Source organism: Pinus tabuliformis, chromosome 5_1, assembly GCF_031772625.1.
Source record: "Pinus tabuliformis cultivar Carrire ecotype Pingquan chromosome 5_1, CPIR1, whole genome shotgun sequence".
In the NCBI taxonomy this organism is placed as follows: Eukaryota; Viridiplantae; Streptophyta; class Pinopsida; order Pinales; family Pinaceae; genus Pinus; species Pinus tabuliformis.
The window spans coordinates 35,595,291-35,667,379 of record NC_142305.1 but is presented as its reverse complement, the minus strand read 5'-3'; the positions used below and the strand labels follow the sequence as shown (position 1 = coordinate 35,667,379).

General features: G+C 36.4%; 1 protein-coding gene across 1 annotated transcript; it reads right to left on the bottom strand.

Moving 5' to 3' along the window:
• Nucleotides 1-70,177: 70,177 nt before the first annotated feature.
• LOC149163361 (uncharacterized protein At1g66480-like) lies at nt 70,178-71,662 on the bottom strand. Its single transcript, XM_089430723.1, has 2 exons — nt 70,847-71,662; nt 70,178-70,460 (listed from the first exon to the last, which is right to left on the bottom strand). The coding sequence occupies exons 1-2, from the start codon at nt 71,522-71,524 to the stop codon at nt 70,410-70,412; spliced, it is 729 nt and encodes a 242-aa protein (XP_089286849.1). The 5' UTR covers nt 71,525-71,662; the 3' UTR covers nt 70,178-70,409.
• Between the last annotated feature and the right edge of the window lie 427 nt (nt 71,663-72,089).

Genomic DNA, 72,089 nt, shown 5'->3' with positions numbered 1-72,089 from the left:
ACAAAAGATGACTCTAGTCGCCTTTGATTTTTTAATGAGCCTGAAGTGACAAGTGCTCAGATGGACCTTTTCCATTAAGGAGTCTAAAAAGGAACGAAAGGGACTGCTCTGGAAATCTAGATAGAGGGATTACCAAACCAATCACAAAACTGCAGAATACTTTTTACGGTCCAGCAGTCAATCTTCCCGAATGCTGTGTTCAGTGCATTGCGATCGATAGGGCGGCAGACACGGCTTCCTATGGATAAAGGATAAAGCCTATTGTGGTATCCCAAAATATACTCAACGGTACGTGGGAGCACAAGTCCGTACTAGCACTTATCGTCTCAAAGTGGAGGAATCACCCAACCAACATTGAAAACAACAGTTACCAGGCTTTATGATGCCGAAATATGTCTCTAGCCTAGACTTCTAGATGTTGTGCATTAGGTTCCAAAGCGTTTTTAGATTCATTAAATTTATTTTATAGTTGATCTTGCTTAAGAAATTTGCCTTTCAGGTTCACCGCATGATGTAGATGTACAATTCCTAAAATGCAATCTAAGATGATAAACAGTCGTTTAATCTTCTTTTTGCAAATCAAAATCCTAGCTACTAAGGAAAGAGAGATGGCGTTCTTTCAACAAAGAGCAAAGAGAACACACTATATGCACTGTCCTAAATCAAACCAACAAAGAGTCTAAATGAAAATGCACATGCATGTATTTGTTTTCAGCCTTTTTAATGTGTAAATGATAAAAAGAAAGCTAAGCGCAAATCTGAATTATTTTTCAAAGCGACAATTACTAACAAGTTTCTTTTCAAGACAAAATGAGGACAATGACAACAATTTGTGATTTGGAATTGAAAACTTGTTTTCGACACTAGAAAAACTACTAATTCAAATCAAATACAATAGTAACAATGTAATCGACTATCAAGAAAAATCAGATTCTCTTCTATGACTGAAAACGACACTTGCGACACTTTCAAATCAAGAAACGATAGTGCAATTACGCTACTTCTTTGTAAAGGAGAACTGAAAATGACTCAAAAACACATAAAAACATTTACAGTTCTTTGCACAATGGAGGCAGAATAACAGCAAGGAAAGGGGTTTCAAACAGAGGTGTACTAACTACAGGCAGCAAAACTCCTGAATAGAGCTTAAAAGAGTGAACACAGAAACCAAAATTTAGGAACAAGGCCTTGTCTAATCAGCGCACCTGTAACACAGTGAAACTAAAATGCAACGCACCTGCTACACTTGGGAAGTGCACTCCATTTGAAGTTCACAAAACAGACAGTGCGCTAGACTAGGGACGAGACTTTGATTGGGTTCCGGGTCACAGTTTGCAGTTCAGTTCAGGGATTTAGGCCGAGCAAGTGGAAATCAGTAAATCAATCACAGGGTAGATCTAAGGAGGTTACTAGAGCCACCGCGAGGGCAATTAGAGAGCTTGTAAATCAATTGTTTAATTCATAAAAAAACCTGGAGATTGACTGAAGCAGCATTGATCTACTTTGCACTTGCATAGCAAATGCATTTCGAAGGCTAGCTGGCTTGACTTCAGGCTTCATCTATAAGTTTATAAAGTAAACAAATGCAGATGAACAAACAATCTATTCGCTCCCCAGAAGAGTCGCCATTTTGTTACCGGGAATAGTGTCTATGCAGAACTGCTAATCCCACTAAGGCCAGTAGCTACCTTAGAAATAAACAAACTAAAACTACTTTCGTTTTCCTTTATGAGAGATAGATGAGAGAAGAATGAAGGAGACCAACCTCTGTCTTGCACTTGGTTCCTTGCTCGATTCCTCTCCCTTCTAATAGTCCTTTGCTACTTGCTTTCTTATGTACCCAGCTTCACAGAGTACCTGTAGAATCAAAGCAGCATAACACTATACGAGAACATAGATCTATTATCATAAGCAATATAGGATCAGATGTATATTAACCACACAAATGCATAAAACATCAATCACACAAGTGTATGGAGGAAAACTTGAATAGCTTTATTGATAATCAAGAAAGAGCCAAGAGAATTACAACCAATTTTTCTGACCCAGCATCATCCTCTCAGCAAGAAGCCCTTCTTCACCTCATGAAAAGCTTAGATCACCCAACACTATGATGTTGCACCAAGAAACCAACAACACTTCCTTACAAGATACAAAATTCCAGCCTCTGGATCTCTGGGATGAGGGATCCATATATAGATGTCTGCAAGGGAGGTGAGTCAGCTTTTGAGATTTGATTAGTGTCTCCCCTCTGATAGTTCTTGATTCCACTTGTACATTGATGATCTCTTACTCATCCCTGGTCGAATTCAGAGAGGCAAGTGTCACACGAGAAGTTTCAGGAAGATTTCATGCTTCTCCACCTTGCAGATTGACCCTGCCATTTGTCCCTTCTCGCCCATCGCACCCCATAGAAGGCCTTTTTGACATGCAATGCACCTACTGTGTGTATTTAGGTGGGATGCAACACACTTTGCCTATGGAGCAGGTGAAATGGTCTAGTTTTGACCAGTTCTGAGTAGTTTTTCATGGAGAACTTCTGGGAGATGCTGTAATTAGTTGACCTTGTTCTTCTAGGGGTTGGAAAAACACCTTTAGGGACTTAGGAGCCCTTGGTTTATGGACATTTATGCTTGGGGTTGCAGTGCCCAAAAATGTCTATAACAGCCTTGGCTATGGAATAGAATATTGGGACATGTTATTTTGGATAATATAATCAAAATTAGCAAGAGTGGAGTAGTTAGAGGTTTACCAAGATTGGCCAAACTAGAAAGCACAATATGCAAGGCATGCTAATTTTGGAAACAAACAAAAGTGCCTTACAAATCCAAGGATTTCACTACAACCAAACCATTGGATCTAGTACACACAGATGTATGTGGTCCTACAAGGAAGCAAAGTCTAAGAGATGAGAAGTGTTTTATATTATTTTTTGATGATTTCACTAGAGCCACTTCGATTATGCTTGTGAAAGAAAAATCTAAATCTTTCAACAAATTTAAATATTTTAAGGCACTTGTTGAAAATGAAGTTGATTTGAAGATAAGGTATCTTAGATCTAATAGAGTAGGTGAGTTCATGTCCAAAGAATTTTATGGCTTTTGTGAAGATCATGGGATCAAGAGGAAATACTCCATAGCTAGAACACCACAACAAAATGGAGTAGTGGAGAGGAAAAATAGGTTGGTCTAAAATATGGCACGAGCAATGTTAGATGAAGTTGGTGTATCAAATACTTTTTGGGGAGAAGAAACTCAAACAGTGGTATATTTGGCCAATAGGGTTCTTCTTAGTCCTAATAGTGACAAAACTCCATGTGAGTTGTGGAAAGGAAGACCAGCAAAAGTTGACGACTTCAAAATATTTAGAAGCAAGTGTTGCATCGAGAAGATTGAAGACAAGCTTGGAGATTTCAAACAAAGAGCCGATGCAAGCATATTCCTTAGATATTCCTTCAAGATCAAGGGATACAAATGCTGCAAAAAGAGAACAAAAAGGTAATTGAAGGAATTGATATTGTTTTTGTTGGCATTATGATTCAAGTGTTGTCCTTGATGGCAACTCACTCAGTGGATGGTACAGGTGCTCAGAGGTTAGTACAGGTGATGGCAACTTAATCAGAAGACAGATCTCAGTACAGCATGCCAAGGAAGCTCATACACGCTGTTTCGTTAAGCCCAAGTCGCGTGTACACGCTAGTTCGATTCAGAAAAAGCGCGTGTATGTGGAAAGGTTCCTTTGGTTCATGGTGGTTAGTCCTTGGAAGTTGTGCCTATGATTTCGGACCATTATGTCTCGACGGGCGTGTCGATCCCTAGTTTTAAAGTTGATGGTATTGTGTTACTATGGTTTTGGCTCTTGGTATTGAGAAAGGCCTAAGGCTATATAAGGAGAAGAAGATCATTAGGCAAAATCATCTTTCGACAAGGCATGAATATCTAAGAGAGAAAGAGATCTGATATGCAGGTTCTGAGTTGCATGATCTAAGCCAAGGAGAGATCACATCGGTTAATGGAAGACTAGATCTAAGGATAGATCGGGATCTAATGGTTTGAAATGCACTATCATGATATGGTTGATTATGCGTATTTCTAGATCTGCATATTGTCGCAATGTTACGTTCTGAGTCTAACTAATGTCTGGTACAGCTGCAAATTGAGAAAGTTTATTTTTAGATCTGTACGCAGGTTGGCTTCGGTAAAAGAGCGTGTATACGCGGGTTCTGCTCATTAAAGTAGCGTATATCTTTTGAAGCTTGATTTGGGTTTACAGTGGGGTCTGACTGTTATTGCAGAGTTCTGTAGTCTGCTCTGTGTTCTGGTAACTGGTGATTGACAGGGTTCAGTGGTTCAGTGATTCAAAGTTTGGTTGTTTTATGCTTCAATGATCTGTTGTGGAAATTGAATGAATTGTGGTCTTCAGATTGTAATGTTGTGCTTCAGGAATATCCAAGTCTGAAAATGTATGAAAAGTGATACCTGGAAGAAGGAAGATTGTAGGTCAGCACCTACGTACTAGTATCTTGGCTAGTACAAGAGCAAAGGGGGTTGGAGCTCCCTTCCAAGGAAGTTTGGAGAACGAGAGAAGGTTGAAGCCTTCTGCAGGTTGTAGCCTGCGTACTGGTATAAGGCTGCACCAGTACAAAAAATTGTAAACTGAAGTTTCATATTAAGAAAGATAGAGACAACTTGCAGCAGGTGGTTTTCACCCACATTGGGTTTCCACCTTATATCTTGGTGTTCATGTGTGTGGCTTTTTATCTGTTCTGTTATACTGCACATGTTTACTGTTAATATGATGAATAATGTCCTGATGCACTTAATTGAAGAATAAGCTAACTAAATTGTGAGTTTTCTGCTTATACGCTGTTTTACTTCGTCACAGTAGCGTGTACACGCTGGTTCACTTAACTGAAGTAGCGTATATGTTTCTGGGCATTTGAAAAGTTTGATTAATCTGATAATACTGATTCACCCCCCCTCTCAGTATTATTTCCAACAATTGGTATCAGAGCAGGTCCTTCAGAGAAGCTTGATCGCTTGAAGGAAGATCATTCATCATGAGCAACTACGAGAAAGAAGCATCAATCAGGCCACCGGTTTTTGATGGAACAAATTTCAATTATTGGAAGGTAAGAGTTACTGCATATCTTCAATCTCTTGGTACAGAAGTTTGGGACATTGTAGAAACAGGCTATGCTTTTCCTTCAGCTACTCCTACAGATCCAGCTGAGAAAAAGGCATATGAAACAAATGCAAAAGCAGTCAGTACTCTATTAGGAAGTATATCTCAAACAGAATTCATGAAGGTCATGCACTTCAAATCAGCAAAAGAAATATGGGACAAAATGATCACTAGCTATGAAGGAGATGAACAGGTAAAGCAAGCTAAACTTCAAACACTCAGGATTCAATATGAGACTCTCAAGATGTATAATGATGAAAGTGTGGCTAATTATTTTCTTCGGGTAGATGAGATTGTTAATTGTATGAAAAATTTGGGTGAAGAAATAAGAGAAACTATAGTAGTTCAAAAGATTCTAAGATCTTTATCCCCCAAGTTTGAATCTAAAGTATCTGCAATAGAAGAAAAAGAAAATCTCCGTGTTCTCACTATGTCTCAGCTACATGGAATTCTAACCGCTTATGAAATGAGAAAGGGAGGTCCATCTGACAGAAGGGAAGCTGCTTTTAAGGCATCAGGAAAAGAAGATTACTATGAAGCAAGCCATGTTCCAGAAGAAGAGGAAGAAGAATCAAATTTTGTCAGAAATCTTCAAAGGGGTTCTGGAAGGTTCAGAGGTAAGCTACCTTTCAAATGCTTTGCTTGTGGGAAAGTAGGTCATTATGCTGCAAAATGTCCTTATAAGGATAAAGGAAAAGAACCTGCTAGATGGAACAAGAAACAAAGTGCAAATAGGAAAAGCTACTACACCCATGAAGATAGTGATGGCTTATCAAACAGTGATGAAGATGAACAAGGTAATAAATATAAGCTGTTAATGGCATTTGAAGATGATGATTATGAGGATGCTATAGATGTGGATAATCTCTATAATGAAATCACTAGACTCAAGAGAGGCATAGAAGAAAAGAATGTGATCATTGATACTTTGCAATTTCAAATTGATGAAAAGGAAAAACATCTTGAAAAACTAGAAGGTGAAATTGTTGGTCTCAGAAAAGAAATTGAGAAAACAAAAGCTATTAATCTTAAATTTGTCAAAGGATCTGAAACTTTGGATGAGATTATCAGTGTGCAGCGGTCTCCTCTAAACAAGACAGGTTTGGGCTATAATGGAGAAACCTCTCAAGCATCCACCTCAAAAAGTTATCTTGATGCAGCAAGAGGAAATGAGCGGAAGAACAATGAAGATAATCAGGTAAAGCAGGGACGAGTTACAAACAGAAACTATCAGGGACAATCCTCCTTAAGGATGAACAAAAGCTACAACCAACCACAGGTAAAATCTTCTCAGTTTGGCTCAAGAATAGATGAAAATAGAAATTACAATCAGTTGGCTGGTAGATTCAATAACCGCAGAAGCTTCTTCAATGGACAATGCTTTTCTTGCCACAACTTTGGTCACAGAGCAGCTCAATGTGTTGCATATAAAACAATCATGACTAGGGAAGCTCAAAAACAAAGAAGTATGACAGGGATTACAAAAAGGACCTATAACAACTTTTCGGTGCTTGAAAATGAAGTTGAATGTTCTATTTGCAATAATTTTGGTCATAAAGACTCTGAATGCAGGAGCAGGTTTCAGGAGAAAAAGGAACAAGCCACAAGCACCAAAACATGGAGAATAAAGGAACCTCAAACAGAAAGATGTGGGATAGCATTTTATGCAGAAGGACAGGAAAATCTATGGTACATTGACAGTGGATGTTCGAAACATATGACAGGTGATAAAGAAAAACTTGAATCTTATTCTACTTTAGAAAAGGGAAAGAAAGTTTCTTTTGGAAATGATACTCCTGCAACTATAAAAGGAAAAGGTATTGCTCCTTTGAAAGAAAAGGTCAAGGCTGGAAATGTTTTGTATGTTGATGGATTGAAGCATAATCTTCTAAGTGTCAGCCAGATGTGTGATCAAAAAACAGAGGTTATTTTCAGATCGAATGGATGTCTTGTTCGTGATCTTGATACAGGTAAAACAGTTCTCAAAGGCAAAAGAACTCCAAATAATCTGTACATATTTGAAGAAGGACAACAACAATGCTATCTTAGCAAGGATGAAGAGCACTGGTTATGGCATCGAAGGTTGGGACATCTAAGCTTCTCACAAATAAGGAAAGCATGCAAATATCAGGCAGTTCGCGATCTTCCAGATATCAAAATTCCAGACAACACCATATGCAAATCTTGTCAGTTTGGAAAGCAGACCAGAACTAACTTTCCAGAGAAGGAAGGATCAGCTAGCTTGCCTCTTGAGCTAGTCCATACAGATGTATGTGGTCCATTTAGGAAAAGGACACCTCGAGGAGAAGAATATCTGATATTATTCATTGATGATTTCTCAAGGTTTGTTTGGTTAGGGCTTATGAAGCACAAAGATGAAGCATTCGAAAAATTCAAATCCTTCAAAGCATTGGCTGAAAATGAATCAGGACACAAAATCAAGTGCCTCAGATCTGACAGAGGTGGGGAGTTCACATCAAATGAATTTTTTGATTTCTGCGATGAACATGGGATAAGAAGAGAATTCTCTACAGCTAGAACTCCTCAGCAAAATGGGGTTGTGGAAAGAATGAACAGAACTATCCAACAAATGGCTCGTGCTATGCTCGATGAATCAGGTACTCCTGCAACCTTCTGGGGAGAAGCCGCACATGCTGCTGTTATCATTCTTAACAAAACAAATGTCCGAGTAAACAGCACTCAAACACCTCATGAGCTTTGGAGTGGTAAAACTCCTTCCGTGAAGCATTTCAAAATCTTTGGGAGCAAATGTTATATTAAGAATACTGATGAGCAACTTGGCAAACTTGAACCTAGAGCAGATGAGGGCATTCTTCTTGGTTATTCTCCACATAGCAAAGCATACAAGTGCTACAATAAAAGACTTGGCAGAATTGTTGACAGTATTGATATAGTGGTTGATGAGAAGGGATATATTCCTAGGCAAGTTCATCATGAAGAAGATGAAGGTTACTCTCAAAGGCGAAATGATGAAGAAGAAGAACCTCAAGAAGAAGAAGAATCTCAAGAAGAACCAGAGGAGCAGACAAGAATAGAAGAGAAGACTCCATCCAGATATGTCCAAAAGAATCATCCAGAAACTCAGATTGTGGGGCAGAAAGAAGCAGGAGTACAAACAAGAAGGACACTTGCAGAAGCTTCAAGCTACTTGGCTCTACTCTCCTCCATTGAACCACAAAATGTGAAAGAAGCATGCAAAGATGAATGTTGGGTCAAAGCAATGGATGAAGAACTTGAGCAAATCGAAAGGAACAACACTTGGGAATTAGTTCCTAGACCAAAAGATAAGAATGTAATAGGAACAAAATGGGTCTTCAAGAATAAGTTAAATGAAAATGGAGAAGTAATTAGAAACAAGGCCAGACTTGTTTGTAAAGGGTATGCACAGCAAGAAGGAATAGATTTTGAAGAGACCTTTGCTCCTGTGGCAAGACTAGAGGCCATCCGAATGTTCCTTGCTCTCTCAAGCTTTCAAAACTTCAAGGTATTTCAAATGGACGTGAAATCAGCCTTCCTGAATGGAGACTTAGAAGAAGAAGTATATATTGAGCAGCCAGATGGGTTCATTCTTGGGAATGATCCAAACCTTGTATGCAGATTGAAAAAGGCTCTCTATGGGCTCAAACAAGCTCCAAGGGCTTGGTACTATCGGTTGGACAAATATCTTCACCAACAAGGCTTTTCAAAAGGATCAGCAGATAGCAATCTCTATATAAAAGTTGAAAATAACAAATTGCTAATTCTTGTTGTTTATGTAGATGATATTATTTTTGGCAGCAATGAAGAGACTATGAGTCAAAACTTTGCCTTGGTTATGCAGAAAGAATTCGAAATGTCACTTCTTGGAGAATTGACATATTTTCTTGGATTGCAAATCCAACAAAATGAAGGAGGTATCTTCTTGTCTCAAACCAAATACCTCAAGCAGATCTTGAAGAAGTATGGCATGGAAGAGTCAAAACCAGTATGTACACCCATGGTTACAGGATGCAGCCTCAGTGCAAATGATGAATCAGCAGCAGTCCACCAACCCACTTATAGATCCATGATTGGGAGTTTGCTTTATTTGACAGGTACTCGACCAGATATTACACATGCAGTAGGAATGGTTGGAAGATTTCAAGCCAACCCAAAGGAAACTCATCTTCAGGCAGTCAAAAGAATCTTCAAATATCTTCAAGGGACCCAAAACTATGGCTTATGGTATCCTAGAAATACAGATCTCACTCTTCATGCTTACACAGATGCAGATTGGGCTGGAAGTGTGGATGATAGGAAAAGCACAAGTGGAGGTGCTTTCTTCATGGGTTCCAGATTAGTATCTTGGTTCAGCAAGAAACAAAGTTCGATTGCCTTATCTACAGCTGAAGCAGAATATGTGGCTGCAGCATTTTGTTGCACACAACTTCTTTGGATGATGCAGACCTTGCAGGACTTTCAAATCACTTGCACTCCACCTGTCTCTATCTTATGTGATAATACAAGTGCAATCAGCATTTCAAAGAATCCAGTCATGCACTCAAAGACCAAGCACATACCAATCAAGTACCATTTTCTTCGGGAACAAGTGCTTGAGCAGAAGGTCAAGTTGGAGTATGTTCCTTCTAAGGAGCAAGTTGCTGATATTCTCACAAAACCACTGCCCAGGGAAACTTTTGAATATCTCAGACAAAAGCTGGGAGTAGTTAATGCTTCATCCTGTTGTTGAAATTTGTTTGTTCTACAGAAAAGTTGGTATACGCAGGTTACGGAAGGGATATGAGCGTATACACGCGGATTCATGATGGGTAAGTCGCGTGTATGCTGGACGCTTGTTGCAGAAAGAATATCCGCGTACATACGCTGTTTTGTACAGGATAAAACGCGTATATGAAGTTCTGAACAGCAAGGGAAAACTCTGAAGTTCTGAACAACAATAGGAATGTCAGAATTCTTCAGGCACAGTTTTCAGGGAGTGCAACAGGCACAGGTTCAGGAGGAGCAGCTCAAAAGTCTCATAAAGTATTGTTGGCATTCAGATGTTTTGGTTGTTGGTTTCAGGAGAAGGAGCTCAGAAAGAAATTCTGGTTGCTGATCTAACAAGATGTCTATCAGATGCTGCTGGTGTCTTTCCTAAGTCTTGGTCTAGATCTGTTGTCTCTATGTCATGTATCTCTCTTGTCATATCTCTTTTATGGTATCAAGGTCATGTAACGGCCTTTGTTGGTTTCCCCACTATGCCTGGGATGAATGCTGTAATATAATTGGTTGTTTCTGTTATGTACCCTCTTGGTAGGGAGTATGGATGTATGTATTGAGTCTTTTGGAGATAGGAAGGTCCCTTATGGTGTATAAGTCTTGGTTCTTGTTGAAGAACATCTTTTGCAGATCTGGCCTTCGGTCAGGGGGAGCACAAGTCAGTACAGCCAAACAAAGATATCAGCATGTCCTCAGGGGGAGCACAGCCCTTTGCCCTTGATGTCAAAGGGGGAGAGTGACTTGGTGTGATGGTTGCCATCAAGTCCAAAGGGGGAGATTGTTGGCATTATGATTCAAGTGTTGTCCTTGATGGCAACTCACTCAGTGGATGGTACAGGTGCTCAGAGGTTAGTACAGGTGATGGCAACTTAATCAGAAGACAGATCTCAGTACAGCATGCCAAGGAAGCTCATACACGCTGTTTCGTTAAGCCCAAGTCGCGTGTACACGCTAGTTCGATTCAGAAAAAGCGCGTGTATGTGGAAAGGTTCCTTTGGTTCATGGTGGTTAGTCCTTGGAAGTTGTGCCTATGATTTCGGACCATTATGTCTCGACGGGCGTGTCGATCCCTAGTTTTAAAGTTGATGGTATTGTGTTACTATGGTTTTGGCTCTTGGTATTGAGAAAGGCCTAAGGCTATATAAGGAGAAGAAGATCATTAGGCAAAATCATCTTTCGACAAGGCATGAATATCTAAGAGAGAAAGAGATCTGATATGCAGGTTCTGAGTTGCATGATCTAAGCCAAGGAGAGATCACATCGGTTAATGGAAGACTAGATCTAAGGATAGATCGGGATCTAATGGTTTGAAATGCACTATCATGATATGGTTGATTATGCGTATTTCTAGATCTGCATATTGTCGCAATGTTACGTTCTGAGTCTAACTAATGTCTGGTACAGCTGCAAATTGAGAAAGTTTATTTTTAGATCTGTACGCAGGTTGGCTTCGGTAAAAGAGCGTGTATACGCGGGTTCTGCTCATTAAAGTAGCGTATATCTTTTGAAGCTTGATTTGGGTTTACAGTGGGGTCTGACTGTTATTGCAGAGTTCTGTAGTCTGCTCTGTGTCCTGGTAACTGGTGATTGACAGGGTTCAGTGGTTCAGTGATTCAAAGTTTGGTTGTTTTATGCTTCAATGATCTGTTGTGGAAATTGAATGAATTGTGGTCTTCAGATTGTAATGTTGTGCTTCAGGAATATCCAAGTCTGAAAATGTATGAAAAGTGATACCTGGAAGAAGGAAGATTGTAGGTCAGCACCTACGTACTAGTATCTTGGCTAGTACAAGAGCAAAGGGGGTTGGAGCTCCCTTCCAAGGAAGTTTGGAGAACGAGAGAAGGTTGAAGCCTTCTGCAGGTTGTAGCCTGCGTACTGGTATAAGGCTGCACCAGTACAAAAAATTGTAAACTGAAGTTTCATATTAAGAAAGATAGAGACAACTTGCAGCAGGTGGTTTTCACCCACATTGGGTTTCCACCTTATATCTTGGTGTTCATGTGTGTGGCTTTTTATCTGTTCTGTTATACTGCACATGTTTACTGTTAATATGATGAATAATGTCCTGATGCACTTAATTGAAGAATAAGCTAACTAAATTGTGAGTTTTCTGCTTATACGCTGTTTTACTTCGTCACAGTAGCGTGTACACGCTGGTTCACTTAACTGAAGTAGCGTATATGTTTCTGGGCATTTGAAAAGTTTGATTAATCTGATAATACTGATTCACCCCCCCTCTCAGTATTATTTCCAACAGTTTTTATGACAATTTTCCTAAACATAATGATTCCCAAGATGTTTCAATTGATCATGATTTCATAGAATATGAGGACCAAGAAAATTTTTAAGAAGAGGAAGAAGAAATAAATACCTCCACTAAAAATAAGGCTCCACCAAGTGACATCCAAAAGAAGCACCCAAAAAGTCAAATTCTTGGAAACAAAGAGCTTGTAGTGCAAACAAGGAAGAAGTTATTGGATAGCTTCAATCAAGAACATTTTGCAATTTTGTATCAAATAGATCCCAAAAGCTTCAATGAAGCCAAAGAATATCAACAATGGGTCAAAGCAATGAATGAAGAATTAGATCAGATTGAGAAGAACAATACATGGGAGCTAGTTCCAAGTCCAAAGGAAAAAACAGCACAGGAACCAAGTGGGTGTTCAAGAACAAGTTAGATGAAGAAGGAAAAGTGGTAAGGAGCAAAGAAATACTTGTGTGAAAAGGGTATACTCAGGTAAAATGTATTGATTTTGATGAAACTTTTGCACCTATAGCTAGTGTAACCCCCATACTACTAGTGTAACCCCTTATTGTTATTAGTACAACCCACTTATTATATTGATGTACCCATGTAGTGCCCATATTGTTACTATTGTGCCCCATAGAAGCCCACTATTCTTATTATTGTGCCCTTACATTATTATTGTTATGTCGGCTCTGATTATGTTAGACTCCTATATATAGAAATGAGGTCTTTTCATTTGTATCATCCAAGAATTGTTCATTTATGTAATGTAAAGGAGGTTGCCCCCTCGAAGAGGCTGAATTCTAAGGCGTTGATCTATCTTTTCTATCTTTTCTTGAGCTGGTTTCATAACATTTGGAATCAGAGCTTTGGATTCTAGGGTTTTGGTGCTCCAAAAAGGTCATTGTGGAATTTTCGCTATAACTTGTTTTATGTGATGTTTCAGAAGCTAAAACAAAAACCCATTTGAGATGAAATTGTGTTGAATCTCAGGTCTGAATTTCAGAGCTTTTCACGCTATATTTACGGATATATGATCTGAGGAAGTTGGTCCTTTTGCAGACTCCTGAATTACATTCCAAACAGGTGACCTGGGGAAAATCGTCATAACTTTCTCTTTGAGCATCGGATTGAAATTTCGTAAGAAGGTACAGAAAGAGGATAGACTGTATTTTCATGTATATAGTTTTCAGAGCCAAAGGTCGAAATAGTGACACATGGCACTTCATACAAGTTCGCTCTTCTGGAAAGGTCTATAATCCGGTCATCTTGGGAGATTGTGCATAACTCTTTCTTGGAGAATCCAATTTGGATCAGACTGGTGGCATTGGAAAGAGGACATAGAGCGCTACTACAAATCGCAATTTCAGAACTTAAAGATCTGAAAGTACAAAGTTACAGTCGTTTCAAGATCGAGCTCCTAAAATCAAGAAAAAGCAAGATGAGGAAGTTTGATGGAAAGGATCCAGTAAATTGGATACTTCAGATGGAGCAATATTTTGATCTACATGGTGTACCACTGTTACAAAAGGTATGTATTGCATCTTCATATTTAGAACCGGATCAATTTTTATGGTATGAAGGGCTTTGTTCTCATAAACAACTTGTTACGTGGTTAATTTTCACGGAGGAAATGATAGCACATTATGAGGATACAAAGAGCAACACCTTCTTTAGAGCAACATCACAACAATTGGAAAGAGTAAAAGGGCTTTGTGACATAGTGGAAAGAAAAATTATGGAAACCAAGAATCATACCCCTCACAACTATAAAGATGGAAGTGTTGTTTCTCCTAGCCTTCCACAACCTACAAGGGTTACACCACAACAATTGGAAGAAAAAAGAGAAAAAGGGCTTTGTTACAATTGTGATAGCAAATGAACTAAAGGACATAAGTGTGCTGAGAAGAAATTATTTTACATAGAATATGAAGAGGAGGAAGAAAAAGATCAAGAAACGTCAAAATAAGAAGATATATTCCAGGACCCCACCCCAGAGAAAGAAGAAATGAATCAGACGATATCTTGTAAAGCATTGGCAAGAATTACCACTCCTCAAACTCTTAAGATAGAAGGACATATCAAGAAGAAAAAGGTGCAAGAAGTGAAAGATCACATCGAGAAAGAAGAAATGAATCCAACCATATCTTGTAATTCATTGGTCGAAATTACCACTCCTCAAACTATCAAGATAGAAGGACATATTAAGAAGAAAAATGTTCAAGAAGTGAAAGATCACATCGAGCATCAAGAAATGAATCTGACCATATCTTGTAAAGGATTGAAAGAAATTACCACTCCTAAAACTCTAGAGATAGAAGGACATATCAAGAAGAAAAAGGTTCAAGCAGTGAAAGATCACATCGAACATCAACAACAAGTTCTCCAACTTTTAAAGGATAATGCCACTTCGGTGCAAAATCAAATGAAACAACGGGTAGATCAACATTGTAGTGAAAAATGTTTTGATGTAGGTGCTTGGGTATTTTTACTGCTACATCTCAAGCAAGTTATTTATGAGAAGGAAATGTTGGCAATAGTACATGCACTTAAAAAATGGCGACCTTACCGAATGGGAAGACTCTTCAAGGATGAGGATGTGGAAGAATTGTTTTATGCTATTTCTATTATCCAACTAGATTGGATAAACGAAGAAAGGGATGAATGGAAGAAGGACGAAGAAGTATGGCCACTTATTCAAAAGTTGCAAAAAATCCCAATTCAAACAATATTGCCAGAAATTGAAGAGGAAGGAAAAATCATATTGGAACCTGGAGCAATCACAGAAACAAGAACATGACAACTACGAAATCGATCAATTTTAGAGTATCTCATCAAGTGGAAGAACTTACCCGCTAAAGATTCCAGATGGGAGGACAATAATTTTATATGGAAGCATCAAGAACTAGTCAAGCATTGAGGACAACGCTTTTTGAAGGAGAGGGGCATGTTAGGCCCCTATACTACTAGTGTAACCCCTTATTGTTATTAGTACAACCCACTTATTATATTGATGTACCCATGTAGTGCCCATATTGTTACTATTGTGCCCCATAGAAGCCCACTATTGTTATTATTGTGCCCTTACATTATTATTGCTATGTCGGCTCTGATTATGTTAGACTCCTATATATAGAAATGAGGTCTTTTCATTTGTATCATCCAAGAATTGTTTATTTATGTAATGTAAAGGAGGTTTCCCCCTCGAAGAGGCTGAATTCTAAGGCATTGATCTATCTTTTCTATCTTTTCTTGAGCTGGTTTCATAATAGTTTCTATAAGAGTTTTTTTGGCCTTTGCATGCTACCCGAAAATTAAAGTTTATCAAATGGATGTAAAATCAACTTTCTTGAATGGTGATCTAGAAGGGGAAGTTTATATAGAGCAACCTAAAGGTCCCTTATTGGGTAATGATGATCATCTAGTGTGCAGGTTGAAAAAGGCTCATTATGGCTTGAAACAAGCTCCAAGAGCATTGTATGTAAAGCTAGACAAATGTCTACAACAACGAGGCTTTGAAAATGGATCCACAAACAACAATTTGTATATGAAATTTGAAGGTGATCACTTTCTAATAATTATTGTGAATGTATATGATATTATTTTTTGGAGTGATTTGGAGAATATGGGCCAAAATGTTGCACAACAAATGCAAAACGAACTTGAGATTTCAATGTTGGGTGAGCTTACTTTCTTTCTTGATTTGCAAGTTATTCAAGATTAAAAAGGAATTTTTATTTCTCAATCAAAGTATCTTAGAGAGAAATTAAAACAATGTTTCATGGAATATTGCAAACATGTGTGCACTCCTATGGTTAATAGTTGTAAGTTGAGTAAAGATGACGAATCACCACAGGAAAATCAGTCCATGTATTCTTCCATGGTTGGAACTTATGGTACCTAACTACTTCTAGACCTGATATCATGGAAGTTATAGGATTGGTCTCAAGATTTCAAGTTAATCCCAAGGAGACTCATCTTAATGTTGTAAAAAAAATCGTCAAGTATCTTCAAGGAGCTCTTGAATATGGATTATGGTATCCCAAAGGTAAAAATTTCAATTTGATTACTTTTACTAATGCTGATTGGGCTTGTAATATTGATGACAGGAAAAGCACTTTAGGAGTAGCTCATTTTTTGGCTGATTTTTTGGTTTCTTTGGAAAGCAATAAAGAAAGATCCATCTCTTTTTCCACAAATGAAGTTGAATATATATAAAAACCTACTTATTGTACACATATATTATGAATGAAGCAAACTCTTCAAGACATGTATGTTAAGTACAAAGAGCCTCTTCCGATCATGGTAGACAACACAAGTGCAATAAGAATATCCAAGATTCTTCATTCTAAGACCACGAAAATACCAATCAAATATCATTTTCTAAGAGTACAAGAGGTCAACAAAGTTGTGAAGTTGGAATATATTGCTTCCAATGAACAAATTGTAGATATCTTCACCAAGCCACTTCCAAGAGAGCAATTTGAATATCTTAGATAGGAGATGGGTGTTGTGCCTTTTCGAAGGCATTGAGGAGTTTTTCATGAAGTTTGTTATTGTCATATGGCTGCCACAAAGAGCACTTTAAACTACAAATTTTGGACAATGGGTGGTGATTGGTTGTTTGCACATTTTTCAAGGAATTATGAATTGTTTTGCTTGCTTATTCTTGGTTCACTTCAAGATGGGTTGTTTATTCATGTATATTGTTTCTTCAAGATGGTGTGGTCTCATATATATTCAGGGGGGGATTTTCATCAGCTCAAGGGGAGTATTTTTTGCACCTCTTTAGGGGGGGTACTTCATTTGTGGACATGTATCACATTGTTGTTATGTAATTTTTCTTTCCATGTAAAACCTCTTGCCATTGATGCCAAAGGGGATAGAGTATGAGTTATGTATGTACTCAGCTTCAGATTGTTGTATGTAGATGTAATATTTCTTTTCAGAAGCTATATTTTGACATCATTGGCAAAACGAGAGGTTTTTGGCATGTTTGTGTTGCCATTGATGTCACCTTCTTGAAGTCATGTTCTCATGAGTCTCTATGTAAAGTATTGAGTCTATTTTATACTTGTTAAAGGATGTCATATTGATGTGAAATGTTCTCATATGTCCCAAAAGATCTATAGGATAGATGTCATGAGGTAATGCAGCCTCATCTAAAGCTGAGCTACACTTGTTCTAGAGGTCTAGTTGATGTTGAGTATGAAGTCTTTTTAAAGTTATGCAGTTGGGTTCCTAATGTCAATATGAGTTTGGAAGGATGCTTTATAGGTAATTTCACTCCCATGAAGCTCTATTGCAATTTGGAGGGTTGGATATTTTGTGTTAAGCTATGTGTTAGCCTCCTGTTGCGACATGTGTTCATTTTTCATGATTGACATTTTACATGCCAAATATGTCATACTTTGCATACTGCAATGTTCCATATTTCCAGAAGAGACCAAAGAAGAAGCCATGAAGTGTGCTGGTCCAAATGCCACTGCCGAGTTCCAAATTTTGGTGACTTAACCATTTTTAAAAGAATGTTCTATAAAAGGGAAGGCCAAACAGCTTAAACTTGGCCTCCCTAGGTTTCAATTTCCTGTTTTAGAAAATAGAAAATGATATCTGTCCAAACAGTTTAATCTTGGCAGATCTGTAGATAGGTATAGAATCAAAGGAGCCCAACTGCTTAATCTGGGCCCTTGGCAGAAATAAGTATAGACTTAGATAGGAGAACAGAAAAAAGAAAAACTTCTAAAGCTGGGTCTGCAAGTTTAAGTGCACCCACCAAAAGAAGAAAAAAATGTTAGGAAAGTAGGCTGGGTAGGCAGTTTTCGAGGTTGCAGAATGATGATCCATGATCAATTTTGTGTTTCTAAGTGTTATATCTTTTCAGATCACAGTCAGGATGCAGTTTTTCATATGGAGGAACTCAAACTGGACATAACTAACTCCCCTCTCTTCTTATTCCCCAAATCACTCACTAATTTTCCCAAAGAGGTCAAGATCTGCTTGAGCCTCTTAGTCTCATCATGTTCCATAACATTGGCCTTGGTGAAGATTTGCCTCACTCAAGGATTTCCATTCTTCTTTTACAAAGTTCTATTTCCCCAAAATAGCCTAAGGTTCCTTACCTTAGCGCTTTCTCATCATCTTCATATTAACCACTAACTCTATTATGTAAATCCCTATCTGTTTTTCCCTTCCCCTACTAAATCTATGTTAATAACTCCCCTATGTACATACCCCACCTCATAGCACTATAGCAATGTATTTTTTAGTTTTGGGACATAGTAGTCCACGTGGGACTATTGTGAACCCATCCGTGTCATGAAATTGGGATTGGTCTAAACCTCTGGTTAGACCAAGAACCTTTACCCACCTCGTTGTCCTCAAAACCCGATAACTTTACCCCTCCGCATTCATTTGGACAAAGATAATGTTTAAAGTGTTACTAAACATTAAATTTTGTTCTCCCCCGCTTGTATAAACCCACAAAACCAAAGTATAAACCCTCCCCATGACGTTTATGAAGATTCGAATATTCACGCGCCCGTCCATTATTCCCCCGCCGATTCACCTGTTCTATCCACCGTCGGATCGGGCCCTCCCCATTCGACGGCTCTCAGCGATTTCGGAGGCACCCCGCTGCTCGGCCGTTAGCTTCCGATGGCGAGGTGCTTTTTCCGTCGTACAAAAGACACGTGTCCACTTTCTATTGCATCTGAAGGGCTCTGACGGATACCGCCCTCATACAGAAAGTGGTCCGATGAAACCACTTTCTGCCTTCTGTATACGCGCCCCATGTCACTTATCCAGTTCTACGTGTCTGCCTCGTCACCGCGCCACGTTATCTACACAACATCGGCCTCCTGCCGAGTCACCACTGCCACGTCATCCACCATACATGCTGACATCACCCTGCTGACGTCATCCTGCCACGTCATCCACCGTACCATGGTCCCACCTGCTGACGTCATGCTGACGTCATCATCAATTTTGAGGCGAAAGGCGAAAATCGTGCTTAGGAAGCCCGGATTCAAATTCTGAGGCAGTTTTTCATGCGCGATTAGCGCCTACGGGAAAAGGGCCGAAGTGGAAAGCCCCTCATTGCGCAGCCCCCAGCAAGCCCAAAAGGCGCCGAATGACTCGTTTTTCTTTGCGAGGCATGCAAAAAGGATCAAAAGATAGTTCTAAAGGAAACATAGGGCCGAACAGGGGCCATTAAGTTTTGATTTGACCCACAGCGAAAGAGAGATCCGGCCCGATTCATTCGTCAAAGAGTATCAGAGGAAGGATGAAGCGGCAAAGAGTATCAGTTAAATTTTTTAATGAAAATCTTCAGTTCCCAAAGCAGGTCAACATTGAATGGCCTCCAACAAAGTCAAATCAGGAGGTGGAAGCCCATCCTAGCTCTCAAATCACAGTTAAAGCACTTAAAGTCACCGAACTACAATGGAGCAGAAATCCATGCACAGTTATTGCAGAAGCACTGCACCAAGCCACCAAGGACAACGCATTGATTCAGTTTTGATACGGCTGCCCTCAGCGCAGCCCATAGATATTTTCTTGCATTTATTTCTGATAGGTTTGGGTTAAAGTAATCTTTTACTTTCAGACCTGTTTAGGTCATAGCTGTAATAAACAATTTTGGAGAATTTTTCCTATATATACCATCCTCTGTATTGTTTCAAGGGTTGGTCGATTGATAACTTTTCATTAGAGACTCGCACTGTATGTCTGAGACTTTTTCTTTAATCAAAGACTGCTGAAGAGATTGGAGGAATGCCTGTCTGATGTATTGTTAATGGTCTTTGGAGACTAAATGATGGAATTCTTGTGCTGCAACATGAATCAATAAGTGCTTCTTGCCTCCGTTTTCATTTTTCACCATCTAAATAGCAAAAGGAAAGATTAGCTTAGAACTTGTTTAACTGCACTCTAGGCTCAATTTCTGCTGTTTCTTTATGTTTTCATCTAAAATGAATTGGACATGAATATGAATTCCCCATGGCTCATTTTTACCCTAATTCACATGTGTTTGACAGTTATCTAGGGATTATTTACTACCCTTAGATAGAGCTCATCCGCCCTTCTGTGTTAAGCTGACTGAGAGATTCTTAATTGCCTCTCCTTCCTTAGCATTCTTTCCATCCTTTAGACTTTGAAAATTGTTCCGTGTGCAGCTACCTTGCTCCTTATTCCTCCTGTGACCAAGAAAACGCACCAGCAGTCTTACTCCTTGACTCCATGCCCAATGGTTTGAAACTTTCACACTATACCTGCCTCTTTGCCTAAAAACATCAATCTTCCCACCAAAACACAAACGAAACCCCAGAACTCAATAGCTAGCCTAAAATCATCATCAACAGAGCTAAATCAGAAAGAGAGAGCCCTCTCTGATTGCAGGTGGGCTAGAACCTGCAGTCCAAAGTTGGTTTGTGGTTACCTCGACCATATCCCTTTACTCCAACCTGGGGGACAACCTGAGTGATAACACTATGCTCTGCCCTAGACACATGGAAGGAGGCTCATTAGAGCGACTGAAATAATCCAATCACTTGGAGGACAAGCCATTTGAGTGACTACCTCTTCCAATTGATTTTGTCGAGGCATGTGTATGCGAATGAGAGGGTTTACGAGTTTTTCTTCAGATTTCTCTCTCTCATTTGGAATTAATTTGCTTTTGGCGAAGTTTACTTTCGGAATTTTCTAGAAAAATGACGAAATAAGTCAAGGGGCATCTAGAAGGTGGTTAAAGTTGGAATTATCAAAGGGAAAGTGGAATGAGTGGCTTGATTTTGTCAAGATGCCAATCTCTTTCATATCTGAAGCATGTGAATAGGTTTTGTGTGAGATCTGTCATATGAAAAATTATTTGACTTAACCATCTCTAGATTTTATAAATATGTGGAGGCAAGAAGTTCATTTGGTTGGTTCTCTAGCAATGTGAGTGAGTGAGTGTGCATGAAGAGAAAGTGCATAAACAAGTGATTATAGGAGTGAGTTCAGAGTTTTAGAATTATAGTGTGTGCTTCCAAATTATCTTTCAACTGTGTTTTTTGGAGTTGCGTGTAGAGATTGAAGATAAAATTAGTGTGTGTTGAGAGAATTAATCTCTCATTAGGAGTGTGGATTTGAGGTTGCATCACTGTGCTTAATTGTTGCTAGTCTTGTTTATGCAGTAGTATTTTTAGTTCAGAATTTCATTATCATATTGCATAATTGTTTATACTTGGATTGGGGGATTCAAGCTAAGTGCATGTTGATTGTCTGTTGTAGGAGTGGGTGCTCCAAGTTGGTTGTAGCCAATATTTCTCATTTCAGTCACGGGGTGGGTGCTCCATTAATAATGGTGGCTATTTGATGTAATATAAATGAGAATAATTGTGAATTAATAGATAACAAGAAGAAGCATCAAACAATTCAGTGGTTTTTTTCCCTAGAGGGAGGTTTTTCCACCTAAAATCTATGTGTCTACACGTAATGATTGCTTTTATGTTTCATGTGCATGATATTTTTATATTTGTTGAAGTGAATTTCTGAATAAGTTTTTAATTGCAGAAATTTTGTGATATTATAATAATATTGATTCACCCCCTGCCCTTCTATATATTATTTTTGTCTAAAAATAACAACAAGTAACATTTCACATTATCAAATAGAAACAAGTGTATATTATTTTACATAGAATAGTTAGATTAAATTAACAATTAGTTTAAACTAGTTTTAGTTAAAGACTAATTTGACCCATTTAAAACCATTCAGAACCACCATCCCAAATGGAAAAGAGTTTAATTTTGGGCTTTAATTGGGTGGTATCACAAATGTTGATGAGGTCATTTTTTCCATTGACATTTTTTTTGCTAGAAGGAGCCACATATAGGTAATCTGTGTAAAGTATTATTTTAAAAGATTTAAATTAATCATGGCTCCTATACATATTGTTACTTTGGATCATGTTTTTTTGTTCATGAAGACCTACTAGAAGCATGCCCAAATAACAACTTGAATCTTTGTCTTAATTGTGATATGATGGTGAAAGTAAAATTTCCACCTTAGATAATCTTTATCAATTTGTAAATAAATGCAATTCTTTTTTTTTATAACTAATGACAATGAAATTTACAGGTTATTTACTCTCATATTCGAAGGAGGAATTTGTAAATGGTTCAAAACACTATCAGCTATGTTCATGCATTCTTGGAACCATTTTTTGAAGGTTTTTCTATCAACTCATAAGAACTACAATTATGAAGATTTTTGTTTAGAAATTGAGAATCTTTCTATGCATGTTGATGAATCTCTTGATGAATTTTACAATTTGTTTATAAAATTATGTTTTAGATTTCTCCTTGAATATATGCCATTAGAAAATAGTTTGCTTGAATCGTTTACTTTTTCACTTAACAATCCTAATGAAACAAATAGTTATGAGCAAGAAATGAAAGAACCTCCATTAGTTACTACTCATTCTAATTCTATTCAACCTATTGATGAACATAAAATTGTATCACAACCACACATTTTAGGAGCTTGTTTCACACATTTTTGGACTTAAGAAAACGATTATAAATATCCGAATCTGAAATTTGAAAATTTTCCTAAAACACCTTTTAATTCCCCTGGTCATGAACTAGGATCAATAAAACTAGAAACATCTACTTCCACGAATGGAAAAATTAATAATACTATTTCTTCTAAAAATAATCTTGAAGAAAAAACAAACTTGTTTTACTCAAGATTTTCATAATAATAAAAAATATCTGGTAGAAGATGTTTCATCTTTTAATGACGAAGATAATACAGTTTTTATTGAATCATCCAATCCTTTATATTCAGGAAATAATAACTACATGTATCCAGATCTATTTTTAGATTTGAATACATGTAATAATGATTTAGGTAACCCTGATGTCAAAAGTCTTATTGCAGATTTTACTGAAGAAGAAATTTGTAAGAATGAACTAACTTGTGTGGACTTAATTCAATATGAATCTAAAATTGATATTTTTTTTTTGAATCTCTTACTTACCTTTTCTAATGATTATAAATATTCACATCCATTCACATCCGTTTCACGACTTGCAAGAGAAAGAGGTAGTCTTTGATGGTTACCCTGATTTTAATGATATTGATCTAGTTCCAACACAAATTGATATTCACTCATTTACAAAATCTCATGTTCTTTCTTCATTACGTTTTCCTAAGCAGAAATCTGAAAATATTTTTCTTGATTGTGTTATCTTTGGGTGACCTGATTCTCTACAAGTTTCCAACAAGATTCATAATGATTTTACATTAGAAACATGTTGTGATAATGTTTTGACAAATCACTATTCTTTTCCTCTTTAAGGTTTTATTGTTACAGATAAGAATTGGTCCGAAAGTTTCCCTACTAATTTTAGATTTAGTAAATAAAATGATATTCTACGTATAACAATTATCTTGAAGAATCAGACTCCTTTTCCACTCAGTATGATATTCTACGTATATCTATCAGTATCCTTTATGGGAAAAGGATAGTCCCTTAAATATTTTGAGGGCTAACACAATTTCGTATGATCTGATAACATCTTCATAAACAAATTTTAATCGGTTTCTTCAAGGTATATTCACTAATTCTTGCAATTGTACATATCAAGATAGAATTGAATTATGGCTCGAGCAATCTTACATGAGGAAGTTTCCTGTAAATAAACCTATTTTATTGTAAAAACTTTGTTTTTAATTTACATAGCACAATATTGATTCTATTGTTATTAATAACTCATGTTGTATATATGATTGCAAGATTAAAATAGCTTGATTGGATCCACTCGAAATATAATTTGACCTAGTTTTAATATACTTTATTAGAGTAGGAAAGGAATAGGAATACGTTTATCCTTTAGTTCAATTCCATTAACTTATTAAAATTATGTATATTTTAAATAAGAAAGTAATGAGCTTGTCAAATAAGCCTTGCTTTAGCTTTGAATGGTTATTCATGGTGATTTCTTTGGAAAGGAACAAAAATGACTGAAAGTTATTCTAGCAAGAACTCTTCATTGAAGCAACACTTTCAAGTTTCTAACAACATTCATGCCAACATTACATAGGCTTCTTAGTATGATCAATTTTTTTTCTTTTATTTTTCTAAGTGGTACTTATTGATGGCTTGTTTCTTAGCAATTAGTTTAGATTGAATAATTAGATGATCTTCAACATATACAATTTTCTAGGAAAATGCATATTTGTCCCTACATATTTTTGCTCTATGGGAGAATGTCAAGATCTATAAGGTAAACTTGAATTCAAATTATTCTAGGTATGTGTCCATATGTTGATCTTCATCTGCCATTAGTTTTGATTCTAACTCTCATTTTCTCTTTTAGCCCAATATTATTCTCATCTTTGTCGTTTATCTTCTTGTAGGCCATCATTGGCTTAATTGGAGGCTTGACTTTGTTAGAAAAATAAATTGGTTTTAGAATAAAGAAGTTGTAAAAAACCTTAATACTAAAAAGGAAAAATCATCAAGATGCAATCAAGGAAGCTTCCTTTTCCTTTCCACATTTTTCTTATTATCTTGCTTACATTTTTTTTCAAAACTTATTGTAAGTCTTATCTCAAAAACATCGATCATAAAGACTTGCAGGTTTGGTTTTGGAGCAAGATTTGTGAAAGAAAGTAAACCCCTTATAACGCCGCTCATATGCAAATTTTAATTACAAATATCATTTAGATTGGAGAGCTTGTTTTCAATAAAAGGCATAAATAACAAACCCACCAAGCAAGACAATATTTTACTCTTGACATAATGCAAAGAATGTAAGAATATCTCGATTGTTTATGTTAAGATGCTTCTTCTATCTTGTTTGGCTTGAGGTTTATTTATGTCATGGATTCTCTTTTTATTTCAAGATTGTGAGGTTTATTATAGCTTATAGTTGTTTGTTTGTGTTTTGAGTACTTCTGGCTTTGATTGGTTTTGGATTTGATTTCATGTCATTTCCAAAGTATATATGGGGGAGAATCTATTTTTATCTTCACAATTGATTTACATGGAGAAATATTTACTCTATATTTTCAATAGGATTTCATTTATCTAAAGGTTATTCTTGCTAACTTTTCATTTTCTCGTACATCAACCATGATTGTGGGGAACATTTAGATATGAATCAAATCTTATAGTTCACTTATATAAAGGAATGTATTAACTATAATATTCACTTTGAATCATTTCCATACCACTCCACAATTAAATCCTCTATGTTGGTAGATGAAGAGAAGACTAGTGAGGTCAAATTAAAATAGTATCACATATATTTCCTTAAGAAGAAGACCTCTTGTACCAACCAGCCATCTTCAACCAATTGATAAAATAAATTATCCAAATATACTAATAAAAAAGGTGGCACATAAGAGAGTTAAAAACACTTATGTGTGGGAAGAGTATGCGCACCCACCAGGGTACTAAACCGTCTCACAAGCAGAAGGTAAATTCATACATGCTACTGAGATAACTTCATTGAGGTACTAAATAGGCCCACTGACAAAGCAATGTCGAGAAAAATGTAATTTTATAACAGATGCATGCTAATATTTAATAACCTCATAGCTATTTTCAATATCCAATAGTAGAGAGGTAATTAAAAGTGAATACACATTCCCTATATTTGGATTCATTATTTAGAATTGGGCATTCTAGTACTTTCGTTTTTAAGAACTTATATTACTATGATTCTATCTTATGTGGGACCTTTGGAGATGGTTTGATGTGTGAGAACATTTTGGAAACCCGTATTTTGACCTTGGTAAATTTATTCCTATTATCTTAACCAAAGATAACTGCTTTGTCCCCTTGTCTCCAATTGTTGTGGGAACACCACTCCCCTTAATTTTAAAAATTTGTGGGACCGTCCATATAAATTTGGTTAATGTTATCATTATCCCACTTTTCTTTTCTTAGAGTGTGTTCGACTGTTTCAACTTTAGTTGGTTATTGCTCCATTACTTTTGTTTTCCTTCTAACTTTCTCATGACAAATATTTCGTCTAATTTTATTGCATACTTTGAAAGTAACGATACTTTGAAACTTCCCTTAGTGGCATTTTGTTGGGTGAAAAATATTTGGAAAATAATTTGATAAGAATCACCCAGACGTAACCACGAGCATTGAAATTGGATCTAATTGAGCATTGCTATATCATTTTGATAAATAATATTGACAAAAATAAATTATTTAGCGAATACAATTTTATTATACTCATTGGTGGGCTATAGTAAAAAATAACCTTATAAAAATAGACTATATTTACGTTAGTATAAGAGACTCTTAGATGATTGATGTTTAGCTTTAGTTTAGGTTTTACATCAGTTTAAATCTAGTTTTGAGAATTAATAAATATATATTATTTTTTCTCAACTTAATTATATTATAAATAAATAAATCTTATAAAAATGGACTATATTTACATTAGTATAAGAGACTCTTAGGTGATTGATGTCTAGCTTTAGTTTAGGTTTTACTTTAGTTTAATCCTAGTTTTGAGAATTAATTTATATATATTATTTTTTCTCGACTTAATTATATTATAAATAAAAAATTCTTATAAAAATAGACTATATTTACATTAGTATAAGAGAATCTTAGGTGATTGATGTTTAGCTTTAGTTTAGGTTTTACTTTGTCAGGCTAGGTGGTAACTCCTCAAATGAAATCTGTTTATTCATTTAGTTTTCTCATAGTTATATACATGAGGGAATGACTCTTGGGTTTCATCTACCGATGACTCTTCCTTTTCCATTATTTATCATTTACATTATTTACAATTGTTCACCCAATCCCATGATTAGGTGTCAATATTCCCCTCCTTAATCTGAAGGGACGTTGGTGAGTCCAATCATCGTTCTGAATCTTTCAAGATTTTCTCTTCCAAGTGCTTTGGTGAAGATGTCTTCAATATGCTCATTAGTGGAACAATGATGTAGATGGATTGTCTTGGCTTCAACATGATGTCGAATGAGATGTTATTATGTATTGATGTGGTTCGTTCAATCATGTAACTTTGGGTTCTTGGCCAACTTTATTACAGAGGTGTTGTCAATCATGAGTGGATTCAAATGTACTTGTTTTACCTGCAAATCTTCCAAAATTTTCCTAAACCGCACAATTTATTATGTTTTCTCAACTACTGCCACATATTCTGCCTCTGCTGTGGAATCTCCTGGAACTGATCATTTGTGTGATCTCCAAGAGACAGCTCCTGATCCAAGACTCACAGCATAACTAGAAGTAGATACCCCAGTTTCTTTGTCTCCATCGAAATTTGAATCGGAGTATCCAATCCTGATCCAAGACTCACAGCATAACTAGAAGTAGATACCCCAGTTTCTTTGTCTCCATCGAAATTTGAATCGGAGTATCCAATCAAGCTGAAGTCACCCACCTGTGTATACTTGAGTCGAAAGTCTTGAGTTCCCTTCAAGTACTTTATAACTCTTTTTGTTGTAGACCAATGTCCCTCAAAAGGCTTTTTCATAAACCTGGAGAGGATTCCAACAGCAAACGAAATGTATGGTCTGGTAGTAGTAAGGCACATTTGTTCTGTTGGGGATTATAAGGCACAGTTGTTTGATTCCTTGTTGGCGAAGATAGTTTTCAAATTCATCTGAAGTGTATTATTTTCCATTACCAATGTGAATAGAGTCAATATGAGATTGTGCATCATTTTCAATCCATGTATGAAAGTTCTTGAATGTTTGAAAAGCATCAGATTTTCTCTTCAATAAATAAACCCAACACATTCTGGTGTAGTCATCAATAAATGTCATCATATATTTATTTCCATTTGCAGAAAGAACAGGCATTGGACCACATAAATCTGAATGAATGAGTTCAAGTTTTGTATGTGCTCTGGAATGTGAATCATGAAAAGACTGGTTGTTATGCTTTCCTAGAATACAAGCATCACATTGCTTAAGTTTCCTAGGAATTGTAGGCAAACCATTAACACAATTTTTCTTCAACAAGTAGAGACTGTCATAGTTCAAGTGTCCAAATCTAGCATGCCATAATAAACTTAATGGAAATGTACCTTCATCATAATGAGAATTGTATGAGAAATTTTGTGCACGAGAAGAGGTACCTTGCAGCTTGAGAAGCCTTTATTCTTCTATCCCTGTCATGACAAGTGAGCAATCTGATGCTTTTCTCACCTCAACATTTCCATCAAACATATGAATGGAGTGTCCTTACTGGTGGATGTGGACCAAGGAAAACAAGTTTCTCCTCAGTTGTGGGAGATATAAAACATGATGCAGAAGAAAGTCTGGAAGACCAGGCAATTTGAGCCTGATTGTGCCAAGCCCTAATGGCTTGAGCTTTGATTTTTCGACAAAGTGTATTGCTCCATCAACAGTGTCAGTAAATTCTTCAAAAAAATCTCTTCTAAAAGTCATATGGCAAGTTGCTCCTGAATCAAGCAACCAAACATTTTTCCAAGAAGCAACGAAAGCATTAAACAAGTCTTCATTTACTCCAATATTACAATGTGCCACAACATAGTGATTGGATTTAGCCGCTTTACCTATCTCTTTGTCATTCATTTTACCTTTGGGATGATTTCTTTCCTACTCAACCATGTCCCAAGGAAACTTTCATGTGGATGCATCATGTGATCCATTTCTATTGCAACGTATGCAATGCAAATTTGACTTTTATCCTTGAGAGTGTCTGTCCCCCCTGCCTATGAAATTTCTTCTTCCTCTTCCTCTATAAGAGTGCTGAGTGAGATTATTATCTCTATGTGCAAGACACACAACCTCTTCAGAAGACTGAGGAGTTGTATTCTTCCCAGAATCTTTCTCTCTCTAAGAATATTTATTCACAAGGGATTCAAAGGTAATTTCTTTGAGGTTTCCATTTACTTGCAATGACTCAAGATAATTTGAGTAAGTGGGATAAAGTTCCTTGACAAAGTTATTAAAGGAATGTCGAGTTCAACATTAGTGACTTTGATATCATACATAATAGATTTTACTTCTGATGCAAGAGAAAGAGGATCATGATTTTGTAATTCAAGGATGAATAATTTAATCATGAGTTGAACAACTTCAAGTCCAGCATGTGAGTCATAGAGTTCCTTCAGTTTTTGTAAGGCTTCGAAAGCATTTGAAAATGACAAAATATGGTGACTCGCCAAATGGCGAATTCCTTGTCTCATGTAGGCTTTGTTGGTTCATTGTCTCCTTCTCCAACACAAACTCCTTTCCACAACTCATTAAAAATGAGACTGTATTTGATATTCCAAGACCACTCAAGATGTTTCTCCTTCCCGTTGAGAACAAATCCCACAATAGAAATCAATGAAGGCATTTTATTTTTGTAAAAATTGTATTCTGTGTAAATTTACTCTGCTACAAAAAAAAAATGCACTTCTAATAAAAAAAAGAACTGCAGCATAATAGCAATATTCTGAAGAACAAAATGCAATTATGATAGCAATATGACAGAGGTATTATTGAGGGAGGGATTATATGGGGAAGGAGTGGTATGGAGGAGGGGATATATGGGGGAGGCAACATATTAGGGGAGGTGTTAGCTAGAAGTGGTGATAACACACAACACAGTGTTATATCCGAGATCCAAATGCGCAGTGGGGAGTGGATTTAAAAAAACGAGAGCAGATTTATGGCGTAAAATCTAGGAATTCATAGTTCCAATCCTTCACGCCATTGGATCAATCCTCGTCTTCGTTGGATTCCTCTTTATGCTTCTCCAAGCTCAACTTTCTGGGTGTGGATCGATTAACAATGCGTTGGGGATCCTGTGCTCAACTATAGGTGCTGTAGAAAGTAGTGTATCTCTCATTCTTGATTGGCAACATTATCTTTCTTACCAACACCATTGTTCACAGCGAAAGGCCTTCGCCCAAAGCAGAAAACACATGGCTTGACTTCCTAGCTGGGGTATAGTGGTATTGTAGTCAGAGAGCGGTAGATGGTATGGGAAGAGCATACAACAATCAGTGCAGATTGTTAAAAAACTGCAATGGAGAGGGGGGTAAGGTATTGTAGCATACGATGCGAGTTGATGCCGCTAAACCGGTGGTATCGAATACCACCACCACCATTGTAATACGCGTATGGAGTTGATTGTAATGTCGCTGAACTAGGGAGTGTTGTATGAAGAAACAACTTTGTTGAACCAGAGCATAGTGTGTAGGATGGGTCGAGAGGCAGTGTGGTGTGGGAATGTTGAATGCAGCGTTAAACAAACTGTAGAGGGCAGCGTTTAATGGGTATAATGTATACCATAGTGGACTGAAGCCAACAGTGCAGACGGAGACCAATAATGTAGGTATAACGTATAGAAAGGCACAATATGAGAAACCACCAGGGCAGCGCAGGGGTATAGAATGTAAAGAAGGTGACAGTTCTGCAAAATAGGTAGAACAGGAGGAAGTTACAAGGGCAGAAAAACTAAAAATGGAGTTGGCTCTGATACCATGTCAAGCTAGGAGGTAACTCCTCAAATGAAATATGTTTATTCATTTAGATTGCTCATAGTTATATACATGACGGAGTCACTCTTGAGTTTCATCTCCCGATGACTCTTCATTTTCCGTTATTTATTATTTACATTGTTTACAACTATTCACCCAATTCCCATGATTAAGTGTCAGCGTACTTCAGTTTGATTCTAATTTTAAGAGTTAATTTATATATATTATTTTTCCTTGACTTAATTATATTATAAATTCCAAATTTTTTTTTTATAGTTAAGCTAACTTTAATTATACATATTCACGTTTTAGATTCTTTTCACATGATTTTGCCATTCTTAGTTTTAGCTTTTAACTATGATATATTATATTGTAAAGTTATGTCATTATTATTTTGGCTTACAATTACTTTAGCCATTTTAAACGTTAGTATTTTTCTCTTTAGATTTAGTTTAATATTAGCATACTTTAATTTAAGATTTAATATTTATTCCTTTAACTTATATTAAGGTTAAGCTTTAGTTTTTATTTTAATCTTTGATTTTATTTAATATAGTTTTAGTTTTATTTAATTTAAGATGTTTTTAGTTCAATAAAGTTATATTTTAAATTTTTATTTTTATATTAGAATTAGTTCTTATAATTTTTCTTTAAATTTTGTTATATTAATAAAATTTACATTTCAAAATTATTTAATTTGTTTTTATAAAATCTTGTTTGTTTTAAAATAAAATAAAGGATGGTATGGTTTTGGTTTTTTTTTTTTGTTTGTTTTTGTTTTTTGTTTTTTGTTTTTTTTGTTTTTTTTTTTTTTTTTTTTTTTTGGGATAAGACTAATTCTATTATCATACAAAAATCAGAAATACATATGAGTTACAATGGGCAAGGCTATGGAGATTTGCCGTTAAGTCCTCTTCTTGCCTTGATTACAGTTCCAAAATTGAGCGTTATCAAAAATTGGAATGCGATACTCTGCCACTGAAGACACATAGACTCTGAACAGACACCAGGACATTTGACAGACCAAGACAAAGACACATTTGACAGACCAAGACAAAGACAGACAGACACATGAACAATTACATCCGACACATTGACATAGATGCCGATGCCGCAGAAACATTGATAGAAAAACAAAGAAATGCAGCTGAGGTTACCGAAAGCCAGCTCATTCTTCATCGGTGGTGAAGGGCGCCTCTTCTACTCGGCACCCAAAATAGAGAGAATCATCAGAGTCTGAGAGAGGGATGACCGCGCCAGAGGGCCCTTCCTGTGTCATTTTGCTTGGACCAGCAAGTGCTGAAGGACAGGCTGAGGGGACGCAATCCTTAGCAGGGCGCTCGAGGTCAATTCCAAACTCTCGTCCATGAACCAAATGACTAATTCCTGCCCTAACCGGATGGCACGCGATGGGGGATTCTTCTCTACTGTAGCGTTGCCAATCTGGTATAGGCTCTGCCCCTCGCACAGGATAGTCTGCCGCATGAATTGCCTCTGCCTGCGCGCTCTGTGTAGCGCCAGGCTCAACCGTGATAGAAATTATGAGAGTAGAATTGGCTTGAGGGCAAGGGAGCCTATACCTTAGCGTGGGAGGCTCCGCCTGACCTCCTTCCGTTCTTGTGCCTCTACCAGCGCATCCGCCACCTTCCTCATTGCTTCCCTGGAACCTCTGTGGCACCGACGTAACTTCAATGGAGGAGGAAGGCGAAATGTGGCCTTGCCGCTGCGTGGAGGCTCTGCCTCTGGTGCCCCCTCGCCTGCTGCACATACGCTGCCTTTCCCTTTGCATTGCGGGATTTGCCAATTGCAATCTCACGCAGGCCACCAGAATTGCTTCTGCGCGGAGGACAAACACAATCTTGATGCAGTTGCAGGGCGTGCTCTTCCCTTTCCCTGAAACCGGCAGAATGAACTTCGAATCCCTTCCCTCTTCCTCCTCAGAGCTCAGCAGGGAAGTAACGTAATGCCAGACCATGTCCCTCAGAGGAACAGGCCCTCCCGTGTTAATACGCTCCATTGCACTGGTTGCCAAGCAGCTCGCTCGAGCTGAGAAGACGGGCATTAATTTCTCCTGCCGTCGGAATGCATGCGAGGTAATATCCAGCCCTGCCTGGTACCGCCTGTCGTCACGGGGCTGCCACCTGCCCACGTGACCGCCAGCCCCTTCAACACGTCCCTCCATCACCCGCATCCGGGAGTATGGTTTTGATTTTTAAATTAACTTATTTATTTAGTTTTAGTTTCATATTGATATCATTTTAATTTTAATTTTAATTCGATTTAATTTTTTTTTTATAAAATTTTGTTTGTTTTAAAATTAAGAAAAAAAAATACGGTATGGTTTTGATTTTTAATTTAATTTATTAATTTATTAATTAATTTAGTTTTAGTTTTATATTCATATTATTTTAATTTTAATTCGATTTAACTTAATTTTAGTTTTATGGTAATTATATTTTAGTTTAATTATATTCTTATTATTTTAGATTATAATATGGTTTAGTTTAATTATCTTAGATATTTATTTTTGTTTTTAGTTTTCAAATTATATTTTAGATTTATTTCATATTTGATTGAGTGGATTTTGGGATTGGAGGTTAATAATGGAAGATTTAGAGCCTAAGAAGGAGGAAACAAAGAAAATACAAAAGGTTATAAAAACAGCATACTTACACACCTGAAGGCGCTTCGGATCCAAAAACTATAGGGGAAATTTTGCAGAGAGATTGTCAATTACATTATTGTAGGATAAAGAGTTCTCTTTAATAGAATAAAGAGAGTTCTAAGATTTTGAAAAGAGTAGGGTATGCATTTTGTAAAACCGATTTTTGACGAAATTTGGGATCTTAAAGGATTTTACAAAGCTTTGGGAGTTAATAATAAGTTTGAATTTCATTGCACTATTGTATGAATTTGTAGGTTTGTTGTTATATCCTCTTGTTAATTTCATTCTGATTTATGTATGTGCATGATTAGTGTATGAGTGTTTGATACTGACACTTTGGGTGATTTCATTTATTTTATTTTAATTAAACCTTATGAAGCTATCTTTGCAGGTTTTTGTAGATATAAGTAAGAATTGGATATTGAATTCGATGGGACTTGATTGTAATGGCCACTAACTATTTATTAGTTAATTGCAATCTTGTCTTGATAAATTGTTGTTGTGTTGAACGAATTTTTTCTTTAATATTGTAATTTATCTAATATTGAATCCATTCATTAGGAATTGGACTAAAATATATGTTATGGATTTTTTAATAATTATTTATTGAAAGCATTCCATTACGTATTTGTTTGACCAATTTGCAAATCATATGAACTAATTATATGATTTGAAAACATATCTTAACCTTAGGTTCACTCTCCGTCCTTTCCACTTTTTATTTCTTTACTCTTGACTTGGACAAGATCTACATCTTGTCCTAATCAGAATAGAGTAGATTATATTTCCTTTTGTTAGTTGCATTATAAATTAAAATTGCATTTTCACTTAGGAAATATTTACAGAAGTCTCCTTTTGCAGAAGCAACATTTATATGGTTAGGATGATCCCTTGTTTTAGCTAAGCTAAAGGATTATTTCAAGAAATTGCAAAAAGGTAACTCCTTCTCTTTTGTCTACTGATAACAACAAGGTTGGTTTCATGTTAGTATATCGAAAGGAATATATATTTTGTATATAAAATAGTTATATCATATTATTAGTTAGTTTAGACTAATTTTTAGTTCAAGGTAATTGGACCCATTTAAAATCAGTAGGAACCACCAACCCAAACGAAAAATAGTCTAATTTGGGGCTTTGACTAGGTGGTCTCCCAAATGTTATGATGTCATTTTTGGCCATTGAAAAGCTGGTAAACGGTATAAGTCTTAGTAGATGTTAATCACCATTGTTTTCATAAAATCATAATTTGATTTTAAACCTCATGGTTTTGTAAGAAGAGTAATTTTGAAGAATCTTTGGATTACTCATATTAAAAAATTTCATTGTGAACGTTTCGAATCAACAACTGTAACTCATCTTTAGGGGAAAGATGAACCACATTTATTGGCTTAAAAAATCGACAATGCAAAAATTTAATGTAAAAAACCTGAAAATACCTCACAATAATAATTTGATATTGAAATTATAAGCATAAAAAATTTAAATTGATAAAAAATTATTACCATAATATTAATTTTATTATAATAAGTACTTGTATTTAAATTATAAACATAAATTACTTAAATTAATTAAAAATGATTTATGCTATTACTTTTATTTATTACGTTACATTTTAACTTGAATAGTGGTCACCAAAGTGAATTACTATAAATAATAATCCAAATGTAAAGGAGAATGTATTAAAGAGATGAATATTTACTTACCATTAAAAGAGAGAGACAATTTGGTTAAAAATATTAAAAATATTAATTTTAGATTTTTAAATAGCTTTTTTATCTTCATAATAATAATGAATTCTATATTAACAACAATGAATGCATGGAAAAATAAAATATTATAATTTTTTAAAAATAATTAATCAAAACTTATTAAAAAAATAAATTGATCAGAACCTTCACACTAATATTTATTGCAACAAACTCAAGATTAATATTTATTATTGGGCTCACCAAAAGCATCTTCCATGAATAGATTTACAAAACTTAGGATGTTAAAAAAAATATATACATTATAATTATTTTTTATGTCGCTTTTTCCTATCAATAATTCATAATTTTAACTACCTGATGGGGTGTGTCGATTGCATTAAATGTTATAGATTTGAAGCGTGTGCCAACTATGATAATGGTCTCTCTCTTCAGGATAGGAGCATGTGAAACAGCGTATGTGTAGCTCAAACGAACCTTTTCTAATAACCTTAAATGCACGGACGTTGGTGAACGAACTCGGATTTGGGCTTATGTATCACAAAGGTATTTAGTTTCATAACAACACTAGATGAAGTCAATAGTGGGTGTGGTGCCGAGGTTAGAGGATAATTGTGCATTAATGATGGGAAGGATTTCTAGTGAATGTTTTGTTAAGTTGTGTGCCAAGTCTACCACTTGGCATTCCAAGAGAGCGAAACCGATACTGAGAGGTGATGACTTTTCATTCTTAGTCACTCCTCCCGATACTTTTTATAAATACAATAAATACAATAGCTGGTGTGATGCATGGCAACAGTACGAGAGTGTGAAAGGCGACCATTGTGTGGTTATTGTGTTAATCTATCCTCATTCCAAAGTAATTATATCTGTGTTTGAGGAGGAGAGTTTGCACGGGTTTATTTTTGTTGAGGGCCAATGCTTTTTGGAGAGTTTGCAGGGGTTTATTTTTGATAAGGGCTTTGTTGAGGGCCAATGCTTTTTGGAGAGTTTGCAGGGGTTTAGTTTTGATAAGGGCCAATGTTCTTTGGAGGGGAAGTTAGTTATTTATATATATATATATAATTTTTGGAGAATGATTATGTTTTTTATCATGATTCTACATAATATAAATATCACTCTAATTTTTTATTTTGTCGTGGTTTTATTTAGTTTAGATTGTGTAGGGATGTTATTCAATTGCTTGGCTCTGATATGTGGAGTTTTCTACCCAGGTAGATTATCTATGTGGCTTTATTTTTTTAGGGTTTGTTGGGCAAGTGGAATTGCTAGTCTGTAAAATTTTTCAATTTTCAGTTCTTCCTACACTGTAATTCTAGAATTGTATAATTTTGGCAAATTACTTCCTCAGGTTTGTTTAAGGAAATCCCGTCCTATTTTCGTATCTAGGGCTAGTTTTTAACTTTCATATTTAGCCTTTGGAAACAGCTTCAATCCTACATAGAGGTATCACCCACCTGGATTGGTTGTAGTCCTCAACCCTAGTTTTCTTCTACTCATACTCTAATTTAGAACCTTCAAGCTTCAGAGCCTTACCCACCTTTTGATTTTGTCCTTTGCCCTACACTGGGTGGTGTGAAATTTTAGGTCATAGTTGGTTTGTTTAAGTTTATAACCCACCTTTTTGGGTACTAGATAGTCTCATATCTTATTTCTAAAGTACAATGGTTTGTGAGTTCACTTTTACCATAATGGCACCTAGACAAAGAATGCCTAGCCACAGGGGAGGAGATAATAGCTTAGCACCTCGACAAGGGCATCTCTTTCAATGGAAATCCATCGCCAACTATTTTGACTTAGTGCCAAAGGAGGTTCGTACAAAGATCATAATGCTTGAGAAAAAAGAATTTCGAGAAAAGTTGTATTTTTCAGTTTTAGAGGTTGGGTTAGAGGACCTTAAATCGATTCCAAGTCTGCATAAATTCTGGAAGAGATGGATCTACTTTTTTCATTCCATGGCTATTCATCAATAGTTGGAGATACTCTTTATAATTATTTTACATGAGAAATAGATAGATAATTACCAACTCTTTCAAGGTAGGAGAATATCTTGACCTGTTTGCAAAAGGTGGAGAAATTTGACTTCTAAGGTTTCTCTAGTTTTCACCTCAGATTGATGTGCATCTTCAACACATGTCATCTTTTTAGTTTGGAATTGCTTGGCACGCGTCACCACAAAGTTGTGGTAACCATATCCAACAGTCTTGGGTTTTTGGTAGTTGTTGCTACGAATATCTTGCAATGTGATGTTCTTACAGTTCTCTCTTGCAACTTTCGACAACAATTTAAATAGTATTATCTAAAATTTCTTGTTTTAAATAATTCTTGAAGGTTGAATTGTTATATAAATCTACATATATATTATGTTGCTGGTACAAACTTGTTGCAAGAGATTGCTACTGGAACAATTTTGTAGTCTTTAGTTTTCTAGAACCAATTTTTTATCTTACATTTATTTATGTAATCATACTTATCTTTTAATAATAAAAAAATTATGATTAACAAAAAATAATTAATAACTTAATCCTTTTATTTTCACCATGTGGAAACATTAAATGGCGTTGTGAAAAATATTTGATATAATTTCATTTATTTATCAAATACACTTTATTTCAAAGAGTGTAGTTTATTCCCATCCATTGATCAGAGCGGTGAAAAGTACGATTGAGGATAAGCGCCCGGTATTGGGGACAAACTCAGGATCATTTAAAGATGATAGAAAGTATACGAGAGATTTTTCGGCGTAAATCACAAGATCTATCATTTGTCTACGCATTTCGAACCAACGAGTGTGGTTCATCATCAAGACAAGTTGAAGAAACAGATCCAGCTGGATCTGTTTCTTCAACTTGTCCGGATCTGTTTCTTCAACTTGTCCTGATGATGAACCACACTCATTGGTTCGTAACGCGTCGACAAATGATAGATCTTGTGATTTACACCGAAAAATCTCTCGTAAACCTGATATGTATCACAGAAGCCTCAATTCAATAATGATAGAAAGTAATTTCATTATAATAATATCAATAAAATATATATTTTTTAATTTATCAATAACACATTATTTATCTATCTATTTTAAAATATGGAACTTAATTTGAATATTGTGTTTTCTGAGTTTTATTGACCGTGGTCATTTTCAATAGACGTTTCAAGTTTATATCAGGACTCATCATCATCTGATGTAAAATTATTTGAATATATAAATACTAAAAAAAATCACAAGACAATGTAGCTGGATCTATTTCTTCAACTTGTCGTGACGATGAACAATACTGGTTGGTTCGAAACGCGTTGACAAATGATAAATCTTGTGATTTACACCGAAATCTCTCGTAAGCCTGATATTGATCACAAAAGCCTCAATTCAATAATGATAGAAAGTAATGTCATTATAATAATATCTTTAAAATATATATTGTTTAATTTATCAATAACACATTATTTATCTATCTATTTTAAAATATGGAACTTAATTTGAAGATTGTGTTTTCTGAGTTTTATTGACCGTGGTCATTTTCAATAGACGTTTCAAGTTTATATCAGGACTCATCATCATCTGATGTAAAATTATTTGAATATATAAATACTAAAAAGAATCACAAGATAGGGTTTATCTTAGAAGTAAGAAATGAAAAAAGAAATGTTAAGTAAATGATTTAATATATATTTTAATCAATATATATTATAAGAACTAGAAATATTATAATAAAATATTTGGAATCATATTTACATTAAAATATAGGTAGAATGGTCTGCTTAGGGTAGTTTAATAACCAATGATCATTGAAATAAAGTTTCACCCAACTAGAAGTCTTAGGTTCAAATCTTGTATTATACTATTGAATCTCATGACCACTATTTATGTGGCTTTTTATAACTTAGCATTATAGTGTAAAATATTAATTGATTTATAAGTCAATTTATACACGATGTTTGCGCCTACATTTTTCTTATTGATATGAGAACCTCTATGGGAGGGCCAGAGAAATGGAAAATATATGAGGTTTTGTTTTCTCTACATAGCTCAATGTAGGTGTGTTGTTGTGTGAGTATGAAATTTGTTAGTTTATTGTTGTTTTTGTGTACGATCGTTGTCAACGACGACTAAGTTATTTACATTGAACACAACCACCAGTAAAGAGATTGTTTGTCACAGAGGGCCCACTAATCAAGCTTTAGGAGTCCATGGATCCTCGTAACCATGTTCTGGAGAATCAATATTGAGCTGGGATCATCCAACACACCAGTGCGGCTTGGGAAGCTCATGCGTTAGCTGTAAAGGTTGACTCAGAAAGTTGGAATTGACAAGATGTATTGATAAGTTCGGATAGAGCCAATCATCGTTTGAAGAGAAAAAAGAAAAAGATGTATTGATAAGTTCGGATAGAGCTGATAATCATTTGAAGAGAAAAAAGAAAAATGACTGAGATCTCTAGATATCCTCGTCGCCTCTGCTATTGTTCTCTGTGTTCTCTGCAGCTTTAACTGGATCTGATATTTAGAGTCCTCATGAAATTGAAATTTATCAAATGATGCTAAGGTTGGCAAGTTTGGACTGCAATTTTCCCTGCTTCAGACATGGCCAACGAAACGATTGGTGGTTTCTGAACGTCATTATGAAGATTTCAAATTTTTGCGAGCAGTGAGAAGTGCTTGGGAACGGGGTTTGTTTCTTGATTGTTGAATTCAGAAAGATTTCCGATCAAGATGAGATGTTATTTTCATAGAGGGTTCTCTAGAATGCTGAATTGGAATTGAGACAGATTCAAACCGACCACCAATCACCTACCCTTGCACTGGAAGTGGAAATTACATTGTTTTGAACACAAATGTTGAGAAGCCAGCGCTGTTTCAAACGAGTGGATTGTTGATTTTGATAAAGCAGGATCATGAGAAGAATGATTGTCTGCACATTAGTTTAAATCCACAATATTTTCCCCCTGAAACTGGCTTGCTTGAGACTCGAACGCATGTCGGGCAGGAGCTCCTTGATGAGATCATTTTCTGTCTAGTGAGGAGACTCGGCTACTGAGGCTAGAAAAGACTTGAGTTTCTCTTATATTGTTCAAATTATCTGCCATCACCATATGAATACCTTGTTAGTATAGAGCACAGAAGATTCATATTCAGACAGCAACAGTAGAGCATAATCTAACAGACAGATAAATGGAGAAACAGAAGAACAACACAAATACATTATTAATGGAGAATAAAATCATTTCAGAGGCCTTGGCCCCTTGGCTTGCCTTCTTTGGCCAGAGAAAATACAAATTTATAGAACATGAAGAAGCATGTAGAATTCTGTATGTGAAACACAGTGAGGTTACAAGTCAATGAAGGTGGGTGGGAGTAGGTTCAATGTCAGAGTGATTGTGAGAGAGTGGTTGTCATTGGCGAGGTCGGCGCTGAAGTCTTTATGTCGGCTTCACATTTAAAATTCTCCCACTTGAAGCCGAATGAAGAATTTGAATCAAGTCACACCAATTCCAACCATACCTCTATGTAACTCATGTTTATTTCTTGGTAGAATTTTAGTGAGCATATCAACAGGGTTCCTATCTGTATGGATTTTTTCCAAGGATAACTATCATTCCTCCAACACATGCTAGATCCAATGGTACCTTAAGTCAATGTGCTTGGTTTTTGAGTGAAATGTTGGGTTTTTCGCCAAGTGAATGACACTCTGACTATCACAATATAGCATATTATTGTCCTTCTTTATTCCTATCTCTCCTAGGAATCGTTGCATCCACAACATATCTTTACAAGTTTTTGTTGCAACTATGTACTTTTCTTCTATTGTAGAGAGATATACTATTCTTTGTAGCCTTCACACCCATGATATTGTTGCACTGCAAGTGTATACAAATAGCATGTAGTGGACTTTCTGGTGTGCATATCTCCAACCATATCTACATCTGTAAATCCTTAAAGAATAGTCTTGTTATGACCAAAACATAAACAATAATGACTAGTACCCTTGAGATATCTCATAATCCATTTTACTTCTTGCCAAAGTTGTTTGCCTGGATTGGCAAGGAACCTGCTCGCTACTCCCACTGAATATGGAATGTTTAGTCATGTGCATACCATGGCATACATCAAGATGCCAATTGCTGAAGCATAAGGAATCATTTTCATCTCTTCCTTCTCCTTGTCATCACTAGGATATAATTCAGTACTGAGCTTGAAGTGGGTTGCAAGGGGTGTACCAACTGGCTTGACATCCTTCATATTAAACCTGTCAAGCACCTTCTTGATATATTTTTCTTGTGACATCCACAACATTTTATTTTTCCTAAACTCATAATAATCATGTCCAGTATCTTTTGTGTTGGACCCAAATCCTTCTTCAGCCTATTGATCATATTCTTATCATGCCCAACAATCAATATGTCATCCACATATAACAATAATATGATATACTTTCCTTGATCATACCTCTTGATATAGACACAATGGTAGCTTCCAATTTGTGAAAACCATGTTCCAACGTGATTGAATCAAATTTCTTGTACCATTATCGAGGTGCCTATTTCAACCCATAGAGACTCTTCTTTAACCTATAAACAAGATCTTCTTTTCCTTTTTCTATGTAGCCTTTTGGCTGCTCCATATAAATTTCTTCCTCCAATTCACCATGAAGGAAAGTATTTTTTACATCTAACTCTTTACATTCTAAGTCTAAAGTAGCAACAAGACTGACAATGACTCTAATGGATGATATTTTAAAAACAAGTGAGAAAATTTCAGTGAATTCAATGCCTTCTTTTTGGGCAAATCATTTCACCACCAGCCTTGCTTTATACCTCTCCTTCTTTTCATCACCTTCATGCTTAATCCTGTAAAGCCATTTGTTTTGTAGAGCCTTTCTACCTTTTGGGAGGTTTACCAACTCCCAAGTTTTATTTTCCAGCAAAGAGTTCATTTCTTCTTCCATTGTTTTCTTCCATTATTTACTGCGCTCAACTTTACAAGCTTCTTGAAAACATTAGGCTTACCTTCATCACTCAACAAAATATATTTTGAAGGAGGATACCTTTGTGAAGGCGTATGAGGACTAGAAGATCAGCAAACCAACCATGGTGGTGCATTATCTGGTTGAATCTCTTGTAAAGTTTCCTACAAGATTCCTTATTCTTGGTATTCATCATTTTTCACTTGTCCTTCTTCCTGCTCCTGAATTTGTTGTCCATTTTCTTCCATTGGTGGGATGTCTTAATGTTGCTCTTCTAACTTGTCAATAACTTTCTTGACCTCCATCTCACCTACAGTCCCCTTAAACATTTTTGACTCATTAAATATAACATCCCTACTTCTAATAATTTTATGTTTGATTGGATCCCATAGACGATAACCAAATTCTTCATTTTCATATCCCAGAAAAATGTATTTCATAGATTTATCATCTAGCTTAGTTCTATTTTGTTTGGGAATATGTACAAATGCTTCACATCCAAATATTTTCAAGTGAGAATAATTCAAATTCTTACCAGTTCAGACTTTTTCAGGGATACCTCCATCCAGGGTTGTAGTTAGGGATCTATTTATAAGGTAGCAAGCAGTCCTGACTGCTTCAACCAAAAAATTCTTCTCCAAACCAAAATTGGACAACATACTTTGCACCTTTTCCATAATGGTGTGATTCATCCTTTCCGTGACACCATTCTGTTGAGGAGTACCAGGCACAGTCTTCTCATACTTTATGCCAAACCTGTTGCATATTCCTTGAATGCATTCGAGCAATATTCTCCACCATTATCTGTTCTCAAGCACTTGAGCATTTTGTTAGTTTCTCTTTCAATAACAACATGGAATTTTTGAAATATTCCAAACACTTCACTTTTATTTTTCATAGGATATGCCTAAACCTTCCTAGATGCATCATCTATAAATGTTACAAAATATGATGTTCATCGTAATGAATTGATGTTAAAAGGACCAAACACATCTTAGTGTATCAATTCTAACACAATTTTCTTTCTGTTATGGAAACCTCTAAGGAATGAAACCCTTATTGTCTATCGTATATACAATGCTCACAAAGATCAAGATTGTAGGATTTCAAGCCTGGTAATAAATTTTTACCAACAAGGATTTTTAAGCCCTTCTCGCTCATTTGACCCAAGCGCTTATGCCATAGATCTACTGAATTTCCATCTCTTATGACAGCAGAAAAATTAGATTTTCCTATCAATTCCTTCAATGTCTATAATTTTCATGTCTTGGGTCCTTTAGCCACGACCAATGCTCCTTTCCTAATTTTCCAGCCTCCTTTTCCAAATCTTGTGGAATAGCCTTCATCATCCAGTCACCCCATAGAGATCAAACTCATGCACATTTCTGGTACATTCCTGATCTATTTTGATAATATATCTTATCCATCCTTCATCTTGATTTGGACATCTCCCACTCCAACAATACTACAAAAATGATTATCCCCAAGTGCACTCTACCATAATCATCAAGATTATATGCAATAAAAATATCTTTGCGTGGGGTTACAAGGTGAGATGCCCTAGTGATCCGAATTGGATCCTAGAACAGTCTCTAAGTTTTTATCACTGTTTCAAATTATGCCAAAAGATTCAAGTCTTAAAAGGATCGAGCTATCAGAAGGAATCCTCGTGACAATTGTAGTTGTGGCCAGAGCAGAGCAACGAGGACCCTCGGTCGAGCGCGCAGACCGTTGGCCTATGGTGACACGCGCTGGCACAGATTGCAAAACTGTAGGCCAATTCGAGAAACAAGGGTAGATTCTGATACGTGATTAGCACTCTAAAATGCTAATCACGTATCGCAGGGCGTCCCCCTCAGTGAAGGAAAGCCCCGAAGCACCCAGGCTCGAAATGACAGTGAAATGCAGAAAAGTAATGCGTTCAATTCTGTAGTGCTGGATTCCACAAAACTGGTAAGATATCGGAAGATCTCAAGGTGGTAAGTGGTTTAGACCGAGTCCCGCCTGATGCCACACATCGAATGACATGCATCCTGCAGATGAGAGAAAAAATCGTCGGCATCGAATGGGTAAACATCACACAACTTGCCCGCCCAATATGAATGATGACCGTAGGATCTGGGGGGCCTAGATCAATGGCGGAGGCACATCCTGATAAATGACTGGATTTGGCGAGGTTATAAAGCAAGATTACAAGGGATTTGAAGTCCGACGTGGACGATGAGTTGGAAAAATATTCGTGTTCGCGGGCGATCTTGAAGCAAACAGAAATAATGGCCATTCAAATACAATTCAAGGAATCTGACACACTTAGTTCGTTAGGAAATAGGTGGCCACCTCCTTGTGAGGCGTTACACGATGATGATGACGCAGAACAAGGGAATTCTAACAGATGAGAGGCAGGAGAACCAGAACGTCGAGAAGTGGAAACGAACAGTCAGAAAGTAGAATGGCTTTAAAACCATGAACTGATAGAGACAGGCAAGTAAGGAGAGTTAGTGAAGGCAGAAAGCCAAGAGCAGAGAACAGAAGAAGTCGATTTGACCTGAGGGTAGCATCGAGTCAGACAGAGCTAGAGAGGGTCAAAGAATCTGTGAACTTTAGAGAAGGCTTGAGAGATTCAAGCGAACTCCTCTGTGTATGGCCTGTCATGTACGAGTCTCAGTTTGGGCTCATACCCTTGTGGCCATTAGATTTCGAGTTCAGTAAGGAGAGTCTGTGTACTCCAGAGACTTGGGAGATCCAAGTCCAATCCTATTGATTTAAATCTATTTAGAGAGACTCAAATTGATCTCATTGTTGTAAAACTATACTTTGAAAACATAATAGAAAGGCCATCACTGGAGGCTGGACCAGGAGACGTAGCCTAGGAGTGTTGGGTGAACTCCTTATTAAACTTGTTGTGTTTATATGTTTCCCTGTTATATTTTCCCTAACTGATTCAGTGTCTATGTATTTCGCAATCTTATCGATCCGTTGCATAAAGTAACATAGGCACATCCATTCACACAAGTCTGTAATACCTTTAATTATTTATCCTGGATAAATTCTAGATCAAGTGGTATCAGAGCTCAAGTTTTATTAAGGTTAGACAAGTTGTGCTGGATTTATTGTTGAATGCTAACTAGATCAAAGCTTAAATTAGGAGAAGGAGAGTTGGTTGAAGCTAACCCAGAAATAGGAAGAGTCTATACTAGGAGGAAAATGTCGGAAGAAGAAGTTCCCCTAGAATCAGACCCTCAGTTCCTGGAAAGCTTCATGACCATGAGAGCCATGGTAGAAGAAATGTATAGAGAATTTAAGAAAAGTAAAGATGAAGATTCATCAAAACGAGATAAAGAAGCAGAAGAATATTTCTTCCATGACCATTCTAAAGGCAAGGGGAAAGAAGAAAAACTACCCACTCCTCCTGAAAGTCTTGAAAATAAAAGAAAAGCATCCTTGATTAAATTAGATGTTAAATTTGATTTGCCTATCTATGATGGAGAGTTGAATGCAGAGAAGCTAGATAACTGGATCAGACAGATTGATGTGTATTGCAGAGTACAGAATATTGATTCAGATAGTAGCAAGATTCAGTTGGCCAGCCTACGCCTGGGAGGCACTGCCTTGGTATGGTGGGAAGGCAGGACCCAAGCTGACTTGAAGAAACATGGTAAAATTCTTTCTGTCTGGGGTGAATTTGTTTCTGCAATCAAAAAGCAATTTTATCCACTAGCCTATATGCAGCAAGCCATGATGAGCTAGCAAACTCTTCGCCAATTGAAAGGGCAAAGTGTACAAGGCTACACTCAAGAATTTAGGAAAAGAGCTTTGATTCTAGGAATTTCTTTAGACTCACCTGAAACTTTGTTGAAGTATATAGGTGGTCTACATAGCTATTTAAAGCACACCATTCTCATGTTTAATCCCACTAGCATAGATGAGGTATCTGTTCAGGCTACACATCTAGAAGCTAGAGGCAAGAATGTGAACCCAGAAGTTGGGGGATCATCCAAACCCACTACAAGCAAAAATAAGGAAAAGAGAAAACAGAAATGGAAAGAGAGGAAGACAAATACTATACAAAAGACCAAACCTTCCTGCACTCACTACAAGAAGGATGGGCATGATGATGAACACTGTTGGATTCTGCATCCGGAGCTAAAACCCAAGAAATTTGATGGCAAGAAGAAGAAGACTGCTACAACTATTCAAAAGGATTTGGGGTCAGACTCAAGGGATGAAACAACGATTGTAGCCACAGGTATAAAAGGTAAGAATTCTGAAGCATCTACTAGTAATTCTACACAATCCACTGATAATGAAGAAAATGAGAGGAAAAGACATGAGCTTTTTCATATTCGAGTTATTTCCAAGCATCAAAAGATTGATACTTTGTTTGATAGTGGCTCACAAGTAAATTTAATTTCTGAAGCAATTGTAAAGAAGCTGGGATTACTAACTACACCTCACAAGAAACCATATCCATTAGGTTGGTTATGTGATAAAGCACAGCTACAAGTGACTAGACAATGTAAACTTAAGTTTTCTTTTGGGTCAGCATTTGTAGATGAGGTTGAGTTAGATATCATTCCTTTGGATATATGTGGAATTGTTTTAGGAAGTCCTTACTTGTATGATAGGAAAGCTATTTTCTATAGAGATGAGAACAAGTATCTACTCATTAAAGATGGAATCGAATATTTTGTAAGAGCTCATAAACTCAAAAATAATTATACTCTCATAAACTCAGGGCAGATGGAAAGAATTGTAAATTCATGTAAACAATTTTTATGGATGGTTGTAAATGAAAAGAAACCTGATGAAACCAGTATATTTGAGGGTTGTAATGCTAAACAACAAACTGAGTTAGAAAAAATTGTTTCAGAATATGATATACTATTTCAATAACCTAAAGTTCTGCCACTCAAAAAGGAAATAGTGCATGATATTAATTTGCAGCAAGATGCTCCATTGCCTAACATCGGAATGTACAGGTTGTCCGCTTTAGAGAATGCATAAATCAAGAAGCAGGTATAGGAGCTGCTCGAGAAAGGGTTCATAAGGCCTAGCACATCACCATGTGGGTCTCCAATTGTCTTGGTGAGAAATAAAGATGGCACATGGAGAATGTGCATTGATTACCGAGTAGTGAATAAAATAGTGATCAAGAATCGTTATCCTCTTCCTCGCATAGATGATCTATTAGATCAGTTGAAAGAAGCTGTTTATTTTTCCAAATTAGACTTCCATAGTGGCTATCATCAGGTCAGAGTTGCATAGCAAGATGCATGGAAGACTGCTTTCAAAACAAAGCAGGGATTGTATGAGTGGTTAGTGATGCCTTTTGGCTTAACTAATGCTCTTGCTACTTTCATGAGAGTAATGAATGATGTACTCAGACCTTTTATTGATGATTTTGTAACTGTATACTTGGATGATATTCTTGTATTTAGTAAAACATGGGAAGAACATTTGAAGCATGTAAAGCAGACATTAGATGTTTTGAGAAAAGAGAATTTTCATGTTAAGCTCTCAAAATGTGAATTTGGCAAAACATATTTGAATTATTTGGGTCATATTGTAGGGGGTGGTGAATTGAAGATAGATCCCTCTAAAGTGGCAGTCATTATTAACTAGCCTAAACCCAAATCTGCTACAGAAGTTAGAAGCTTCCTAGGAGAAGCACAATATTGGAGAAAGTTTATTGCTAACTTTTACTTGATTGCAACTCCCTTACATGCATTAACAGGATTGAATAAGGTGTTTCAGTGGGGAGGCAAATAGCAGAAAGCCTTTGACACCTTGAAAGAAAATATTAGTATAACACTACCCGATATTCAAAGACCATTTGAAATTGAAACTAATGCCAGTGACTATGCCATGGGAGTAGTGTTGATGTAGCATAGTAAACCCATATGTTATCATTCTGAGATATTTAATTCTGCAATAGTAAATTATCCCACATATGATAAAGAATTGCATGCATTAGTACAGAGTGTGAAAAAGTGGAAACATTATTTAATGGGAAAAGAGACAATTATACATACTGACCATCAACCACTTGAATATTTTCACTGACAAACTAAGTTGTAGCAATCAAGACACGATAGATGGATGGGTTTTCTACAACAGTTTCATCTTGTCATCAGATATAAAAAGGGCATACACAATAAAGTTGTAGATATGTTGTCCAAACCAATAATAAATGCATCCACTATACTTAAGCATAATTCAGTATTACATGAAAGCTACATTGAACAATATGCTCAAGATATAGATTTTAAAGATGTATATGCAACTTTAAGTCATGGAAAACAAGTAGAAGAATTGGATTATCACATAAAGGATCAACTCTTGTATCATTTGGGAAAGTTATGCATTCCTCAAATAGAAAGAGTAAATATAATTCAAGAAGCACACACTTCTCTACTATCAGGTACTTTAGTGTAAGTAAAACAGTTGCACAGCTGCAAAGATTTTGTTATTGGCCAAAAATGAACGAAATTGTTTCTAGATATGTAATAGGGTGTACCATGTGTGCTAAAAGCAAACCCAGCAATAGAAAACTAGGCTTGTACACTCCACTGCCAGCACCCTCTCATCCTTGGGAAAGTGTTTCCATGGACTTCGTTTGGGGACTACCTAAATCTAGGAAAGGTCATGACTATTTATATGTTGTTGTGGATAGGTTTAGCAAAATGTTTATTTTAATACCTTGTGATAAACAAATCACAACTGAAAAAACTGCCAAGTTGTTTTTTCAACATGTATGGGTTCATTTTGGATTACCCACTTCCATTATATCTGATCGAGATTCCTGATTTGTTGGGAAATTTTGGTCGAGTCTATGGGAATTAATGGACACCAGACTAAAGAAGAGCACAACCTTTCATCCGCAAATAGATGGCCAAACAGAAGTGGTCAATAGGACAATGATCCAATTTCTCAGAGGCTATTACAGTAGGCATCCCAAGCTTTGGGATGAACATTTGTGTTATGTGCAACATGCTTACAACCAAGCTAAACATTCTTCTACACAAAGATCTCCTTTTGAGACCTGTTTTGGTTTCACACCAAGGTTTCCCTTGGATTTTGTCTTAGGTAAAGACATAGCGGTTGATGGACACAGTGATGTGGATAAGACAACCAAGTTCATTGAAAAAATCCAAGAGATTCACCAGGTAGTACGGAACAACTGGAAAAGAGCCAAGCCAAGTACAAGGCAAGGCATGATAAGCATTGAATTGGGCATAGTTTCTGAGTTGGTGATCAAGTCTGGCTGTATATTAGCAAAGATAGAATGCAAGGTGAAGGTAAGAAGCTAAAACCAATAAGGTATGGACCTTTCAAGATACGTGAGAAAATTGGTGAGAATGCTTTTCGCCTTGATTTACCAGCTCACATGCACATCTACTCAGTTTTTAATGCAAATAGCTTGAGACTATTTGAGCCTTCGTTAATTGAAGATCCTGAAGAGTAGAGTGAATTTTCTTCTGTTGATGCTCTGTTACCTAAATATCTCAATGAGTTGCACGAAGATACAATCCTGGACAGGAAGGTGAGAACTACTCGTAGAGGGGATGTTGAGTACCTAAGGATTGGAATTAAAGGTTTGAAGCCAAGCAGTGTGAAATGGATAGAAATTGAGTAGGTGAGGAAACTGTATCCTCATTTGATTGGTGCTTAAAAACCAACTTTTGGTGGTCCAAAAGATTTTTCAGTGTGAAGGTCATGATCCAAATTGGATCCTGGAACACTCTCTAAGTTTTCATGACTGTTTCAAGTTATCCCAAAAGATTCAAGTCTTAAAAGGATCGAGCTATCAAAAGGAATCCTCGTGACAGTTGCAGTTGTAGCTAGAGTGGAGCAACGAGGACCCTTGGTCGAGTGCGCAAACCATTGGCCCATGGTGACGCGTGCTAGTACAAATTGCAAAACCGAAGGCCAATTCGAGAAATAGGGGTAGATTCTGATACAAGCCCCGAAGCACCCGAACCCGAAATAACTGTGAAATGCGGAAAAGTAATGTGTTTGGTTCCGTAGCACGTGATTCCACAAAACCAGCAGGATATCGGAAGGCCTCAAGGCGGTAACTGGTTTAGACCACACATCGAATGACACGCATTCGGCAGATGAGAGAGAAAACTGCCCGCATCGGACGAGTAAACGTCACGCAACTTGCCCGCTTGATATGAACGATGACCATAGGATCTGGGGGGCCTAGATCAACAGCCGAGGCACATCCTGACAAATGACTAGATTTGCGAGGTTATAAAGCAAGATTACAAGGGATTTGAAGTCCGACATGGACAATGAGTTGGAAAAATATTCGTGTTCAAAGGCGATCTTGAAGAAAATGGAAATAACAACCATTCAAATACATTTCAAGGAATCGGACACACTCAGCTCATTAGTAAATAGGTGGCCACCTCCCTATGAGGCATTACACAGTGATGATGACGCAGAACAGGGGAATTCCAACGGATGAGAGGCAGGAGAACCAGAACATCAGGAAGCGGAAACGAACAGTCAGAAAGCAGAATGGCTTTAAATCCATGAACTGATAGAGACAGGCAAGTAAGGAGAGTTAGTGAAGGCAGAAAGCCGAGAGCAGAGAATAGAAGAAGCCGAGCTGACCTGAGGGCAGCATCGAGCCAGACAGAGCCAGAGAGGGTCAGAGAGTCTGTGAACTTCGGAGAAGGCTTGAGAGATTCAAGCGAACTCCTCTGTGTATAGCCTGTCATGTATGAGTCTCAGATTGGGCTCATACCCCTGTGACCAATAGAGGTCGAGTTCAGTAAGGAGAGTCTGTGTACTCCAGAGACTTGGGGGATCCAAGTCCAATCCTACTGATTTAAATCTATTTAGTGAGACTCAAATTGAGCTCATTGTTGTAAAACTCTGCTTTGAAAACATAATAGAGAGGCCACCACTGAAGGCTAGACTAGGAGACGTAGCCCAAGAGTGTTGGGTGAACTCCTTATTAAACTTGTTGTGTTTATATGTTTGCCTATTATGTTTTCTCTAACTACTTCAGTGTCTATGTATTTCGCAATATTATCGATCCGTTGCATAAAGTAACATAGGCACATCCATGCACACAAGTCTGTAATACCTTTAATTATTTATCCTGGATAAATTTCAGATCACCTAGAGTCATGGATCCAATCAAATCTATTGCTAGATATATATACACATGCATCCTCTACTAAAACAGTAAGCAACACATCACCATATGTGGCTACAACAATAGTCTCACCTTCATTTGTGCTGGATGACTTGTGATTTGTACTGGCTAGTCTCTAATCCTTTTGTCCTTTCTTCCAGAAATGACATTCTTTCTTCATGTGCCCAGGTTTGCCATAATGAAAGAAGATGATCCTTCCCCTCCTTGATTTTGATCGGCCTCTCGATCTTGATTTCCCTTGTCAGCCTCGATCAATTCTCTTACCAAGTCCAACTAGAGCTAGAGTTTCTCCTCCTTGGTTTTCTATAATTAACTTGCGTCGTAGCTCCTCATTCATTAAACTATTGCTGACATCATCAAACTTCAAGGTCCATGCAGTTGGTGAAGTGCTCATAGCTACAATTAAATTTTTCGAGCTATCTGGCATATAACATTAACAAAATGACTCTAAGTTAATCATCTAGAATGATTTTAACAGAGGCAAGCTGATTAGTACTAATATTAAATTCATTGAAGTGTTCAGCAACTGAAGCACTCTCCTTCATCTTGAGATTGTAAAGCTTCTTCATCAACAACACATTGTTTAATTCCATATTCATATCATATAGATCATCGAGTTTATTGCATAATCTTTTTGCTGTCTTTTCTCCGAACACATTAAAATACACTTTATTAGCTAGATATTGGTGGATTGTTGCAACCGCCTTTCTATATATCTTATTCCACTCTTCATATGTCATCGATGAGGATTTCTTTGTTGTTGGCTCAATTAGAAAATACTGATCCTTTAAAACCAGTATATTCTCCATTTGTGATTCCATAGGGAAAAATTATCCTCGCTCAACTTCTCCATATCTGTAACTACTATCTCCATTGTCAATAAAATTCACACCCACAAAAATCGAAGAACTACTTTTTAATTATTACTCCAATTTAAAATAAAAAGTAAAAAATAATTTGATTTATATTTTGACTTTTTACTTTTTCCAAAATAAAAGTATCACCCTTTTTTTCTTCTTATTTAAAAATCCAAACACACAAGTTTCCACAAAAACATATGTAACTATATATAATTTTCACCCTAATAAATCACTCCGAACATATATGTTTCAACATATGTTTCTATATAAACGTTTCACCATAATAGAACACTCCAAACAAATTATGATGAAACAAATCCATTCCTGAATTTTACTTACTATTGCAACGCGTCCTCCCCAAAGCACGTCAAGGCCAATGGTGGCACCAGGCGGAGAACTTGTCGAGGCCAGAGAAGATAGAAAATAGAAATGTTGGTGGTGGCGTTTAAATTAGAAACTCCTCCTTCTCCCCATTGGAGATCGATAACAAGGAACCTGCTTTTGTTTTGAGCAGCCACCTCTCTTCCCTTGCAAACAATTTTCCACTCACGGGCAGCAACGCACCAGGGACAAAACGCTTGACGTTTTTACTGCAACATTAGCTCGAGGGACAAAACGTTATGTTCTTCAAAAAGATTATCTCTCTCAGCAGCCGCTAATTTCAACTCATTTGTGGAAGCGTACTGGATGGGAAGAGTGAGATTTTCTACGGTCAGCGATGGTGGATGCTGGAGTCTACACAGGCTCCGATACTAGTTGTTAGTATAGAGCACGCAACCTATTCATATTCAGAGGGCAACAACAAAGCATAATCTCACAAATAGACAACTGGAGAAACAGAAGAACAACACAAATACATTACTAATTGTAAGATTTTTGAGATACACAGATCTATATCTGCAAAACAATAAACAAGCTTGCAAGAGAAGGAAGGAAGCGAGCAAGAATTGAGAAAAGAATAAAAATTGATTCTACAATATTAGTTTTAGAATAAATACATAAAAGCAACTAAGTTAAGCTTAGTTGTACATGCAATAACTAAAGCTAACTAAAGCTAAGTGTGCTTTATCTTATGTTAATGTGTACATGTGCCACATGCAAGCAATAAGTTAACTGGAGCTAATCTAGGTGCATGTACACCAACACAGCTAGTCTAAGTGCATGTACACCAACACCCCCCCATAAGCATAACTTAGGTGAGTGTGATGCAAAATGAATGAGTCCCGGCAACACGACCATTTTAGGTACCCATATACCATGCATAAAAAGGAGGAAAGAGGGAAAACCCAGTGGGAAGAAAACCCCCCCTCAAAATATAATGCAAAAGTAGAGAAAAGACAACTGCTAGGCAGTCGTGTCCTTGACCCCGAGATGATCTCGCGGGAATCAAAACTTCTGCTCAGTGAAAGTCTTGGTGAAGATGTCAGCAATCTACTCGGAACTAGGATAGTACTGAAGATTGATGATCCCATCATGAATGAGTTCTCTAATGAAGTGCATGTGGATCTCTATGTGTTTGGTACGCTGCCGCTGCACTGGATCTCTGCAAAACTTTAGCGTACTTTGATTATCGCACTAGATGACAGTTGGATGATGGACACTAATCCCAAGCTCAGATAGGAAATGTTGTAGCCAAATTGCCTGAATAGTGGCATTGGCTGCTCCTCTATACTCGGCCTCTGCTGATGATAAAGCAATGGCAGCCTGCTTCTTACTTGACCAACAAATTGGGCCGGATCCCAAACTAAGTACATAACCAGAAGTAGACTTGCGATCAATGGTGTCGCCATCCCAGTCTGAATCTGTGAACCCGATGAGATTCAAAGAACAATTGGCTGCATAATGAATCCCATAGGTGATTGTCCCCTGGACATATCGAAGGATGCGCTTTGCAGCATTCCAGTGTAACTCATGTGGCTCCTGCATGTATCTGGAAACTGCTCTGACAGCATAGGAGAGATCAGGACGGGAGTGAGTGAGATAAAGAAGACTTCCCACAAGCTGGCGATACAATGTGCAATCAACCAATGGTGTGTCTTTGCCATTCTCAAGCTTTATCCCTGATAAGAAAGGTGTGGCTGCTGGCTTGCAGTCACTCATGTGAAATCGTGCCAAAAGATCTCTGGCATATTTTGGTTGAGAAATGGTAATGCCAGAATCACGCTGATGGATCTCTAGTCCAAGGAAGAAATTTAGCAAGCCCATATCTGTCATAGAAAACCGCTTATGTACTGCAGTTTTGATGTTAGTAATGACAGAAGCTGAACTACCCGTTATCAAAAGATCATCTACGTAGAGTACTATGATCAACAAGGAGTCAATTTTCTTCAGAAAATAAACATTGGAATCAGATTTGCAGCATACAAAATTTTGAGATAACAAATAAGAATCCATCTTTGCATACCATGCTCTAGGTGCCTGCTTGAGGCCATAGAGAGACTTCTTTAGTTTGCATACCAGAGATGAATTCTGCATGTATCCCAGTGGCTGCTCCATGAAGATTTCCTCCTCGAGATCACCATGAAGAAAGGCATTCTTCACATCCATATGATGCACCTCCCATCCTCTTACTGCTGCAATGGAGAGAGCTAGCTGAATGGAATCCATTTTTGCCACTGGAGCAAAAGTCTCATCATAGTCAACACCATGTACTTGCTGAAAACCTTTTGCTACCAATCATGCCTTATATCGACTAACTTGGCCATTTGATGCTTTCTTGGTTCGGTAAACCCACTTGCATCTCACAAGTTTGCGATTTGAAGGTAGCGGAACCAAATCCCAAGTCTGTTTCTAAATGAGAGAGTTATATTCCTCATCCATGGCAGCTTCCCATTCAGGATGCCCATTTGCTTTTGCATAAGTTTGTGGATCAGATCCATGCATCATATAAGCATGCATGGGCATGGATGGCTCCATAGCTAAGAGTGCTTGCGGATCTTCCTCAAACAGAGGGATAGAGGCAGGATCATCAAGGATATCACTCATGCTGCGCCATTTGTGTGTTGAAGGTGGTCGAGAATCTTCTGAACTACATGCAGAAGTATGATCTCGATGTTCAACAACTGGTGGTCTAACAGGGGTCACAGGAAAAGACTCATCTTCATTAGAATGTTGGTTTGAAGTTTCATCTGCATACTCATCAATGAGTGGTGATGAAAATTTGGTAACAAGTTCATCTACTGTTGCATGCGAAATATATTCGTCAAACTTTACACTCCTTTCAATAAAGAGCTCTTCAGTGTGGATATCAAGCAATCTGTACCCTTTGACTTCATCAGAATATCCAACAAACATGCATGCTTTTCTTTGAGGCTCCAAAGCCTTTCTCTTCTCTGGAGGAATGCGGGCCCATGCTTGAGATCCAAAAATGTGGAAATGACTAACTTCAGGTTGCATGCCAGTCCAAGCCTCAAAAGGTGTTTTTCCAGTAACAGATTTATGAGGAGATATGTTCTGGATGTATGAGGCACAATTAATAGCTTCAGCCCACAATTTCGACGGAAGAGATCTTGCATGCAACATGCAATTAGCCATCTCTTTCAAAGATCAATTTTTCCTTTCAGCCACGCCATTTTGCTGTGGAGTGTAAGGAATTGTATGCTGCAACTGTATACCTGCTTCATCACAAAGATTCTTGATATCTTTGTTGACATATTCCGTCCCATTATCTGTGCGGAGTATTTTGATGCGTTTTTCAGAATGATTTTCCACATGCGCTTTGAAAATCTTTATATGTTGAAAAACTTCAGACTTGAGTTTCAAGAAGTAAACCCAAGTGAATCTCGTGTAATCATCTATAACTGACAACACATATCTTGCTTTGCTCATTGAAAGCACCGGAAATGGACCCATGAGATCACTGTGTACAAGTTCCAAAGGTGAAGAGGCTCTCCATGCATGCCCCTTCTCGAATTTTTCTTGTGGATGCTTTCCAAGAGCACATCCATTGCAAACACCATCTGAAAATTCAATGGTTGGCAATCCTTTGACCATCCCTTGCTTACTAAGCTGTTGCATATATCTGAAATTCAAGTGCCCAAATCTCTCATGCCAAATCCTACTTTCTTCATTTGCATGCGTAAGTAGCAAAATAGAATCTAATTGAGGAACAAAATCAAAAAATGTATACAGACTAGATTGATCATTTACCTTGCCAGATGCAATCTTCAAATTGGTTTGCATGTCATAAATGCTCACGGAATTTGGTGTAAATTCCACTTTCCTTCCGCTGCCTGTGTGTGTCATCTGATACACTGAGAGAAGATTCACAGAAAGCCTTGGAATATGCAAGACATTTTCAAAACTTCCATCTTCGAATTGCACTCTTCCTTGTCCAGTTGCTGCAACTGCAGAATTATCCCCCATGAGAATGGGAGGACCTGAGTATGCATGTAGAGAAGAAAAGGATTCCTTTGAAGAAGCCATATGATGTGAAGCTCCTAAATCGATGATCCATTCTTGTGGTGCAGAATGAAGAGCAATCAAAGCATGCCCGTTACCTCTTGGATCTGGTGCTTTTTCTCTAGACTTCTTCTTAGCATTCTCAGGAATGTGGTCTCCAAGATTGTGTTGCTGGAGTGTCTGTGCCATAATATCTATAGTCTTCTTCATGCATGCAGATTCAGGATGAAAACCATGGTGGCAATAATTGCACATTGATTTCCCTTTCGTTCCTTTCCTTTCCTTTGAGCCAGATGATCCATCAGGGGGTTTGGGATGTCCTCCCTTTCTTGGATCAGGATCCTTCTTCCCTTTTCCTTTCTGATGGTCTTTGGAATTTGCCTTTCCTTTTGCATGCACAATAAGTGCATGCGCTTTGGAATTTTTAAGTGTGCCCATTTTGATGAGCTTATCTTGCTCATGCATCAAAGACTGAATAAAAGAATCCAGTGAGGGCATCTTCCAAGCTGCACCAGTTGCAGATCTGACTGTGTGGAATGTAGAGATGAATATTGCATACTCTGGACCAAGTTTTGATAAAATGGAAAGAATCAACTGATTTTCTTGCTTGGATTTGTCGATCCCGCATCCTTTCAGCTGAACCAACAAGGCTTTATACCTTGTGAAAAAATCTTGAATGTTCTCAAAGTTTCTCAGATCTAATGAGTTTAACTCATTTTCGAGAATGTGACCTTGCATTTCATCCTGTTTTCCAAACAATCCTTCCAAAATTTTCCATACTTCATTTGGAGTTGAACATGATTCAACATGAAATAGCAGTTCCGGAGAAATAGATAAACATAGGATGCCGAAGGCCTCGTCCATGCGATTGAAATATCTTGTTTTCTCCATTGTCGATGTTGGTTCAACTTCCATTTCCATGGTTATTCGAAATAAGCCTCTACTTCTGAGATGAAGTTGAATCTTTGGATTCCATTCGAAATAATTATATGGAGTGAGAATTGCCGATTGTGGAAACTCCAATTTAGACTCCATTCTTTGTTGTTGCTTCAATCTTTTGAACCTGCAAATAAAATTTCTTGTGCACTGATTACAAATCCCTGTGCTCTGATACCATGTAAGATTTTTGAGATACACAGATCTAGATCTGCAAAACAATAAACAAGCTTGCAAGAGAAGGAAGGAAGCGAGCAAGAATTGAGAAAAGAATAAAAATTGATTCTACAATATTAGTTTTAGAATAAATACATAAAAGCAACTAAGTTAAGCTTAGTTGTACATGCAATAACTAAAGCTAACTAAAGCTAATGTGCTTTATCTTATGTTAATGTGTACATGAGCCACATGCAAGCAATAAGTTAACTGGAGCTAATCTAGGTGCATGTACACCAACACTAATGGAGAACGAAATGACTTCATAGGCCTTGGCCCTCGGATTTCCTTCCCGAGAAAATACAAATTTATAAACATGAAGAAGCATCTAGAATTCTACATAGGAAATACAGTGAGGTTACAAGTCAGTGAAGGTGGGTGGGAGTCGGTTTAATGTCAGCGTGATTGTCAGAGAGTGGTTGCCATCGGCGAGGTTGGTGCCGAAGTATTTATGACAACTTCACATTTAACATACCTTAATTGTCTAAATGCTTATTAGAATAATTGGTGTGAGATCGAGTGGGTGTGAGATCTACCATCACTAGCTTCATCTGCAAAGCAGAGCCCGAAGTTTTTGTTTTTAAATCTCTCCAAGAGTAAGCAGAAAGATACGCGCCATATGTCCATATTTTTTTATTCTTATAGCCACAAGCTCTTGAATAACAGTTATATTCGAATCTATATCGCCTTTCCCTGCCACAAGAACAACATTTTTATCATCCTTAGCCAAAAGTTGAACCAGAGATTCTGATGACAAAGTTAACAGTTCTGGACATGGAGGGAAGCACTTTCAAAAGATTATGGCCACCCTTCACGTTTTGATTCAACGTTCTATTATGGCCAGCAAAATTATTGTACAAATGACTCTGCATGGATTCTTATGGTAGTGGAGGAGAACCAGGCCATTGATACGATAGATCACATGGAAGATTCACCTATTGATACAATAGATCACATGGAAGATTACGATAGATCACATGGAAGATTCACCTTTTTTTAGGGGAGAGTAGTTATTGGTTTTGTTGTTATGGGCTATGTTTCCTTATTTTATTTTATTTTATTAAATAATTTTTGTTGTAAAAATGTGTAAACCAATTAATGAACGGAGGAATATAATTAAATTAGTTATTCTCGAGGTTCTGTGCCCATAGAATGTATTGTTAGTCTAATTATGTGAGTTTGTTATACACTGATGGATCTTGTTGTGCTTTGGGCTTCAAGAGGATCAGTTATAAGTTATGTTATGAAATAGAAAGGCCAGTTGCATATCAGGCAACTCACTTATACAACTATCAAAAGTGTAATTTGTTACATTTTGATAGACGAGAGTTTGTCCTGAGGGTGGTCCAGTATCGATGTTTTTCTTCGGAAGATCAAGAAGTATCAATTATACAAAGTTCATCAAACATGGACAGAGGTGATTATGTCTTAAATGAGTTGAATAGGAAACTCAAAAATTGTTGTGGTGAAAAGAGCATTATCCGAGAAAATTCAAAGTGGGGATAATGACCAGTGAGACATACGTGACATTTGAATTGTAATTTTTCATTTTTGTATTAATATTGCTAATGATGTAAATGTAAGCATTAAAGAGGGCACTTGGAATAATGCTTACATTAGAATGTAGGAATATTTTGTTTGTTAGTGATTACATTTTGTTCAGAGATTTTCACAATAGTATTCTGGTGTTTTAGAAATTCTTGGATCTCATGACCACTATTTATGTGGCTTGTAATTTGGCTTTGTATTGTAGAATATGAATTGATTTGTGAGTGAATTTGTCCACAATGTCTGCTCCTTTATTTTTCTTATAAAATTAATAATATGTTAGAATAAAAAATAGATATATTGTAAACTAAGAAATAACTAATAGAATATTATTAATATATTAATATTAATTAATAGTCTAGGTATAATGTTACCAATATAGTACTATAGCGGATTTACTAATATATTGAAAAGAATTAAGAGAAATAGATTAAAGTATTAAGAGAAATAGTTTAAAGTATTAACTTATTATTGCTGAATTAATATAAAAGTATTAATTCAATAATAATAGTAATACAATAATCGATTGGTAATAGTAATGTGTTTAATACAATAATCGATTGGTAATAGTAATGTGTTTAGTAGATAATTATTGTTTTAATATATTTTATTAAATTTTTGTTAATAAATAAGTATATTAATAACTGTGAAAATATATTATGATTTAGATATTATATAATAATAACTTATAATGTTAACGGATAAGTATATTGGTGTTAAAGTATTTTTTTAATTATTTTAATGAGAAATGTTTGATACCTAAGAATTTAGAGTTGAGAGAGTACTTCAAGTCAATTTTTACTAACTTCAAGTATGATATCTCAATTTAAGTTGTTAGGATGCCTTAATATTTATAATTCTTCTCTAAATCTTATTTTTATGTAGTGCTCCTTTTTGGAAATGATAGTAGTCTTCCAAGGAGATGTGATGCTTAGTGAGGAGGGAATGGTCAACCACAACACAGGTGCATTCCCTCCTCACTAAGCATTCCATCTTGTGTGTTTAACTGACATGTGGTGTGTGTAGATACATATATAGTATAGTCTAACTTATTTTGGTTAATTTTGTCCAAAATCTGTTAAATTTCCATAAGGAAATTTTTATCCTATTAATCAAATACTGTTACAAATAAATATGTGAAATGTTGTCTCAAGATAACGAAACTATCCTGGACACACAATTTGTTGGTTGAGAGAATATCTCAACCACACACAAATCTAGGGAACAAAATAGGAACAAACTCCTCTAGTTATAAAGAATAAAAATTGGTACAATTAGGAATTACATATTCCAACACATCCCCTTAATGAGTACTTGTATCGATATCAATTTGCAAAGTATAGTTTCGTCAAGCATAAAAAAAAGTATATTGATGTCCATATAAAGGAGCAACAATCCACCAGAATGCATGGGTGCCAACCGTTGCAACCACTAGTGTATTAGGATGCCCTTCACATACATGGTTCTGTCAACTATTATAACTATAGAAATGTACCTGTACCTGCAAATCCCCCTCCTTCATCATGGGTTTTATCAGATTACCCATAACCATGCTTTAGGTTTTACCGCATCACCCTCAACCATGATACCAAGGGCTCTTAGCCACCATGTCTCAACACAACCACCAAGGATCAACACATCCACGAAGGCTCAACACAGCCACAAAGGCTCTCTAGTCACTCTGGGCCAGAAATTTGCCACTAAGGCACTCCAGCCACTTTGGGCGACAAACTTGCCACTAGGGCACTCGAGCCACTCTATGCTACAAACCTGCCACTACGGGACTTTAGCCACTATGGCTCACCAAAGAATTGACTCAACCAAGCCGAGCATTTTCTTAGCTAACCCTAAACCATGCATATAGGAATCCATGTCTACTTCACTCTCACATGTGGTTTCCGACTTACCACAAACCGGGACTGAAAGTACAAAGTGGTTTTAAGATTACCAAAAAATTTATGGGGGAACACATGCCTTATGAGGCTTACAACACAACTCCAACTTTTGTAGTTACCAAGTACATACATTACAAAGACCACTACAAAACATCCTAGACTTGCATACTAATAAAATGCGTGACTCACAATACAACATGCTAGTGAGTCTATTCCACAAACTCACACAAACTTTGAAACCCATTTGGATCCTTTGCCTCTCATCTTGGATACACCATACCATTCATATGCTGGAGTACACCACTGCTTTCCCACTTTAATATCATAAGATTTATGCTTTGAGTCTTTGACACCCTCATTTTTAACTTTAGCATACTTGTCTTGGATCTCCATGTTTTAGTTGTCATCGTTAGAGTCGTGAATTCTAACAAAATGACTTCACATTGAGGTCGCGAATCTTAATATGTATACAAACTTCCAAGACACATTCATTTTCACCCATACCTTGTGCAAAGCTATTATTTCACAGTTTGGTGAGTTAAGGGTCAAAACACTATATCAAAAAATAAAATAAAGCCGAATCACATGAGAATTCCTCCCACCTACGATTTGGAGAGTCAAAAAGGAAATTGAGGTGTCCCGCAAAAAATTGACTCGCAAACTAACAACGATTCCATAAAATCAATTGTTTGACCGAGATAATCCATGCAAAAAAAATAAAACAATTCTCCATAATTTTCAGGCATCCAATTCAGGAACCACATATACCTTCTATAGTCCAATTTCACGAACATGTCCACAGTTGATCTTGAAGGGTTCTTGGATATTTTGTTAGGTCCCTATACTACTAGTATAACCCCTTATTGTTATTATTGCAACCCCATTATTGTATTTTTGTGCCCATATAGTCCCCATGTTGTTATTATTATGCCCCATAGAAGTACACTATTGTTATTGTTGTGCCCCTACAGTATCATTGTTATGTAGGCTTTGATTGTATTGGGACCCCTTAGACTCCTATATATAGAAATGAGGTCTTGTCATTTGTATCATCCAAGAATCGTTCATTTGTGTAATGTAAAGGAGGTTTCCCCCTTCAAGAGGCTCATTTTTAAGTCGTTAATCTATCTTTTATGCCTTTCTATGAGCTAGTTTCATAACATTTGGTACGAGAGCTCTGGATTCTAGGGTTTCGCTACTCCAAATAGGTCATTGTCGTATTTTCGCTATAAACGTTTCTATAAGAAGTTTCAAACTATAAGAAAAACCCATTTGAGCCAAAATCATGGTGAAGCTCGGGCTATAATTTCAAACCTTGGCTCGCTATATTTTTGGAGATATGATCTTTGGAATGTAGGGTTTTTGCAAGTTCCATAAGTCCATCTCAAGGAGGTCATCGTGGCATTGTCACCATAAATTTTTTTCTGCGATGGTTCAGACTCTGAAAGTAAAACCCATTTGAACCGAAATCTTGGTGAATCTTAGGCCCAAATTTCATATCTTGTTTCACTATATTGTCTAAGATACGATTGAATACATTTATGGTTTTTGCAGACTCCCGAATTACATTTCGAATAGGTGACCTTGGGAAAATCATCATAACTTTCTCTCTGAGCATTAGATTGAAATTTAGTAAGAAGTTACAGAAAGTGGATGGACTGTAGTTTTATGTATTTCTATTTCAAGTCCAAAGGTGGAAACAGTGAGACATGGTAGGTCGTACAAGTTCGCTCTACTGAACCAATCTATAATCAGGTCATCATAAGAGATTTGGCATAATGCTTTATTGAAAAATCCAATATTGATCAGACTTGTGGGGCTATAAAGAGGACTTAGAGGGCTACCACAAGAAGAAATTGAAGAACTTGAATGTCTAAAATGACAGATTTATAGTCATTTAAATATCAAGCTCCTAAAAGAAATAAAAATAATTAATCGAATCAAGAAAATAAAAACACCTAGTAAAAAAATTGGATGGATTATTTGACGAATGCGATTGAAGCTAAGATAAATAGTTTTATATGTGCCATGGAAGCTAATATAGAAGGTATGGAAGCAAATATGAAGAAATACATGGAAGGTTTGGAGGAAGGTGGGACATAGCTGCTACAAGAAAGGCCTCCCAATGACGAAAGGTTAGTAGAGGAAACTCATGATCAGAAAAAAATAAATATTAATCATGATTTCATAGAATATAACATTAGATTGAAGACCCACCATATTCCAAAGATCGATATGTGGAAGTTTGATGGCAAGGATCCCATAACATAGATACTATAGATGGAGAAATATTTTGATCTACATGATGTGCAACAATTACAAAAGGTACATATTGCATCTTTATATTTAGAACCGAATCAAATTTTATGGTATAAAGGGCTTTGTTCTCGTAAACCACTTGCCACCTGGTCAATTTTCATGGAGGAAATGATAGCACATTATGAGGATACAAAGAGCAACACCTTCTTAGGCCAAGTGATAAATCTCAAACAAAAGGGTTCAATGGTAGAGCACATTGAGAACTTCCAAAAATTGAATATAATGGTAAATGATATTCCAAAGAAGAGGAGGATTGATATATTCATAGGAACTTTAAAGGATAAAATTCAACATGAAGTTCGTCTTTGGGAACCTGATTCATTGGAGAAGGCATTCAGGTTGGCAAGAAAAATTGAAAGAAAAATTATGGCAACAAGAAATCCTACCGAACAATTTTAAAGATGGAAGTGTTGTTTCTCCTAGGCTTCCATAGCCTACAAAGTTGACAACACAACAATTAGAAGAAAAAGGAGAAAATGAAATTTGTTACAGTTGTGATATAAAATACACTAAAGGTCATAAGTGTGCTGAGAAGAAATTATTTTACATTGATTGTGAAGAATAGGAAGAAAAGGATCAAGAAACGTCAAAAGAAGAGGATATACACCATGAACCAACCCTAGATAAATAGGAAATGAATCCAACCATATCTTGCAATGCATTGGTAGGAATTACCACTCCTCAAACTCTCAAGATAGAAGGACATATCAAGAAGAAAAAGGATAACCTCACTTTCGCGCAGAATCAAATGAAACAACATGCAGATCAACATCGTAGTGAAAGAATTTTTGATATAGGCAACTAGGTATTTTTACAACTACAACCATACAAACAAATGTCCCTCAAGCAAGCTAAGAATAAATTATCACCAAAGTACTATTGTCCTTACAAAGTGCTGCAAAATATTGGTACTATGGCATATGACTTCGAGCTTCCTGCATCTTCTCGAGTGCCCACAGTTTTCCATGTTTCATGTTTAAAGAAGGTTATAGGTGACAAGCTCCCAATTCAAATAATATTGTTGGAACTTGATGAGGAAGGAAAAATCATATTAGAACCTGAAGTAGTTACAGAAAAAAGAACCAAATAGCTATGAAATCGATCAATTTCATAGTATCTCATCAAGTCGAAGAACTTACCAGTTGGAGATTCCACATGGGAGGATGAGAATTTTATACAGAAGCATCAAGAACTACTCAAGTATTGAGGACAACACTTTTTGAAGGAGAGGTTCATGTTAGGTCCCTATACTACTAGTGTACACCCTTATTGTTATTAGTGCAACCCCCTTATTGTATTGTTGTGCCCATGTAGTTCCCATGTTGTTATTATTGTGCCCCATAGAAGCCCACTATTGTTATGGTTGTTTCCCTACAATATTATTGTTATGTAGGCTCTGATTATATTGGGACCAATTAGACTCCTATATATAGAGAGGAGGTATTTTCATTTGTATCATCCAAGAATTGTTCATTTGTCTAATGTAAAGGAGGTTGCCCCTTCAAAGAGGCTGATTTTTAATTTGTTGATCTATCTTTTCTATCTTTTTGTGAGTTGGTTTCAAAACAGATTTTCCTTAACCCCTTCAGATACCAAGGATGAACCTAAGAAAATAGAGTATCAGGACTTTTTGTTTTACCCCAAACTACCACGAAGTTGAAGCAACTACCAATGCATGTAAAAGAATGTACAAATATGAACGAAGAGTGAATTCAGAGTTGTATTCCCATGTCTGGAAGTCTGACTTGTAGAGGAGATAATGAAGGGGCTCCCAATAGTTATAAGTTTCATCGCAATCGTGGATCAGCCTTCCCACTAGATATAGAATAGGTCTAGTTGACCAACAAGGCCCCGAATTGAATCTCCTTGATGACTTCCTTGGATAATCCAGATCAAAAGAAACAACTTTCATTAATTTTTTATTTCATCCGTAAATAAGCTATTATAACAACATAACCATCATTGAAACAACTCCATCATTAGTGCCAAGGGCGATCATGCACTCCACCACCGTTATGTATAAAGGAGCATTGTTGTCCCTCTAGAGAAACGACTGAATGTTGCCTCCCATCTATTTTTCCTCTCATCTTCATCTTAGAACCCTCTCGAGAATGATCAATGCTCACTGCCCCAAACTACAGAACCCGATCTGACCATATGGTTGGCTTTACACACATCTTGACTCGATGATCCATCCACACTCAATGATTTAGAAGCAAAGCAACAATGAGAGACACCAGACCTGATACCTATCCCCAATGACGAACTCCTGAAGAGAGCCATGAACTAGTAGGCGAAATGATCCTAGCAGCCATACCAGATCCGCAATACCAAAGATCACCAGATCGCCAAATCCGCCGATTCTAGGGTCGATCTACAGTTATGAGCGCTGCCACTGCATATTCAATGATTTCGTCGACGAGCAATGACTCTGCAACACAACAACTTGACCTCAACCACCTACATGAAGGCAACACGTCCAACAGCAGAACCACGATGCATCAGGAATTGAAGAACGGTGCCTTCACTGTGACTTAGATCCAATACAATCCATGTCTCAGTGGAAATGGACTGTACTAGCTCTTCAATGGGTTCTGGAAAATATCTCACAGTCTCCAATGAAAGTTAGCCTCCTTGCCAATGCTTAGCCTAGAAGCAATCAGAACTGGCAACTTCAACAACTCTTCCAAGAGCATTTCCACTTGATCTTACAATGCTTCCAAATAGCTTCCAAGCAACCTCTACTTGCTTTCAGATCCTAGCAGCCACACCACCATCACAACTCGCATATATAGATGGACAAACAAAATTTAAAAACAATACAAATATACTTCGTTATTTCCTCAACCCAGGAGGGGCCAGGTCCAGGCGCAAGTGGGCTCTGATACCATGCTAAATTTCCATAAGGAAATATGTATCCTATTAATCAAAAAATGTTACAAATAAATATGTGAAGTGTTGTCTCAAGATAGGGAAACTATCTTGGACACACAAGATTTTGGTTGAGAGAATATCTCAACCACACACAAATCTAGGAAACCAAATAGGAACAAACTCCTCTAGCTAGAAATAATCACAACTGAGACAAGTAGGAATTACATATTCCAACAAAATCTAGGAGATATTTTTAAAAATTATAAGATTAAGTTGTTTAATATACAAAGTTTGAGTGCTTTAGGAGGCTTTTGGGGTGTGGAATCCATTAATAGATTCAAACATGCATTTTAAACAATAATAAATCACAATCTTACTAAAAATTGTATTTCCAAAAAAATAAACAGTCTATTAGTTAGTTAGTTAGTATATATATCTAAAACTGAAATATTTTAATATAAGTTATAAATTCAATATTTAAAGTAACATAATTTTATATCTACTTTATATGGAAGAGATAAATAAATGAAATTATGATAAAATTTTATATTTACATTTTGCATTGTGAGGGAGATGTGTGATATGTGGCATTTAAAAAATATTAATAATAATAATAAAATTGGATTTCAGAGATCTGTGGTTTGTGTTATTTGAATTTTTGATCGGAGAACCCACAGTAATAGAGTTTTTACACCAACGTTTCGAATCCCAAATGGGATCCATCATCAGGGAAAAGAGAAAGATGATCAGAGAAAGATGATAAAAGAAGAAGAGCGAGATGGAGGAATAAATACTCATGAGGGAGGAAAGAAAATTAAAGGCAAAGCACAGGTCGGCAGGAAACCTGTGCTTTGCCTTTAATTTTCTTTCCTCCCTCATGAGTATTTATTCCTCCATCTCGCTCTTCTTCTTTTATCATCTTTCTCTGATCATCTTACTCTTTTCCCTGATGATGGATCCCATTTGGGATTCGAAACGTTGGTGTAAAAACTCTATTACTGTGGGTTCTCCGATCAAAAATTCAAATAATAAAATTCATTTTGTTTGTTATAAATGAAATATTTAGAGATGCATGTTGAGTAAAATATTTCAATATTATTCATATGTGTGTCTATGTAAATGGGAATTATGTTGCATTCATGTTCAAATTCCCATGAACTTGAGCTTTGATGCTTTAATTAATATTGTTTTAATGACTTCAACTTGAGAGAAACACTCTTAAGCGAGTATAATTGTGGGATGACCTCCAAAACCGAGAGGGCAAATTTCTTTAGTATAAATATATTTGTAATTCCTTAAATACTTAACATGGAATTGAAATGTAATATTTTAAAAAGAATATTAATAATAAAAAATTCAATGTAAATATATATCTAATAAAAGAGATCCTTTCTTTATATATTATATTATATAAAGCAAATGAAAATAAAAAATTCCCTATAGTTAAAACATTTTATTAGTATATTAATCAAAATGTAATTTCTTCTATCCTTAATTTACAGATAACATATATGTATAACTTGGTATTGATTTATGTTAATTCTGCTTTTTCAAATTATACTATAAATGGTGATTTTTAAAAATTAATTTAAATATAAAAAAAAAAAATGAAAATTTTTGGAGTTTATTTATTTTTAATTTCCATTATTATAAGTCTTCAAAACTCCATTATTAGAACTCAGTTTTTATTATAAAAATATAGTTAAATTAATTTAAGAAAAAATGGAAGTGCGATTTCTTTTATTGTGATAAGAGGACAATTTTAGTTTTAAATAAATGAAAAAATCAACCTGAATATTTAATGTTAAACATTCAGTGCTCACGGACCTTTTAATTCCCGTGTGTTTTTTCTTAGTTTTAAATAACACAAAAAATCTAGACTCTTTGATTCCCATTTGTTTTTTACTTGGATCCGGATCTGTTAACAATGCCAAATCACAATTTTAACATTTATATAAAAAAAAGATTAAGGATGGTATGTTATTATGGAGCAGGTAGAAACTTGAAAATAAATCTAGTTTTTAAATATGCCATTCGGTAAGATGCACTCGCTATTATTATACTCATCGGAATTTCTTAATCTAATTTAATCATCAAACTACTCTCTGACAAGTAATTTAACTATTAAATTATCGTTAGTTATGAGTCAGTTTCAAAGTGTTCATGTCTATAATAGTAATGTGAGACGACAAACCTAATATTTCAGTCTATCACATGGTTTAAGAATTTTTTTTTATCATTATTATATTTCTAATAGACACAGAAAGATTCGTGATTGAAATTCTTTAACCGAAGAGACAAACCTAATATTCCTGTCTATCAGATAAACCTAATATTCCGGTCTATCATATGGTTTTAGAGTAATTTTTTTTTCCTAAATAGACCAAGAATTTATTATTATGAATAAAAGATGGAATAACTTCATCAATTTATTCGAAAATTTTATAATAAATTTACAAAAAATACTCGTTACCTGCCTAAACATTTATAAAACTTTTATGCAGTAGGGAATTAGCAATCTCTATCTTCCTATGGCGTGATATACAAACCATCTTATGCTAAGAGAAATACAATTCATATTATGCCAAGAGAAATACAATTCATATGGAATTTTGTTTGTTCTTTTTTTTAAATGTGGTTTACTAACCTAGAGATGGGTGATCATTAAAGAATTGAACCTATATTTTCTCAATAACAAAGGTAACTAATTAAGCTCACCTTTAGAACTATATAGAACTAGTTATATACTGCCAACTTCAGTATTAATCTGCATAATAAGATGTGAAGAATGGTTTACAGATATAAATACAATTCATATAGAACGAGTTACATACCACCATCCTCAACGTTAATCTGCATAATAGGATATTTATAAAACATTCGTATAAAACTAAACCTTCATACATTATCTACGAATCTACCAACTTATTGTAGGATTACCCATATCTACTCTGCTATCGCTGGTGATCTAAATACAATTCATACAAAACCACTTATATCACCAGCCTAACATTAATCTACGCAAGAGATTCATAAAACCTTTATAACAACAATAAGTAGTATAGGAAAACTAAATCTCTATACTTTACCTACCAATATGGCTGCTGCTATACAAACTATCTTACATGAAAAGTGGTTTACAGACACTTCGATAGGAATACAATTAATACTGAATGACATATGCACCATTGGCCTTAACATTAATCTGCATAACAAGACATTCATAAAATTTTCATTCTAAAAGTATTATATGGAAACTAGTGTTTCATGCTTTATCTATCAACTTACAATAGGGCGAACAATATCTACCCTATTATGATTCGTAATATACAAAATATGAAGAATGCTATACAGACACTCAAATATGAATTCAATTCATATAAAACGACCTGTGTACCACAAGCCTTAACATTAAATACTAGCAGTATGATATTAACCTCCCAGCCACAAGGCCGTCATACTTCACCCACCAACCTACAGCTGCAGGTAACATGATTTAGAATTATTCAAACAACATTTATACATGTCCATGACTCTAGAGTTATGTACGCAGTCATGCAAAATATATACATGTGAGATTTAGCTATATACATTTGATCAGTTTAGACAAGTTGATTAGAAAGAGAAAAAAAAGGTCTGGAATAAATGGAAACGTACATGAAATTGTCATAATAACATCGCGTATAAGCAAAAAAGAGAATAAACAGTAAAATAAATTATTCTCCTTAACTTAAACAACGGAACAAATAAGCAAAAGGGCTACGCATAGTGTCCATTGGATGTCTTTTTTTAGTTTTTGGAGGAGAACTTTTCTTTGGGCTTGCTTCCAATCGCCGAAATTTTATCAAGAATATTGACTTATTCCAACTATTTTAATTTAAAGTTGAGCAAAACCTAAAATTCAAGTGTGAACGAGCGATTGATAAAGCAATAAACCACACGACACGCGAAGATTGTCAAAGTGAATACGTAACTCAAAATGCATATTAATTTTGAAGTCCTCAGAAACAAAAACACTATCACAGTCTGATAGCGTGATTCACATTACATAATTCTAATTGCCACAGGGTCTTCTATATTATAATTATTTACAACGATTATCGATCTAAGCTTTCATCCTTCTAATCAGACTCTTCCCATCTCTCCGACTTTCGCAATAATGCATATGCGGCCGAAGCGAACTGCTCAGAAAACCTCTCCATTCTCTTGCGCAGAGCTAAATCTGACTCGGTTTCTCTGCACAACATAAAAGCCTACTTTTAATGGAAATTACATGATTTCATATCCAATGATTTCAACAAAATTTAGTAATAGAATTAGAATCAATATATGGAAAGAGTGTGAAGGTTTTCTTAGAGGATATTTAGATGAAATTGTGTATAGGATTTTAATCCTGTAAAATATTTTTGGAGGACACTCCAACTATCATCACCTACTAAAAAGAAAAATGATGACAAATGAAGGACTCCCAAATAAATGATAGAATCAATTACTTAAGGCTAATGAACTCGTTAGCCCTCTTTTGTGAAGTGTTAATAAAAAAAACCTCCAACAAAATTGAAATCCTAGACACAGTTTCATAGGAAAATCCGAGACGCAAAAACTATATTGTAGTTACTCACCCTGGCAGTTTGAATCTTGCAATTGGTTTCTTGCACACTCCGCAGTGCAGGCTTCCATGGCAGACTACCACTATGAGGAACAGCGTCCGCACCCTCTGCCTCTGGCTGGGATTCCGCATTGGTGAGGTACGCGTCCAGAATCTTTTCGGCGGTCTCAGATCCATCCTGGCTTTCAGCCATGAATTTACTAAGCTGGGCTTTCGTGAGACGGATTTTAAGTCGAACGGCTCCATCCTCCGCTCCTGTCTGATTGGGCTGCGCAGAAGGCGAATTAGTCAAAGAGGGATATAGTCCAGCGCGACTTCCATTACTAGCGCCTATGGCAGAAATGTCAGACACCGATCTGCGCGCTAGAAGCATGCTTTCTAGCCTCGACTTTGCACTCATCGATATCTCAGACCTAACCCTAGTGGGCGCACGGTTGGTATTATTGATACCCTTCACCTTAGGCCATTCGACCAGGAAATATAACCTCTTGGGTTGCAGTTGCGTGGATTCATGCAGAGGCTTGGCTCTAATGCCCAGATGTCGAACCGCTTCAGAATCCAATACAACATGATCTGGGTATGTCCTCATAATTTCGTCCACTGTCATGGGCGCCTTGAACTTGATTTCTTGCCCATCTAACATCATGATTTTTATACGTTTATGCCCCCTAGACGGAATGGCGTTCCCCATTTTTCTTTTATGCCCCTCAGTACAACGCAGTTTTGCCCCTCAGTACAACACAATATCTCAAATTCGCAGATATCGTTTGAGTCTGTAAGGCCGGGTATTTATATCGAAATTTTTGGGGGTTTCTTTTTCGATGGAGGAGAAGGGTAGTTTCACACGTCCCAATAGTCAATAATGAACAGCCAAGAAAATCAAAGGCGAAGCGTTCAAGTCAATCGTGAATGATGGCCACAACATCAACTGATATTATCACATGCAGCGCAATAGTTATTCAATTGCAAGTTTGTGACACCGTAACATCCGTTAAGTTGTTGCAACAGTGCTAAACGCTGTAGATATTTCAAAATCTCTGTTAACTGCTCCCACAATGTAGTCCACAAAAGCCAAACCGCTCCCTGCAGTATCCAATCACCATCGCGATACCGATGATAGCGGGCCTTTGAAAAAAACATCTGTCTGTCCACCCCCGTCGTAAACATATATTTTTGTACTGCCGATAGGTGCGCTTTCTCTCCATTCATCGCCCAAAATGTCTGAAAATGAAAAAGGAGCTTCCTTTGCCATGTGC

What these genes read in the sequence shown, in the direction of transcription:
- LOC149163361 (XM_089430723.1), bottom strand. Translation starts at nt 71,524, where the DNA reads ATGGGGAACGCCATTCCGTCTAGGGGGCATAAACGTATAAAAATCATG. An exon ending in GCAAGATTCAAACTGCCAGG is followed by an intron (nt 70,461 to 70,846) that starts GTGAGTAACTAC and finishes TATGTTGTGCAG; the next exon opens with AGAAACCGAGTCAGATTTAG.